Genomic DNA, 72,089 nt, shown 5'->3' on the forward strand with positions numbered 1-72,089 from the left:
AGGTCATATATACGATTTGTTGATGGATATGCAAAGTATTGATTTGGAATCACAGAATCTTATATGGTCACACACTTGAAAAGCATGGGATGCTTCTTAAGGAGCCACTTTAACTGGAAGAAGCGGTGTTAACTGCTAATTTGAGGCAGCAACATTTCAAGACTGCTTCGAATTTATACCCCGGACAGAATTTATAAATGGGGCAGAGGTTCGCATGGCAAAGTAAGCGCTGTGGGGCAGATCAGACGGAAATTCTTCATATGTTTTGTACATGTCCTAAGCTAGAGCCTTTACTACAGGGGATAGGGGCATTCTTGAGTCAAATTAAAAAAGAGCAGGTCATTCTATCACCTTTGATGATGTTATTGGGTTTAGTAGATGAAGTACAAGAAAATACGATATTAAGGAGGCAATCTTGTCTAATCTTTATTTCTACTTCTGACGCATGATTATGTATTGCATCGGATTGGTTGAAACCGGATCCTCCAAATTTTGAAATGTGGAGAGCAAGGTTCTTGGTTATATATAAAATGGAGTTACGTCTGTATAAGCTTAAGAAGGGGAAAAAAGCAGCATTGGGGAGAGAGAATATGGTCTTCTATGGCTACCTGGTTGAATACTCAATCAATTAGCATAGGTTATAAAAAAAAAACTTTGATATTTATATATGGTAATAATGCCTGTTGGTCACTCTAACATCAAATTTTAGAACTGCTCTCTATCATTATATGTTGTATAGGTACAGTACATTCTTTGTATTAATAGTGCAAATAAATATAATATGCCATACAGGGCTGTGTATTGGAATTAACTTTAGAGGTGTTCTTTGGAGCTGGTATGTCTGTAAACAAGTATTGTTCTTTATCAGAATATTAAGAACGTTTTGATATTATGTCATGAATTAATGATGTTAGATGTAGCAGCATTATTTGTAACTAAGTTACAGATGAATTTGTGGGTTGCTTTTTGATTTTATTTATTTATATACCTTGCTATGAAATATATTAAGGAGCGGCATAACTGGAAGAAAAATCAATAAATACATTTAAAAAAGGGAAGGGGCTAGGTGCGGTGTTATCATAAATAATAAGGCATAGGCTATATATTAAAGCATTCAGCAGGCGAGCACTGGAAGGCTGAGGGAGATCCTTAGTCATTGCAAGGGAGGCCGTGGCGTGCGCCTGGGGCGTCAGTCACATCTCACAGTTTGTTTGCAGATCAGCTCTTGTCTTAAGCTGTGACAACAAGCCATAGATAAGAATGTTATCAATGTGCGGAATGCTGAAAGTATTGGCACGTAAGGCATTTCTGTCCATGACGCTGCCAGAGCATTGGTAACCGGTGGAATACAAGCTAAAGGTAAGGCATAGAGCAGCTGAACTTCTGTCATATGTTATCTTGTCTTGCATTTATATAGCGCGGTGTGTTATGTATATGGATGGGGATGCCGCAGGGCGCGTTCGGAGTTAGAGTTATGAATAGGGATAGGTTTGTGGCTTGACTCCCAGTGTAGGCTACAGTTACGGTGTTGATTAGGGTGATGGGTAGGGATAAGTTTGGGCTAGGCCAGGGATAGGGCTGTTTGGTCAGTACTAGGCACACAGATGGGATGGGGCAGTGCTAGGGTTTCTGAGTGTGATAGGGCTAGAGATAGAGTGGTTGGGATATTGGTCAGGGCGAAAAAGAGAGCTGCTATGGTGAATGTTAGAGCTAAGGATACAGATATGGTTGGGGTAGAACTAGAGTCCAGTCATGGCTACAGAATAGGCTGTCACAGTGTTGATTAGGAGGTTTTATCAGATGATGATAGATCTAGGCTCTCAGTTTGGGCTAGTGCTTGACAGAGAACAGTTAGGGTCTGTGTAAGATTCAGGGTCTGTTTAGAGAACAAGGGGACCCCGAGATTTGAACCTGGGGTAGTCAAAATGAGTATAAAGAAACAATGGTACATATAAGACCACAAGGAATCTAAAGCCGCCTGAGATATTGATTTAAAGAGAATAATATTCATTAAGCAAGAAGCAATTGCAATTTAGTAATTGCCAAGATAAACGGTTAAAGACTACTGCTCAATGTGCGTAGGGACACACAAGGATATCTGACATAATACTTATTTATTTCATAAGTAAAATATCAAGAAATTAGTAACTTCTTTATATTTCAAGTGCTCACAAAGCGGTGGGGGTGAAGGGTGAAGTGATAGGTGAAGGTGACATTAAAATTGCATCGCATTCACAACATTAGCAAAAAACGCCATGTAATTTTTATTAAACAATAAATGAGTTTTTTTGTTGTGTAAAGGTCGGCGGCGTTTCGATCTCAGCAAATCGAGATCATCATCAGGACGAGGTATGTGAGCAAGAAGAATCCTTGTGGTCTTATAAGTTTCAGGGTCAGCAAGAGGGACAGGGCCTCCTCGTGGGGTAGGGATAGAGTGGCTCGGTCATTGTTAGAGGTAGGGTAGTGGATAGGGACAGAGCAAGGGTTTCCATGGGTGTGCAAGGCTGGGAGAGACAGACAGGATTAAGCATGTGCACTGCATTGCATTATGATAGTTGTTCAGCGCTTACTCCCCACATGTGGGGTGCAGAAACACTTGTCCACATGGATAGCTTGCCACACTGGAGTGGTGATTGCAAGAGCATTGCTTTGCTATGGGCTTTTGCAGGGTGGGTCTCCGTGCAGTGTGTGATGATTACCAAGGTGTAGGATGAGACAGTGTGAGTGATGGACGCACTCCTTGCACGCACTGTCAGGTGGGTCCATTTGGCTCTGCGTGACGTCGGCGGTGTCATTAGCATTGGTTATGTTGTCACGGTCACCTATATAGGCACCACCCAGTCGCGCAGAAGTAGGGCCCTGAAAGGTAGAGTAACCCTAGCCCTTACAAAATCATTCTGCAAAGCGGGGAAGCATGGGTGAGCCTGTAAGGAATTTGTAGCTAGATAACGTCTCTAGCAGATGATGCATTACCAAAGGTAAGTAACTTGTTCATCTGATAGAGGCTTCTAGCTGCAGATTCCATACCTTGGAATTAGATACCCAAACCATACTCTCCCGACGGTGGGTTGCGGACCAATTCCTCACACTAGGAAGTCCTGCAGGACTGAACGGGAAAAATGCATGTCCCTGCGGCCATGACTGTCCAGGCAGCAGTGCTTGGCAAACATGCCCACATTGCTGCCTGACAAATGTGCAGGAGTAGGACACCACCAGCCAAGTCAGTAGTTGCAACCTTTCCCCTGATGGAATGGACCCCTAATCCCTCAGGGGCTGCTTCTTAACAAGGGTATAGCAGATCTTAATGCAGAGAATGACCCAGAATGACCCTGTGAGAAATGGTCCTTTTCTGCACTGCCCGCCCCTTCTTAGCTCCCACGTACCCCACAAGGAGTTGGTCAGCCACCTGGAATTCTTTTGCGCGGTCATGGGGGTGGAGACGCTCGTCTTCCTTAGAGGGATGCTGGGAAGCAAAGAAGGTGGGCAGCAGGATAAACTGACCCAGATGGAATGGGATTACCACCCCCAAGAGCGAAGCACCACTATATCGGGAAAAGACATAATGTAAGGAGGTGTACAAGATAGCGCCTGCAACTTTCGCACCCTCCGGGCAGATGTAACCGCCACTAGAAAGGCTGTCTTGATAGCAGCCGGAGGGGACAGTTGTGCAAAGGCTCGAAGGGAGCACACATAAGAAAAGTGAGGACCAAATTAAGGTTCCACTGCAGCATAACAAAGGGCTTGGGTGGAAATAAATGTGTCCGCGCCTTCAAAAACCTATTTACAATAGGGAGATCTAAAGAGAGAAGCTTGGTCTGGCAGCCGCAAAAAAGCGGATAGAGTAGAAAGATAACCCTTGAGAGTACCCAACGCAGAGCCCTGCTGAGCAGGGGTAAGAATACAAAGAAGAACAGTAGAAAGAGGAGCAGAAAGGGGGTCAATAGACCTTTCTGTACAGTATAATAACATTTTCTGCCAACAGCAGGTGTATACAGTCTTAGTGGAGGGCCGCCTGGCCGCCAAACTATTGTTGCGTACTTCGGGAGGAAGGTAAAAAGCCATTAACTGTCACTGCGCACTCTCCATGCATAGAGGTGAAGAGTTGACAGGTTCGGGTAAAGGACCCTCTCCTGCTGCTGCCACAGAAGATCCTCCCGATGGGCAGCCTGATCAGAGGATCGATGCTCATTTTCAGAAGCTCTGGATAACAGACTCTCCTCACCAAGCTCGGAGCCACAAGAACGGCTTGGGCCCGATCGTTCCTGATTTTCTTCAGAAACCTGGGCCGGAGTGGTATGGGTGGAAAGGCGTACAGCAGGCCTGAGCTCCACTCCTGATGAAAGGCGTCGCTGAGCGATTGCCGTCTTGGATACTCCAGCATGCAGTATTGCTGAAACTGCATTTTCTCTTCAAAGGTGAACAGATCTAACCAAGGTTTTCCCCACTGCTGAAAGAGACCTTGCGCCACCTCCGACTGGAGACGTCATTAGTGATTCGCTAGGCATCGACGTCTGAGTTTGTCCACCCTGGAGTTCAGAGAACCTGCCAGGTGTTCAGCCACCAGGTTCAAGCCGTGATGTTCCTGCCATGTCCAGAGATAGAGGCTGAAACATTGGAATAATAACCTGAATATCCTGGACCCACTGCTCGGGGAGGATCGGCCCAAAACTGCACTGTATCCAGAACAGCCCTGTTGAAAGGCAGAATCTGAGAAAGAGTCAGGTGTGACTTCGGCACGTTTATAGAGAACACCAGCGCATGCAGGAAGTTAGCTGTAGTCTGGAGGTGGGAAACGACTGCCTGGGGCAACAAAGCTTTCAACAGCCAGTCGTCGAGGTAGGGGATAACTGACACGCCTAACCTGCGCAGATGAGCTGCGACCACCGCCATCACCTTGGTGAACACCCAAAGGGAACTGGTAAGGCCGAAGGGGAGCACAGTAAACTGAAAGTGCTCTCTGCCTACCTTGAACCGCAAATAACGTCTGTGGCCCTGCAGGATGGGGATATGAAAATACGTATCCTGCAGGTCCAACGCTACCGTCCAGTCTTCTTGGTCTAGGGCAGACAGGTCCTGAGGTAGAGGGAGCATCTTGAACTTCTCCTTCGAGAGGAAGAGATTGATGGTCCGGAGATCTAAAATGGGCCGTAACCCTCTGTTCTTTTTCAGAACCAGAAAGTAGCGGCAATAACAGCCACTGCCAACTTCTGAATCAGGAACCCTTTCTATAGCTTCCTTAGCCAGGAGAGCTGTAACTTCCTCTCGAAGCAATTTTAAATGGTCCTCAGACAGCCATTTTCGACTTGGCAGTATGGGAGGAGGAAAAGAAAGTAATGGCAGAGAATAGCCCTCCTGAATTATCTGCAAGACCCACTTGTCTGATGTTATGGAAGAGATGATGATGGATATTCCCGCCAACTGGCGTTTTGTAGTCTTGCAGAGTCAGACTAGGAGTGCTTGGAGGCGGCGGCTGCCGAGGGCAGGGTGGCCGACGTTATCTGGCTTCCATTCCTTGGTCAGAATGAACCACATCCACATCCCTGCACATCTTGGGAAGTCTGCACAGGACGGTGGCTGTGATAGGGCTAACACGGCTGGAAACCCTTTCCATGGCACTGAAAGGGGAAAAAGCTAGACTGGCCACAAGGTGTAGAAGAGAGGCCTGCACATCCGGCCGAAGCTCGAGAGTCCTAGAACCTTACCAGGACCGAGTTTGCCTTTCCCCCAAAAAGACAGAATGCTTCAAACAGCATGTCCATCAAGTTTGCCTGGACATCGCCAGAGAAGCCAGTTATCCTAAGCCAGGTGTGGCGTCGCAAGGCCACTGTCAATGAAATTGCTCTGCCCAGCAAACAGTTGGGACAAGGCCACACCTTATGGTGAATTTTGATACATCTCTCCTGTCCTTAACTGCCTCAGAGAGCACAGTCCAGGCCTCTTCCGGGACTTGTGGCAGTGCTTGCACAACTGTCTCCCAAAGGGAGAAGGAGAAAAGGCCCAAAAAGCATGCAGTATTCACCAACCGCAATGCCAGGCTGGAGGAAGAAAACATGTTCTTCCCAAGTGATTCCAGCCTCTTGGACTCCCTATCTGGAGGGCAAAAAGGAACACGACCCTGGGAGGTAGATGCTTGCACAACCAAGCTTTCAGGGGTGGGGTGTTGGCTGAGGAACTTTGGGTCGCCCGGAGCCAGCGATGGCAGCGTACAATTATCCTATTCACAGGAGCCCTTGTACTAGGCTTGGACCACATGCCTAGAAGGACACCAGCAAGTACTTCATTGAAGAGCAACATGGGTTCACAGGTGGAAGCCCCAGGCTGAAGCACTTCAGTCAGGAGGTTAGTCCTGACCTGCACTGAGGGCAACTCTAGTCCGAGGACCTTGGTTGCCCTCTTAACCACCATGGAATAAGATGACCCCTCCTCCGTAGCCACAGTTGGCAGAGAGAGCATGCCAGTATCTGGGGAAGTATCCAGGCCTCCCAAAGTTCCACATACCAGTCCATCTGCTCTGCAGAATCATCCTGGTGTTCTAAAGGGTCCATAGACCCCTCCCAATCCTCACCAGAGCCCCAAACATCATCAAAATGTTCAGATGACAACATAGAACCCCGGGGTTCAATCCGCTTCGGAATGGGCGTTGAGCGACTCAAGCCCAGCTCTGTGTCATCAGGGATAAGGATGGACTGGCCCAGACTTTCGGTCCGATACAGGGGAAGGTCGCAATGTCACACAGCGTCGTCCCCGATCTGATCCCTGAGGCCCCACCGGCACCGTGGATGGGGCCGACTACGTCAAATCGGATGGGGCCCCTTCCAACTAACTTAAATTAATTAAATTAACTTTTGCACAAGGCAGCACACATGGAAAAAGCAAAAACGAGGAGAAATAATGCATTTCTCCTCGTTTTGCCAAGTTAAGACCAGGTTTTCCCTGGTCTTAATTTCGGTGCTGCCTCCTGTGTAGGCCACCCTTGTACATAGGGGGCAGCATCAAAATTAACGGGTGTGGCGCTGTAATGCCCGCTGTAATGTCTACTGCAACACCCACTGTCCACCTCAGGAACTTCACAGGGCCCCACAGACCGGAAATACCAAGGGCTCGGATTTAGGCATGCGTTCTCCTGCTCACAAGAAGCTTGCCCAAGCTGGATTTACTCTGGGGTGGTGCCCCCTTCAGTGCCAGGATCACCCGTGACTTTGGGCAGCCATCCTGCTGGGGCCCGCTGCTTATCTTTACTCTGGGATGGAGCAGTGCTTGGATCACCCAGGCACCGTGGGAGCCACCCTGCGAGGGCACACCACTCATCTTTACTCTGGGATGGTGCCCCCTGCAGTGCCAGGATCACCCAGGCACCGTGGGAGCCACCCAGCGAGGGCACACCACTCATCTTTGCTCTGGGATGGTGCCCCCTGCAGTGCCAGGATCACCCAGGCACGTGGGCAGCCACCCTGCTGGGGCACACCACTCATCTTTACTCTGGAATGGAGCAGTGCTTGGATCACCCAGGCACGTGGGCAGCCACCCTGCGAGGGCACACCACTCATCTTTACTCTGGGATGGTGCAGGCTGCAATGCCAGGATCACTCGTCCCCGTGGGCAGCCACCCTGCTGGGGCACACCGCTCATCTTTACTCTGGAATGGCTCCCCCTGCAGTGCCAGGATCCGCCAGGCACTGTGGGAGCCCCCCTGCTGGGGCACACCACTCACCTTTACTTTAGGATGGTGCAGTGCCAGGATCACCCGTCCCCGTGGGAGTCACCCTGCTTGGCACGCCTCTCATCTTTATTTTGGGATGGTGCAGTGCCAGAGTCTGCCAGGCACTGTAGGAGCCACCCTGCTGGGGCACACGCTCATCTTTACTCTGGGATGGTGCCCCCTTCAGTGCCAGGATCACCCATCCCCCTGGGAGCCACCCTGCTGGGGTACGCCACATATCTTTACTCTGGGATGGTGCCCCCTTCAGTGCCAGGATCACCCATCCCCTGGGAGCCACCCTTCTGGGGCACCCCACATGTCTTTACTCTGGGATGGCTCCCCTGCAGTGCCAGGATCACCCATCACCGTGGGCAGCCACCCTGCTGGGGCATGCTGCTCACCCACAGGGCTCCGTGACTCACCCGCAGCCGGTACACCTCGTACTGGACAAGAAACTGCAGAGTCCTGAAAATCTGACTGACATCCTGTGCCTGGGGGTGATGATCCCTGCCTGGGACCGAAGTGTTGTTCTGCAAATCATAACTGCAGCGCTAGCAGAACAGGGCACAAGAAAGAATAACATATTTTAAAACAATTTGGAGACTTCTGCAAGCAGAGAGGCATGGAAATCAATCTTTTTTTAAATGTTTTATTTTTTATGTTTATTGTATAAAGAAAGCTGTATAAAAGCAGCAGTGTTTACCAGAGCATATATTCCAAAAATAAATTACCAATTTTCATTTGATCATCAAAAAACAAGCGAGTAATACATTAAGCACGATAACCAAAAGATCATTAGTTAGAGACCAATCTAATACTTAAGGAAGGAGCTTCAATTCATAAAAAGGAAGTAATCCAGGTGGAAAAGGGTCCCCAGATTCTGTTCCCTTTAATTCTGCCTTTTCTGCCTCTCCTTTCATAGAGTGCCTTTTCTAAATTACATATATCTAAAAATCATCCCTTCCACTTCTGGAAGGTTGGGGGTTGTGGATCGAGCCAAGCTGAGGCAAAACATAACCTAAGAACTGCCATAGCTATAAAAAAAATAAGCTCTTCCCCTTCATTGCCAGCTGTATCATATATCTAGGCTTTCCTGTTTTCAATTTCTATTTTTGGTAAATTCTGGGGTTTTTTTTCAGTGTTTTCAATACCTTAAAAAACAGTGGTTACACATTTTCGTACCACTAAAGACAACAGAAACAGTGTTTTTCCAGTGTTTATGTAACATTTTGCTTTTGTTATTGCTTCTTTTCTGCACTGATAGTGCATGGTATATAGACAGTGTATGTACAGTGTACATGAGATCCAAATAGATTTTTGCAAATTAAACTTATTGTAGTACACCATCCAATACTTCTTCAGTGAGTCTTTGGTCATGTGCACTCGCTCTTTCCTTCCCATGTAAACTTCTGTGAAAAGGCCCTCTCAACATTGGTAATTGAGACGGGCAATGCCAAAATAGCCAGTACACAATTTGTTAACTCTGGCCACTGACATAGCTTTCCATGCCAATACTGGCGCACTTGAAGATTGTGATTCTCAGGGCAGGTTCTGCAACAATTGCACCGAGCTGGGCACTTATGCCCTCAGAGTTATTGAAGCGGTCAAAAATAAAGCAACACTTTTGAAACTACGGAGGAAATTCCCCTTTGCGGAAGGAATCTAGAACCTGTACAGAGTACGACAGTGAGGTTTCACTGGCTTCAAATTCCATTGGTGGGGAAGAGGCAATTCTATGCATCATTGCAAGCCCTTTCTCATACATTGTAAAATAAAAGTTCCTGAATTCCTCTTCAACATTTCTTTGCTTACCAAGTGGCAAGCACTCTAATATGGAACATGTTGCAGTGCCAAAGTCACCAAAGGTATCGCCCAGCCTACTCTCCAGGAGATTTTTTCACATCAACAGCAATTATGCTGAACACTTGGTAGACCAGGGGGTGTTTTCAGACTCTATTTTTTTTATGTCCACTACAGCAGTTATGTTTTCCTGTAAAAATCTAAGAATGCAGTAGAGTGTATTTTTTTCACATCACTATCAATTTGCGACCAAAGGTCCTCACATGTCTTACCTTTGGCATCATCACTCAGCAATTAGTCTGTAAATAGTTGCCACATGGATAATATAGCATTCATAGCCCCTTGGACTGAGAACCATTAGCTAAGGGACACAGTTGGGATGACTCTTTCTTTGATACCACACAAAGCACGAAATGATAAATATTTGTGTTTTAGTTCCAGTGCATAACAAAACAGTGCACCAGAATGGACTAAAAAGTCAATAGCATTCTTCATTAACTCTGAAGATTGTAAAGATGCTTTCAGCATACCATCCAACAAGTGGCAAGGATCTCTTACAGGGAAGTCCTTCAGCTCAGGTATTGATTTTAACAGGTCATCACACAACATTTTCATACACATGGCTGAATCACTGCAAATACGAACAATATCACTCCAATCTTTGTTGAACTTGGAAAGAACCTTTTTTGCAGAGCATTCCAAGTGACACAGTGTTCCATGTTTTCCAAAAGTCCGGTGTCATGTGTTCACCACTATCCAAGATGCTTGGTGATAGAGTTCTTTTCACATATACTTGCCACTATACCTTGCATTGAATGTTTAAAGCCTGAGGTGTTGGCAATTCACCTACTATCAATACTGACCCACTAGAAACTGGGGGCTGATATAGTAAAAGTTTTTACCCATTCTCTGTGGGTAAATGTGATGACACATATTAGGAAAGATTCTTATGAAAGCAGCCATTTTACCTATCAGTGAAAAAATCAAACAGAGCCAAAATATCAAATATGAATTTGATATTTCCCGATTCTCTACAGTTTATAACATATTTAAACAAGACCTAAAACATGCTTCTAAACCCTGCATCTTTAGACCAAAGACCACAAAGCTGAAAAAAGCAAAGGGAAGAAGAAACAATATTTTTGTGACATCCCTAAACAACAAAACTCAAGCAGAATAATGTTAGCCCAGTTTTTCCTTCTGCTAGCTTGTATAACAAAGTTACATTGTAGTGGCTCCATCAGGAAGAAACAATATTACTCTTTCACTCTCTTTTTCCTTTGTTTGAATGGCATTTAGTTTGTGGTTGTGCCAGTGTTTTTTCAGTGTTTATATGTTTTCACTGGTGAGGGCTATTTCTATTTCAGTGGGGTTTTATCAGTTTTATAGGTTTAAACCTAAAACTGGACAGCCTACATATACCCCTAACAACATCAGCTGTGGTGTCAAAGGAACATCAACATTGAGAATCTTTTGTAAAAAACTTGTAATTTCGCAACTGGTAGATTCTATACAGGGACAAGTAGCAAAATTATGCACTCGGTCAGCTCCAAATGTTGAACATCTGAAACAAGAGGTCCCCTCAGTAACACCCCATTTCACAATTTTCGCAGGTGTAATATATAAATCAAATAAAGTCTTAAATTGCTGAGCCTGCAGATTGGCAGAGCACAGTACAGTGTCCCACAGTTCTAATGATCTCATTAAGTAAGAATTCTCGACTTCCAACCTATCCTGCCATTTCAGCCCATGTTTATTCAAGTCATCCGGCACACCTTCCTGCAAACACCTATATATTTGTGTAATTGAAGGTCTGCTATTGCTAGTCAGTAATTCCAGCAGGGGTACTTGTCCAAACCCTGCCGCACCGCCTGGCCTGGGGATCAATCTTACTAAAAGCAAATGTATGGTTTTTAATCCCTGCCGGACGACTTGCTCACTTGCAGGTCCCAATGGCGTCAACCCGGGAAAGAGTCCTCACATTTGATGATTTAGGGTTCACACTCACGGAGCAGCTTGGTAGGGCCCCTCACATTCAGAATTGTAGACTCAAGTTGGAGCAATACACAGGGGCATCGTGAGGGCTGTATGACTCTCTGCATTTCGCCCAGTATCCCCAGCCCTCCAAGGCCACAATTTGCAAGCCCTTGGAGCATTATTACATGGTGGGGATCTTTGGGGTCATGAGAATGTAAGTGATATGGAGCTAGTTGAGAATCGTTTCCTCAGTCTTCTCACCAATCTCCCCGTCAGTACCTCACTCACCGCCCTACGGTTAGAGCTGGACCGCCGATCTCAAATTTGTAAGGCAAGCCTGAGACCATTACTGTACTGGTAGAGCAGAGGTGTTCAATCTGTGGGGCGCGACCCCCAGGGGGGTCGTGGAGTCCTTTGAAGGGGGTCGCAGATTCTGTCCCTGGCTTGGGCTGATGAGGGTGCTCATGGCGAGGCCTAATTCACACCGAGGTGTGAAAAACATCGAAGCCTCATTAACAAGTAAAAGACTTGTCAAGTACTCGGGTGTGGCTGTGTGTGTCCCTGAAGCCGTTTCGAGCTGGGGGAAGTCGGGGAGGGGGGCTGGGGGAGCAGGCTGTAGTGTAGCCTGCCCTTTGAGGTCAATGGATATTGCGCGCCTGGAGCTGTGGGTCCCGTGACACATCCCCGCCACCAGCAGGGAGGCACAGAGATGCCCTCCCATGATCGGGAAAGAAGGAAAAACACGCAGAGAGATACTGACCCCCCCCCCCTCCCCCATGAGAAAGGCACAGAAAAGGTGGGTGAATGAATGATGGGTGGATGTATGAATGTAAGGATGAAGGATGGATGGATGTGTGAAAAGGTGGGTGGATGAATGGGTGGATGAAAGGGTGGATGGATGAAAGGGTGGATGGATGAAAGGGTGGATGGATGAAAGGGTGGATGGCTGGATGGATGGATGAAAGGATGGATGGAAGGAAGGATGAAAGGGTAGCTGGATGACGGATGTATGGATGGATAAAAGGTTGCATGGATGAATGATGGATGGATGGATGGATGTGTGAAAAGATGGGTGGATGAATGATGGGTGAATGGGTGGATGAAAGGGTGGATGGATGAACGATGGATAAAAGATTGCATGGATGAATGATGCATGGATGGATGTGTGAAAAGGTGGATGGATGAAGGATGGATGGATGGATGAAAGGATGGATGGATGGATGTGTGAAAGTGTGGGTGGATGAATGATGGATGGATGTGATGAGGTCTAACAGGCGCATTTATGGTTGTCAAAAGATGATGATGAGGAGTACCAGTTTCTAGAAACTTTTGTCAGAAGGGGGTCCTTACCCCTAAAAAGGTTTTACAAGGGGGTCTCGGCATCAAAAAGTTTGAAGACCTCTGTGGTAGAGGGTCTGGACATCTGTTGACCTTGCACCTTACCGGTTGAGTCTAGAGGAAATATTGAAACTACCTGGGGCTTCTAGGATTCCATGGTTCATAATATGCCACATAACTGCGCTTGGGTGGGAGAATTTCTGGTCTACTCCTGATATTTCTTGTGCATTCTGAAGTCTATACTCGAGGGTTCATACCGGTGTTTTGTAGATGCTGAGCTCTATATGGATTGGAGGGGGGGCTCGTTTACTACTGCCTTCCTCGAGTTTAAGGATGTCTACTCCTTGGAAGGTTATTTGGACGAGATTGCGTGCCAGCCCACTAAAGGATTGCATATATACTTTGTGTTGGGACCATGCCACTTTGCATCCCCGATCCCGAAAGGCAAGACATGCTGTAACAGAGGATGTTTACAGATTGGCCTCAATCCCATTCCTTGTCACTAGAGATCGCGGACGCAGCTCACAGGTTACTGACTTGCTGTCCCTGATATACAGCAGCGCACTGTAATAGGCCACTCTGATTTTGAGACCGCTCCGCGGCGCGAACATTTCAAACGCCTTCTTTAAGCTGTTACAGCCTTTATTATGTCTGTATCCTTTACTCTCCTTGTACTTGGCCTGGACTTCTACTCGGTCTTCGCCTGGAACAAGCCTCCCCCAAGTCACTCTGACCTTGGATCTAGGCAAAATGTATACAGGCATACCATTGTTAATGTCCTGATGATGATCCTATATCTTTTGTAAGGATCGAAACGCCGTTGACTTGTTGTACGCCATATACACCTTTGTATTTCATACTTATTATGTGCAATGGTGTCTCCACTATAATTTGTTTGTCCTACCAAAATGTGTCTCATACAAACAATTTACTCTGCCTGAGCCTTTTTGTTTCATGTTGTACGTCCTTCCTACTAAGTTGGATACAGGCTTGTGTCCCACCATATTTGTTTCTTGCTGATTTTTGTGTATATTTAAGCGACTATATATTAAAAACACCTGTCCGGCTGGACAGCTGTAAAATATAGTACTGATTGGGTCTACATTTATTGTTTGATGTCATTAATCCTTGCCTAGGGACCACTGTCTTTAGAAATAACTTCACAAAATGGCAACATACTTGTTCAGAGTCAGGTATGTTCTGTCCCTTTTGTTCCGAGGTAACAGAACCCATTGAGCATGTTGCAATGTTTTGACCTCAATACAATGATTTTAGCAGGAAGCGGATATTGCCACTCTGTCCAATCTGGGGACTAGGGATTTCAGGTTGATGACTAGGATATTGAGAACTAACACTCGCCAACCTATCGTATTTGCTGTATCCCACTTTTTGTTACGCAAGTGGAGACCAGAGAAAAAAATGCGAGCCCCATTGAAAGATATATTGGTCATAACTATGTCCCTGATTTGCGTATTGTATTGTATGACTTTACGATTCTTACTCGATATTTTTGTATTATTTTTAACTCCGTCTATAATTGCACTCAATTAAAGAGGCTGCTATTAGATAAATTTTATGTCAACCTTTCCTAATTAATTGATATGATTCTATTATTGCATTTGATATTTCATTTTATGTGCTTTTATGCCAGTCTTTGTCGAATAAAGATTTATGATGAAAACTAAATGCAAATTAAAAAAATGAATTAGGTTTAACTGGGAGCCCTGGGGTCCCGGGGTCAGAGTACTCTGGACAGTAACAATGTTAGTGAGACGCAGGCAGCAGCATTCAGCGAGACTGCAGTGATGCACCAATGCAGGGGGTAACCTGGCTCGTGCAGCAGATTAAGCAGCAGGGAAAGATGCTTCCACTGTGTCTTACCCCTGTCAATCACAACTTTTGTGTTTGATGTCAATGTTGTGTGTGTCAGCCCGGCAGAGACAGCTTCCCGGGCACACACACAGACAGTTTTTGAGGTGCTGTGGGCTGGCTGGTCTGGCGTCCCTCTTATTGCAGCCGCACCCGAGTACTTCACAGGTCTTTAACCCGTTCCATGCTCATAACGAGCTCAGCTCGTCATGAGGCACGGTCGCGCTGTGCTCATGATGAGCTGAGCTCGTCATGACCGCTGCGCCGCGCCCACGCGGGGATAATTCCCATGCTGGGCTGGGCGTTCCATTGGAACGGGCGTGGCCGTGACGAGCTCAGCGCCACCGTGCTGCATGACGACCCAAGCTCGTCATGAGCACCGCGGCTCTGCGCGCGCCCCCTCTCCCCCCAGCACAGCAGGGGAAATAGCCCCGCAGGGGAGGGGTTAAAAGACCATTTGCTTGTTAATGAGGCTTTGTTGGTTTTTCACCCCTTCTTAGAGCCCCTGCATCTCCACTCTGCATATTGCTGGAAGAATTAGCCCTCCCCTACCCGAATATTTTTCTTATCCCCTCCCCCTGAAATGTGGCTCTAGTTGCGGCTCTGGTCTGGGCATACCTGTGGCCAAGCACTCAGGGCGTTGACATCAAGCACACAAAAGCTGTGATTTACAGGGGTTAGACACATTGTCAGCATTCCTCCCGTCACCTTTTGTCTGTTTCAAAGAAACTGATGTGAGACAACACCGGAAAGAATGCTGCAGATGCCCCCCCTTGTGATGACGTGGCTGAGCACGTGCCTGGCAACCCTGCCCTCCTCCAAGGTGGCCGCCCTGCCTGATGGGCAATGTGTAGGGTGCACTGTGGCGTAGGCCCAACATCCTATGAAACATGAACTGACCCTCCGGCCACCCACAGGGCAGAGGGGATCCTGCGGCAGTGCGCTTCCTTAAACAAGCATTGTCAGTTGTAAAGCTTGGGGGTGCTGCAGCCTGCCTGCACTGCTCTACATTTCCTGTTCCTTTAGAGAAGGTATGTGAAGGATGTGCAGCCCAGGGAGGGGCCGTGACTCACCAGAGGCAAGGCCTCCAGTGACTCACGCTGCCCCTCGCCCACCTCGACACGGGTAAACAAACGCTGGCCGTACTCTGCGCCTCTGCACAGGGTTTATGCCGCGCATTTCTATTCATGATTGCCTTCTTTAATAAGATCTATTCTTCCAAGGACACAAAGGGGGTGTTTTCAGACTCTATTTTTTTTATGTCCACTACAGCAGTTATGTTTTCCTGTAAAAATCTAAGAATGCAGTAGAGTGTATTTTTTTCACATCACTATCAATTTGCGACCAAAGGTCCTCACATGTCTTACCTTTGGCATCATCACTCAGCAATTAGTCTGTAAATAGTTGCCACATGGATAATATAGCATTCATAGCCCCTTGGACTGAGAACCATTAGCTAAGGGACACAGTTGGGATGACTCTTTCTTTGATACCACACAAAGCACGAAATGATAAATATTTGTGTTTTAGTTCCAGTGCATAACAAAACAGTGCACCAGAATGGACTAAAAAGTCAATAGCATTCTTCATTAACTCTGAAGATTGTAAAGATGCTTTCAGCATACCATCCAACAAGTGGCAAGGATCTCTTACAGGGAAGTCCTTCAGCTCAGGTATTGATTTTAACAGGTCATCACACAACATTTTCATACACATGGCTGAATCACTGCAAATACGAACAATATCACTCCAATCTTTGTTGAACTTGGAAAGAACCTTTTTTGCAGAGCATTCCAAGTGACACAGTGTTCCATGTTTTCCAAAAGTCCGGTGTCATGTGTTCACCACTATCCAAGATGCTTGGTGATAGAGTTCTTTTCACATATACTTGCCACTATACCTTGCATTGAATGTTTAAAGCCTGAGGTGTTGGCAATTCACCTACTATCAATACTGACCCACTAGAAACTGGGGGCTGATATAGTAAAAGTTTTTACCCATTCTCTGTGGGTAAATGTGATGACACATATTAGGAAAGATTCTTATGAAAGCAGCCATTTTACCTATCAGTGAAAAAATCAAACAGAGCCAAAATATCAAATATGAATTTGATATTTCCCGATTCTCTACAGTTTATAACATATTTAAACAAGACCTAAAACATGCTTCTAAACCCTGCATCTTTAGACCAAAGACCACAAAGCTGAAAAAAGCAAAGGGAAGAAGAAACAATATTTTTGTGACATCCCTAAACAACAAAACTCAAGCAGAATAATGTTAGCCCAGTTTTTCCTTCTGCTAGCTTGTATAACAAAGTTACATTGTAGTGGCTCCATCAGGAAGAAACAATATTACTCTTTCACTCTCTTTTTCCTTTGTTTGAATGGCATTTAGTTTGTGGTTGTGCCAGTGTTTTTTCAGTGTTTATATGTTTTCACTGGTGAGGGCTATTTCTATTTCAGTGGGGTTTTATCAGTTTTATAGGTTTAAACCTAAAACTGGACAGCCTACATATACCCCTAACAACATCAGCTGTGGTGTCAAAGGAACATCAACATTGAGAATCTTTTGTAAAAAACTTGTAATTTCGCAACTGGTAGATTCTATACAGGGACAAGTAGCAAAATTATGCACTCGGTCAGCTCCAAATGTTGAACATCTGAAACAAGAGGTCCCCTCAGTAACACCCCATTTCACAATTTTCGCAGGTGTAATATATAAATCAAATAAAGTCTTAAATTGCTGAGCCTGCAGATTGGCAGAGCACAGTACAGTGTCCCACAGTTCTAATGATCTCATTAAGTAAGAATTCTCGACTTCCAACCTATCCTGCCATTTCAGCCCATGTTTATTCAAGTCATCCGGCACACCTTCCTGCAAACACCTATATATTTGTGTAATTGAAGGTCTGCTATTGCTAGTCAGTAATTCCAGCAGGGGTACTTGTCCAAACCCTGCCGCACCGCCTGGCCTGGGGATCAATCTTACTAAAAGCAAATGTATGGTTTTTAATCCCTGCCGGACGACTTGCTCACTTGCAGGTCCCAATGGCGTCAACCCGGGAAAGAGTCCTCACATTTGATGATTTAGGGTTCACACTCACGGAGCAGCTTGGTAGGGCCCCTCACATTCAGAATTGTAGACTCAAGTTGGAGCAATACACAGGGGCATCGTGAGGGCTGTATGACTCTCTGCATTTCGCCCAGTATCCCCAGCCCTCCAAGGCCACAATTTGCAAGCCCTTGGAGCATTATTACATGGTGGGGATCTTTGGGGTCATGAGAATGTAAGTGATATGGAGCTAGTTGAGAATCGTTTCCTCAGTCTTCTCACCAATCTCCCCGTCAGTACCTCACTCACCGCCCTACGGTTAGAGCTGGACCGCCGATCTCAAATTTGTAAGGCAAGCCTGAGACCATTACTGTACTGGTAGAGCAGAGGTGTTCAATCTGTGGGGCGCGACCCCCAGGGGGGTCGTGGAGTCCTTTGAAGGGGGTCGCAGATTCTGTCCCTGGCTTGGGCTGATGAGGGTGCTCATGGCGAGGCCTAATTCACACCGAGGTGTGAAAAACATCGAAGCCTCATTAACAAGTAAAAGACTTGTCAAGTACTCGGGTGTGGCTGTGTGTGTCCCTGAAGCCGTTTCGAGCTGGGGGAAGTCGGGGAGGGGGGCTGGGGGAGCAGGCTGTAGTGTAGCCTGCCCTTTGAGGTCAATGGATATTGCGCGCCTGGAGCTGTGGGTCCCGTGACACATCCCCGCCACCAGCAGGGAGGCACAGAGATGCCCTCCCATGATCGGGAAAGAAGGAAAAACACGCAGAGAGATACTGACCCCCCCCCCCTCCCCCATGAGAAAGGCACAGAAAAGGTGGGTGAATGAATGATGGGTGGATGTATGAATGTAAGGATGAAGGATGGATGGATGTGTGAAAAGGTGGGTGGATGAATGGGTGGATGAAAGGGTGGATGGATGAAAGGGTGGATGGATGAAAGGGTGGATGGATGAAAGGGTGGATGGATGAAAGGGTGGATGGCTGGATGGATGGATGAAAGGATGGATGGAAGGAAGGATGAAAGGGTAGCTGGATGACGGATGTATGGATGGATAAAAGGTTGCATGGATGAATGATGGATGGATGGATGGATGTGTGAAAAGATGGGTGGATGAATGATGGGTGAATGGGTGGATGAAAGGGTGGATGGATGAACGATGGATAAAAGATTGCATGGATGAATGATGCATGGATGGATGTGTGAAAAGGTGGATGGATGAAGGATGGATGGATGGATGAAAGGATGGATGGATGGATGTGTGAAAGTGTGGGTGGATGAATGATGGATGGATGTGATGAGGTCTAACAGGCGCATTTATGGTTGTCAAAAGATGATGATGAGGAGTACCAGTTTCTAGAAACTTTTGTCAGAAGGGGGTCCTTACCCCTAAAAAGGTTTTACAAGGGGGTCTCGGCATCAAAAAGTTTGAAGACCTCTGTGGTAGAGGGTCTGGACATCTGTTGACCTTGCACCTTACCGGTTGAGTCTAGAGGAAATATTGAAACTACCTGGGGCTTCTAGGATTCCATGGTTCATAATATGCCACATAACTGCGCTTGGGTGGGAGAATTTCTGGTCTACTCCTGATATTTCTTGTGCATTCTGAAGTCTATACTCGAGGGTTCATACCGGTGTTTTGTAGATGCTGAGCTCTATATGGATTGGAGGGGGGGCTCGTTTACTACTGCCTTCCTCGAGTTTAAGGATGTCTACTCCTTGGAAGGTTATTTGGACGAGATTGCGTGCCAGCCCACTAAAGGATTGCATATATACTTTGTGTTGGGACCATGCCACTTTGCATCCCCGATCCCGAAAGGCAAGACATGCTGTAACAGAGGATGTTTACAGATTGGCCTCAATCCCATTCCTTGTCACTAGAGATCGCGGACGCAGCTCACAGGTTACTGACTTGCTGTCCCTGATATACAGCAGCGCACTGTAATAGGCCACTCTGATTTTGAGACCGCTCCGCGGCGCGAACATTTCAAACGCCTTCTTTAAGCTGTTACAGCCTTTATTATGTCTGTATCCTTTACTCTCCTTGTACTTGGCCTGGACTTCTACTCGGTCTTCGCCTGGAACAAGCCTCCCCCAAGTCACTCTGACCTTGGATCTAGGCAAAATGTATACAGGCATACCATTGTTAATGTCCTGATGATGATCCTATATCTTTTGTAAGGATCGAAACGCCGTTGACTTGTTGTACGCCATATACACCTTTGTATTTCATACTTATTATGTGCAATGGTGTCTCCACTATAATTTGTTTGTCCTACCAAAATGTGTCTCATACAAACAATTTACTCTGCCTGAGCCTTTTTGTTTCATGTTGTACGTCCTTCCTACTAAGTTGGATACAGGCTTGTGTCCCACCATATTTGTTTCTTGCTGATTTTTGTGTATATTTAAGCGACTATATATTAAAAACACCTGTCCGGCTGGACAGCTGTAAAATATAGTACTGATTGGGTCTACATTTATTGTTTGATGTCATTAATCCTTGCCTAGGGACCACTGTCTTTAGAAATAACTTCACAAAATGGCAACATACTTGTTCAGAGTCAGGTATGTTCTGTCCCTTTTGTTCCGAGGTAACAGAACCCATTGAGCATGTTGCAATGTTTTGACCTCAATACAATGATTTTAGCAGGAAGCGGATATTGCCACTCTGTCCAATCTGGGGACTAGGGATTTCAGGTTGATGACTAGGATATTGAGAACTAACACTCGCCAACCTATCGTATTTGCTGTATCCCACTTTTTGTTACGCAAGTGGAGACCAGAGAAAAAAATGCGAGCCCCATTGAAAGATATATTGGTCATAACTATGTCCCTGATTTGCGTATTGTATTGTATGACTTTACGATTCTTACTCGATATTTTTGTATTATTTTTAAGTCAGACTATAATTGCACTCAATTAAAGAGGCTGCTATTAGATAAATTTTATGTCAACCTTTCCTAATTAATTGATATGATTCTATTATTGCATTTGATATTTCATTTTATGTGCTTTTATGCCAGTCTTTGTCGAATAAAGATTTATGATGAAAACTAAATGCAAATTAAAAAAATGAATTAGGTTTAACTGGGAGCCCTGGGGTCCCGGGGTCAGAGTACTCTGGACAGTAACAATGTTAGTGAGACGCAGGCAGCAGCATTCAGCGAGACTGCAGTGATGCACCAATGCAGGGGGTAACCTGGCTCGTGCAGCAGATTAAGCAGCAGGGAAAGATGCTTCCACTGTGTCTTACCCCTGTCAATCACAACTTTTGTGTTTGATGTCAATGTTGTGTGTGTCAGCCCGGCAGAGACAGCTTCCCGGGCACACACACAGACAGTTTTTGAGGTGCTGTGGGCTGGCTGGTCTGGCGTCCCTCTTATTGCAGCCGCACCCGAGTACTTCACAGGTCTTTAACCCGTTCCATGCTCATAACGAGCTCAGCTCGTCATGAGGCACGGTCGCGCTGTGCTCATGATGAGCTGAGCTCGTCATGACCGCTGCGCCGCGCCCACGCGGGGATAATTCCCATGCTGGGCTGGGCGTTCCATTGGAACGGGCGTGGCCGTGACGAGCTCAGCGCCACCGTGCTGCATGACGACCCAAGCTCGTCATGAGCACCGCGGCTCTGCGCGCGCCCCCTCTCCCCCCAGCACAGCAGGGGAAATAGCCCCGCAGGGGAGGGGTTAAAAGACCATTTGCTTGTTAATGAGGCTTTGTTGGTTTTTCACCCCTTCTTAGAGCCCCTGCATCTCCACTCTGCATATTGCTGGAAGAATTAGCCCTCCCCTACCCGAATATTTTTCTTATCCCCTCCCCCTGAAATGTGGCTCTAGTTGCGGCTCTGGTCTGGGCATACCTGTGGCCAAGCACTCAGGGCGTTGACATCAAGCACACAAAAGCTGTGATTTACAGGGGTTAGACACATTGTCAGCATTCCTCCCGTCACCTTTTGTCTGTTTCAAAGAAACTGATGTGAGACAACACCGGAAAGAATGCTGCAGATGCCCCCCCTTGTGATGACGTGGCTGAGCACGTGCCTGGCAACCCTGCCCTCCTCCAAGGTGGCCGCCCTGCCTGATGGGCAATGTGTAGGGTGCACTGTGGCGTAGGCCCAACATCCTATGAAACATGAACTGACCCTCCGGCCACCCACAGGGCAGAGGGGATCCTGCGGCAGTGCGCTTCCTTAAACAAGCATTGTCAGTTGTAAAGCTTGGGGGTGCTGCAGCCTGCCTGCACTGCTCTACATTTCCTGTTCCTTTAGAGAAGGTATGTGAAGGATGTGCAGCCCAGGGAGGGGCCGTGACTCACCAGAGGCAAGGCCTCCAGTGACTCACGCTGCCCCTCGCCCACCTCGACACGGGTAAACAAACGCTGGCCGTACTCTGCGCCTCTGCACAGGGTTTATGCCGCGCATTTCTATTCATGATTGCCTTCTTTAATAAGATCTATTCTTCCAAGGACACAAAGGTTACATTTGTGCAGGATGAAAAATCACACTGAAGAGGCCTTGTGCTCTCAGGAGAGGGGCCTCCCCGCGTAGGGTCATTGCTGTAGGTGGTCTGGGAGTCAGTAAAAGGTGTAGTTCTCACGTCAGTTCTGCTGCTCGCTGGAAATAAACCCGATGCTGACCTTTGCACGGTAGTCATACATGTGTGGATGCGTTTATCATTAGCACCGCGGCTCTGCGTCATGTGTTGTGTGGCCACATTTATTTTACCTGCTACAGCATAAAATAGGAATATATATATTTATAGATGCACTGCACACAATAAAGTGAGTTTCCTGGAAGCTGCGTGCAGACGGACTATTCAAATGTACACAACCATCGAAAACCCTGAGATGCAAAACAGCAGGTTTGAGCCACAGGAGAGAAGAGAGCAGGGCTGAGAGTCAACAGGCGGCAGACACAGGAAAAGGAAGGCCCGGGGAGCCGGGTCATACGAGGCAGCCCTCGCTTCGACATGCGTGTGCGGCTCAAGGGTCCCGCAGCGCGCTCAGTCTGAAACCGCCCGGGTTCACAGGCTCGGCCGAAAAAGGCGCGGTTGAAAAGGATTTTCAGAATGTGCTGAAAACACCAACTGTGTCAGGTTCACAAGGCTGAGGATTGAACTCGCATAACCTTAGCTGCTGCAGGTGGGGCCACAAGATGATGATACACATTAGAACTGGACCTAAAAGCTGGGGAGATGCGGGCAGAAGCAAGCACCCCCCGTTGACCCTTGTACTCTGATGCCAACCCCCTGGCAGCCCTGGTGCATGAACATGGAGAGCTGGCTGACCCAGGGATAGACACCGGTCTGAGGCTTGGATACTTACATTAGAAGATTGCTTTGAGGAGGGGGAATGGAATTGATTGACACTCTAAGAGAAGAACGTGGACTGAAGGTCAATCAGTTTCGGACCTCTCAGGAATCACCAGACCAAACATGAGACATGGGGAGACACAACAGGGAACCCCAGACACGCGAGGTCAAACCAGGATAGACCCAGAAAGGGCACCTGGAGAGGCAGAGTCCCCCTTGACGACCAGCCATAAATGGCAAGCGTTGAGGGGCAGATTTACAAGCCCCACGCGCCGCCGGCGCATCACGTTGCGCGACGCACCGGTGGTGCAGCCTGCTAAGGGATATTTACAATCACAGGTAAAGTCACCCTGCGTGACTTAACCTGTGCTTGTAAATATCGCCCCTGTGCACACAGCACTTTGCGTATTAGGGGCGTGACATGGGTGTTGCTGTGGGTGTTCCCACACAACACCCATGTCCACTGATGCATTTCCAGATATACGAGAAATCATAAACCTGGAAAAGCGTCAGTTTGCTGCACCACGCCAAGCGAAACGAGGAGAAATGTTTTCATTTCTCCTCGTTCTTTCATCTTTCAATGCGTGCTGCATTCTACAGCGCGCATTGAAAGAGGAGAATGCCTGCACTGATTGCTTTTGTGCAGGAAGGTGCCCCTTCCTTCACAAAGGCAATCTCCCCATGGCGCAGGCACCCTTGCACCATGGTGCAAGGGTGCCTGCGCCGGCGCATGGCAGCTGTTTCTGCGCCAGCGCTGGGGTGAGCACTAGAATGCGACATATCATTGTAGATATGTCGTATTCCTGTGCTCTGAAAGTGGCGCAGCGTGGGGCAGCCAAAGGGCTTGCGGTGCCGCGCTGCAGCACTTTCTTGTAGATCTGCCCCTGAGAGTGGACTAGATGGACACCCAGGGCAGGAACTGAACAACGCTGAATGGAAGGCGACTCTGGTATAAGCCAATCAGGTGGCTCGAAATGTGAAGTTCAAATCCACACAGCTGAAATGTCTCCACAAAACTTGCATAACAGCCAAAAAGACGAACAGGATGGGAAATACATTGACATGTCCCTGAGGAGGCTTTCCACCGCATGCCATGGCGTGCCCAGTGGGCAGCAGTTTATTAACAGGCTGACCGCCCACTTAGATTGTACTTTGGACCCGGAGAGTTGTTTGTTGGGTATTTTTCCACACCTCAAGCCGAAGAAGTAGGGAAAAGATTCCTCGATTTGTCCTTAGTATGAGTGAAAAGGAGCATGTTTTAATGCACATTGTTTTACTTTATTGTAATTGTTTACCTATCTTGTAAAGCGCTCTGATACCCCCGGGTCCAGTAGCGCTATATACAACCTTGGAAATAAAGAAATAAATAAGACTGGATACTGCAGGATGCCCGGGTGTAATAGGTGGTGGAAGCTGTGGAGACAGGGCCTGACACAGAAGCGCTGCTTTGCAAGGGAGCAAAACAATGGGGTGATACAACGAGAGATACCCCATCTGGAGACGAGGTTTCAAGAAGAACTGGGCGAAGGGTGACCCCGGTAAAACTGAATGCACCGGGTAAGAATGAAACCGTAGAAGGGTCCCACAATCTTTTAATAAGGTCCCCTGGGCTGGCTGAAGGAAGGCAACCGAGGACACACAACTGATGCATGACACTAAGACAACGCAAGTCCACAAACACGAATATCGGGGTTCCAGTCACTTTACTGTGACTATGACCGCCCACGCACGGGCCCTGGTTTAAGTTATTGGTTATCTTCACTTTTCGCTTCAGTGAATTACCAATTGGTTGATAGTAAAGACCTGACACGTGCACTGACCCAGAGGTATAAGGCTGAAAATATGTTAGTGCGCTGTAAATGTTAAATTGTCGACTGGAACATTTACTTTATGCTGTAAAACCAATAAAATGCTTATTTACATTTTAAAAACACTGTCCTTCTCATAGGTGATCGTCAGCTGCTTGTTCCAGTCACTTTGAACACTTCTGGAGACTAAAAAATGTTCTAGGATTCGTGATACACATTTTTAATTATATTAAGGACACGGAGGCGAGGATTCTTCTTCTCTTTCTTTACTTAAACTTGACAGCAGCCAATAAAAAACATTAACGTTGAAATATTACATTTCCCATGACCACAGACTGACACGATCATAGAGCCCACAGCCCGATATAATCCCCCCAAAAACACCATCTTGCACCCTCTTTCTTTGCCCCAAACGGGGAATAACCAGTCCAGAACTCCAGAATCTCTAAACGAGAGGCGCCAACTCGAAGAACCACAGAATCCACCAGGAGTCCGACTTGCAGAGGCGTGCACCTAGGCGTCGACTTCGTCCACATGTGACGAACAACCCTCGATGTCCAGCACCATAGCAGGAGGGACTCCAACACTTGAACAAATTCAAACCAAACAGTTTCCTGTGAGGAAAGACAAACACTGAAGCCATAATCACTGGCCCATAAAAGGAAACAGCCAAGACAAATATCAGATATCAGGGCGGGAACCCACGACGTTATCAAATATAACATGAACAGTAGAAATGCATCTACATGCACAGTTGCTTTCAAGGCAACAAAGTGAAGCTTAGCTAAAGCTACACACTGCAACACGTTACAGTCATTTCTACTTGACATACAAGTCGAGCTTAATGTAACGAGTTGTTTGATAACTTAGAGTGCCCACTTTGGTAGCACCGTTCAGGAGTTAGCACAGCTGAGGGGTCAGTGTGTAACCCAGTACCAGGCAATTGGGCGACTAAGGGCCATATGTAGGTAATCTACATTTACCGATTCTAAAATACTGAATTTTACCGATTCGGTATTTTGGAATCGATAAATGCTATGTAGGAAAAAATTCGGTAAATTTGACCGAATCGGTAAAATTCGGTAATTGCCGATTCAGTATTTACCAATTCGGTAATTCCCATTCATTCCTATGGGCCTGGAGGCCCATAGGAATAAATGAGAATTACTGATTCGGTAAATACCGAATCGGTAATAGGGGGAAGACTTACAAGGGTGGCAGGGTGGCACATTGACACACTGTTGCACCCCTGAATAGTGCATGGGTGCACATGTGGCACATATACATGCCCTAAGGGCATGCATTTCTGCCACATGGCACTTTTGGAAAAGCACAAATTTGCTTTTTCAAAGGTTTTCAATATTTACCACCAACTTGTAGTTGGTGGTAAATACCGAATCCTTACATGAAAAATGCACTAACTTGAGTGCTCCCTACATTAAGTATTCGGTAATTTACCGAATTGGTATTTAAGAATTCGGTAATTTACAGATTCCTTAAATTACCGTTCGGTAAATTACCGAACCCTTAAACCTGCCTCCTACATCTCAAATGCCCAATACCGGTCTGTAACGGCCGAAATTCGGTAATTTCAGCCGTTACCGACCGGTATTGGGCTACCTACATCTGGCCCTAAGTCTTTCCACAGTAAAGGCGGTTGTTTTGTGTATTTTACTGTCAGGACATGTAAAGTATGTGTCCTGCCTGTGTCATATGGCACACCCTGCCTTTAGGGCTCGATATGCCTGCCAGAGGGGTGACTTACCCACATGTCCAGCGGAAGTGGCGGCTTTGACATTGCTTTCAATGGCATCGTCGGGCTAGCAGTGCACAACTGCTCTACCAGTCTGCAGTGGCGGACTTGGGGACTTGTTTTACTTGGGGGACCTCCAGAGTGGCACACTCAGTGCTGCAAGCCCTGGGATACCCCTCTAACTTGCATGCTCAGGGTACCATTTGCTAGGGAATTACAGGTAAGTTAGCCACTTCCAATTGGTCATAGCCAATTCTACATACACTTTGGGGACAGGGCACTGAGGTCTGGTTAGCAGGCCTCAGGGCACTCCGAGTCGAAAACCAGCAGCATCAGGGGAAAAACTTGGGGGATGACTAGGCAATAAGAGGTATTTCCCTGCAGTACATTACCAGTACGGAGTGCTATCCTTTTGCAGTGACAGCACACCAGAGAGGACCAGGTATACACGTCTACCCATACCTGGACGATTGGCTGGTAAATGGAACAAAATGCCATCAAGATATGTAGACAGTCATCACCACGCTTCAGCGATTTGGGTTCACCACTACCAAGAGCAGCGCTGACGCCATTGTGGAACCTAAACACAGCACTCTCACAGCTGATGACAGAACCATTTGAGCCAATGCAGGAAGAAGGGTGCAACCCTGGACTTTCTTGCAGAGGTGCCCATTTCAGACATCTGCATTGCCGCAACTTGATCATCCCGACACACCTTCACGAAACACTACTGTGTGGACATCCAGATAAACAGGGAAGCACTGGTGAGTCGGGGTGCTACAATACCTGTTGGCCAGCTCATTCAAATTTCAACCCATCCTGCCCAAGGAACCAAACACAGCTACGTATTCAAATGCACAGTGTGTGAATCTAGAAAAGGATTCTGTAATAATGAAGTCCATTAGCCGAGGTGTAAGATATATGAGATGATTTATTGATCTTAGTTGCAGGTATGTATATTTATAGGTTCTTAGCTTAGATCTTAGGATAGCCCCACCAGGAGCAGCCTCCTTGCTGCTCAGTCTATACTCCTACAGACCCTCTCCACCTCATTGGTGGTGATGGTATTGGTGGTGGTGATGGTATTGGTGGTGGTGATGGTATTAGTGGTGGTGGTGGTATTGGTGGTGGTGGTGGTATTGGTGGTGGTGGTGGTATTGGTGGGGGTGATATTGTTTGGTGGTGGTGGTGGTATTGGTGGGGGTGATATTGGTGGTGGTACTGGATTGGTGGAAGAGGTGTGGCGCAGCAGCCAGGGTGCCTGACTCCGGACCACAGGGTTCATGGTTTGATCCCCGGCGGCAGGTTAGCCCAGCACCATGTGACTCGGGGCAATTGCTTGCTTAATCTACCCGATGGCCCCCAGCACCGAGACACCTCTCCGGGGGTAGCTGTGCGCCTTACAAATGCTGATTTTTCATTTCATTTACAGGCTCCCAAACGTTCCATTGCATCACTATGCACGCCAACATTCACACAGCACATTCATACTGACTGAGCAGCAAGGGCCAGACCACCTGGGAAGATGCAGAGTACAACAGCGATACATGGAACAGGACCACTCTTCATCAGGAATTAAATTACCAAATACATTCAACAAAGGAACCTCCGCTCTAGAGTGGCACCTCACCTCAAAATCCCAGCGTACAAGAAAAAACATGGGTGGCACATTCTCTGTTCAAGCAGCCAAACTATGGAACTCTTTACCCCCAAACATAAGATTCACAAATAACCACCTTATCTTCAGAAGACCACTCAAGAATTGGTGCTTCCCAACATAACCAACATATGCAAACAGAAAATTATAACATACCCCTCTGTATATGAACATTTATTTGTACTATAGATATGTACCTACACATGTGTTTTGCTTTGTATAAACCTGAATCAAAGTATGTTTTTAAAGATATAGCTATTCGTTAGTTCTGCTTAACAAATATACATATTGCTTATAGTTACAATATTGTATGTTTTTAACATGTATATAAGTGACTGCATCAATGAGTAAATCTTTTATCACAACTATTGATCTACAATTGCTTCACTATTGAATTACAGAAAAAGACAAAAATAATAATTTAAAGTACAGCAACACTTGAAGGTCTAAGTTTATTAAGTGCAACTTTAATCGACAGATATAACCTTCCTTATACATAAATACCTTCCATGTCCTTATGAGTCCTTATGATATACCTTCCATGTACTTATGCATCTTTATATTTATTACTTTGCTTCCAATTCAGCATATCCAATGACTATACTATATCCCATCCTATATCTCTAGCAATATATCCTATGCCTCCACTCTGACTCATGTCAAACATCATTCCACTACTCTCTCAATTCACTACCCTATTTCTCACCCTATACTGCTCTCAATATATCCTCTACCTCAACTCTGACGAATCTCAAACCTCATGCTACTACTCTTTTCAATGCACTACCCTATTTCTCACCCTATACCTTTCTCAATATATCCTCTACCTCCACTCCGGATCCGGACGCCTTCCTGCTCCCCCCCCGCTGTGGTTGCTACCTTTCTTCTAGACCTTCCAATCCCGTGTCCATCCACCCTATCTTTGAACCCTCTACTTCTCCCATTTCCAATCTTGTAGAATTAGAGGGCATCTTAATTAATGCCCGCTCGCTGATCAAGAACAGGGTGATGTTCAAGGAGATGGTACTGGACAGAACGCCTACTGTAGTGTTTGTGACAGAAACTTGGGCCAAGGACTCCTCTGACCCCGATCTAATTGAGGCCGTTCCGGAAGGTTACTGCCTGACCAGACTTGATAGGCAGAGACGAGTTGGAGGGGGGATAGCGATCCTTTATAAGGATCACCTTCAATGCCACATTGTACCCCTGACTGATTTCCCTGACAGTTTTCAAGCCTTCTACTTCTCAATAAAGGAAGAACAACGCCCCTTCTTCAACGGTATTCTAATCTACCGTCCCCCCGGCGCGAGAACTCATTTCACGCACCACCTTCTCCAATCTCTTGAACCCTACTTTGGTCTTGATAATTTTTCCATCATGGGGGATTTCAATTACCATCTAGAACGACACGACCTCTCTGACACCTCCTGTCTTACTGAGGCCTTACAATCTTGTGGGCTTATGCAACGTGTCATGGGAGCCACTCACCGTGCAGGGCACACCCTAGATGGCATCTTCTCCAATGATCCTCGTCTGATTACCAAGGATCCGATCCAGCTTTCCTGGTCTGACCATCTGGCGGTCCCTTTTCTCTTGAAACATCACAGGGTAAATTCCCCTTTACTAGCAAACCACACAATAGAGACTACGAGGAATTTTAGGAATGTCAACAGCAATTCCTTTGTGCCCTGGGCCGCAAACCTTGCCATCACTGGCCCATGTAGCGTTCAGACTGCAGTCGCCCATTTTGAACAGGTCACGACTGAGGCCTTGAACCAACTGGCCCCAGAACAATCCCGACGCCGCGCTAGAAAGAGACCTTCTGCCCCCTGGTTCTCCAACGCCCTTAGGCTCCTTAGGCAAGAAGTGAGGAGAATGGAGAGACTATGGCATGCCAGTTGGGATTTCAAAAACAAGGATGCGCATCGACTTCTGGTTAAAAAGTACAAGGCGGAAATCTTGCAGGCTAAACAACAATATTTCGTCACAGTGACTTCCTCGCTTTCTTCCCCGAAGGAACTTTTTAAAACTGTTGACTCCCTGGTCAGACTGCAAGTGCCTGACCCTGTTATCCCTTCGCAGGACCTTTGTGAGAAGATCGCCTCCTTCTTTCATTCTAAAATCCAGGACATTTATTCAGCCCTGGAGGAACAAAGAGCTGCCCTCAGTGCATCTACATCTGGTGTGGAGATGAGTCTAACCATCACCGAAATCTCCACTCCCTGCACTCTAGACACCTTTCCCTCTTTGACTGTACAAGATCTTGAGCTCCTGTTAGCTAAGACTAAGTCCGGATCACCTTTGGATTCCTGTCCTCTGAAGATCATTAAACAGTGTAGGGAGACCCTCTTACCTCCTTTGGTGGAGATAATGAATCTTGCCATTAGAGATGGTATCTTCCCTGCAGAGTGGAAGAAGGCGGTAGTGAAACCCCTGCTGAAAAAGGCGTCCCTGGATCCGGGGGTTTTAAAAAACTTCCGGCCGATCTCCCTGCTCCCCGCTCCTGCTAAGATGCTTGAGACTCATCTCAACAAACATCTCGCTGCCTTTGTCGAAAGCTCTGGATGCTTAGACTCCTCTCAGCATGGATTCAGGAAAGAATTTAGCACTGAGTCAGCCCTCACCATCGTACTTGATAAGATCCGTACATCAGTAGATGAGGGCCAGACATCTCTCCTGGTCCTGCTAGACCTAACGGCGGCTTTCGATACCCTCTCCCCCTCGGTACTTACATCTCGGCTGAGGGAGGTGGGGGTTAAGAACGCAGCTCTTGATCTCCTGACCTCCTTTCTTACAGGTAGGGAACAAAGAGTCAAGCTTGGGGAGTTTCTATCTCCATCCCGTCCTGTGCTATGTGGGGTTCCTCAGGGGTCGGCCCTTAGTCCGACCCTTTTTAATATCTATGTTACCCCACTGGCCAAACTCATAAGATCTTTCGGGATGGAGGTAGTCTCGTACGCCGACGACACTCAAATCCTCGTTTCTCTACCCCATTCAGATGAACTAATCGCCTCCAAATTCAGATCCTGCATGGAGGCGGTCGGTAAATGGATGGTTTTGAATTCTCTGAAACTGAATGGGGAGAAAACGGAGGTGATGGTGTTTGGGGGAAAAGAAAACATCTGGTCAGCCAACTGGTGGCCTGACTCCCTTGGTACCTGTCCCTCCCCCACATCCTCTGCTAAAAATCTCGGTGTGATAGTAGACCCTGCCCTTGACCTAGGCAGCCAGGTGAGCAGAACTGTCTCCACTTGCTGGGGCCTGATTCATACTCTCCGTAGGGTCAGGAAATTTCTTTCCCTACAGGCAAGAAAACAAATAGCGGTCGCTCTCATCGGCTCGCGTTTGGACTATTGCAATGCGCTGTATGCAGGACTCAATAAAGGACAGCTGCAGCGCTTGCAGGTGGTCCAAAACGCCGTAGCCAGATTTGTCCTGGATATCCCCAGACGCTCTTCAGCCACTGCAGCCAGGAAAACACTGCACTGGCTGCCGATAGAACAGCGTATTCGGTTCAAGGTCTTGTGTATGACCTACAGAGCCATCGCCAAGAAGAGCGACACGGGAATTGGTTCCATCATCTCCCACTATGTTCCCCTTAGAAACCTGCGCTCCTCTGGGAAACTGCTCCTTGCAGCTCCCCGTGTACGGAAAGCCAGGTGGGGTGGCAGAGCCTTTTCCACTCTGGCTCCTAAATGGTGGAATGAACTTCCCCTGGATCTGAGATCCCTTCCATCCCTACAGATTTTTCGCACTGCCTTAAAGACCTTTCTCTTTAAGCAAGCTTACGTCTGAGATTCTAATGTTTCCTCTCTTGGTCCTTCTTGACCTTTGGCTAGGCGCCTTGATACCTTCGGGTTATTGTTCTGCGCAATACAAATTATTTTTCAATTCAATTCAATTCAATTCACTCTCCCATTCATCCCATACCACTACTACGAAACCCAAAATAACCCCTTGTAGACTCTTTCCTCCTCTACCCCCCTTTCATCATCTTGTACCTCTTGTTCTATTCAGATCTCCCAAACAACCCTTTCTGAACCCTTCCCTCTGACCTTTCCCATTCACTCATCCCAAACCTCCTTTTACTGCTATGAACTAAAAAAAAACGTTCTAGACCCTTCCTTCTTCTAGCCCTCCACCATTCATTTTACAATCCAAATAACATACTAACATGTCCACCATTCAAATCAAATTAATTTAATATTTTCCTACACTAATTTACCACTAATTCTTTTTGGGTTCCAGAGTAGCCTGCTGCTCACCGAAAAGTGCCACAACACCTCATCAGGGGAGCAAGCATTATATAAATGCAAACCCTTCCCTCTTCCATCCCTTCACTATCCTTTTCAATCCAAATACCAGACTAACAGTAGTTAGTAGTGGTGGTATTGGTGGTGGTGGTATTGGTATTAGTGGTTGTGGTGTTGGTATTTCCGGTGGTATTGGTGGGGGTGGTATTGGTGCTGGTTGAGGTGATATTGGTGGTGGAGGTGATATTGGTGGTGGTAGTGGTGGTAGCGTTGGTATTGGCAGTGGTATTGGTACTGGATTGGTGGTGGTGGTGGTATTGGTGGTGTTGGTATTTGTGGTGATATTGGTATTTGCAGTGGTATTGGTGGTGGTGGAAATGGTATTGGTGGTGGAGGTGATATTGGTGGTAGTAGTGGTGGTATTGGTGGTAGTGGTATTTGTAGTGGTGGTAGTGGCATTGGTGGTGGTAGTATTGGTGGTGGTAGTATTGGTGGTGGTGGTATTGGTGGTGGGGTGATGGTGGTGGTATTGGTGGTGGTAGTATTAGTATTGGTACTGATGATGGCGGTTTTGGTGGTAGTGGTATTGGTTTTGGTGGTATTGGTTTTGGTGGTATTAGTATTGGTACTGTTGATGGTGGTATTCGTGTTGGTGGTATTGGTGGTGGTGGTGGTATTGGTGGTGGTGATGGTATTGGTGGTGGTGATATTAGTGGTGGTGGTATTGGTGATATTGGTGTGAAGAAGATGTGCAAGTGTTGTAAATTACACAAAGTGTGAAGTGAGAGTTACATATCATCCGAGCTATAAACACTAACAAAGCACTCTAACACCTTTTGCCCTGTGATTACACTGTCACAGCTCAGGAGGGAGAGCAGGAGGGTCGTGGCTATTTCCTGCCCTCTCCATGATTTGAGTATGCAGTGTGGCATTGCATAATGTCTTTGCTACATTTGGCCTACTAAAAAAACAATCCAGCTGTATGGAGGCCCTCGATTCACCTCCGGGTGCAGGGCGGGCAGTGCTTTATGGCAGGCATGGAGGGAGGGAGGAATGGTCTCGGCTGCAACTCTATCCTCTTACAGTGTCCCTGCTATTACTAGTGATCAAGAGGCGCTGAGGTGGTGCAATTGGTGGTATTGGTGATGGTGGTATTGGTGGTGTTATTGGTGGTGGTTGTATTGGTGGTGGTGGTATTGGTTTTAGTAGTATAAGTTGTGGTAGTATTGGTGGTGGTGGTATTGGTGGTGATAGTATTGGTGGTGGTATTGGTGGTGGTGGTATTGGTGGTGGTGGTATGGGAAACAACCATCACAACACAACTTTTACAACGCACTACCATCACAACGCAACTTTTACAACGCAGGATCCATTACAACGCATGCCATTACAACGCATGCTATTACAACGCAGATGCTATTTCAACGCATGCCATTACAACGTAAGTATAGGTAAGTATATAATTTTATTTATATTAATTTAATTTTAATTGATTACAATTTTTTAATTAATTTTCTTAAAATAATGATATTTTAATTTAATATAATAAATTTGAAAATTTTAATTTAATTGTATTTAAATTAAGTAATTAAAATTTATATTTAATTAAATTAATTTTAATAAAACCCCCTGGAGTTAGAATAGAAAGTTTAACCCCTACACTATCCAGCACTTACCCTACTATTACACCCCCCTGGAGTTAGAATAGTAATTTTTACCCCTACACTATCCAGCACTTACCCTACTATTACACCCCCCTGGAGTTAGAATAGTAATTTTTACACCTACACTATCCGGCACTTACCCTACTATTACACCCCCTTGGAGTTAGAATAGTAATTTTTACCCCTACACTATCCAGCACTTATCCTACTATTACACCCCCCTGGAGTTAGAATAGTAATTTCTACCCCCACACTATCCAACACTTACCCTACTATTACACCCCCCTGGATTTAGAATAGTAAATTAAATTGTATTAAATACACATTTAAATTAATTTAAATAAATAACAAAAAAATGTAATTAAATTAATATTAATAAAATTATATACTTACCTATACTTACGTTGTAATGGCATGCGTTGTAATAGCATCTGCGTTGTAAAGGCATGCGTTGTAATGGCATGTGTTGTAATGGATCCTGCGTTGTAAAAGTTGCGTTGTGATGGAATGCGTTGTGAATGCATACGTTGTAACGTCATACATCCTAGTGATATTAGTGGTGGTGGTATTGGTGGTGGTAGTGGTATTGGTGGTGGTAGTGGTGGTAGTGGTGGTAGTGGTGGTGGTGGTGGTGGTGGTGGTGGTAGTGGTATTGGTGGTGGTATTGGTATTGGTGGTGGTATTGATGGTGGTGGTATTGGTGGTGGTATTGGTATCGGTGGTGGTTTTGGTATAGATGGTGGTATTGGTACTGGTGGTAGTGTGGTATTGGTTTTGGTAGTATTGGTGGTGGTGGTATTGGTAGTGATGGTATTGGTGGTGGTGGTATTGGTGGTGGTATTGGCATTGGGGGTGGTATTGGCATTGGGGGTGGTATTGGTGGTGGTGGCTTTGGTGGTGGTGGCATTGGTGGTGGTGGAATTGGTAGTGGTGGTATTGGTGGTGTTGGTATTTGCAGTGGTATTGGTGGTGGTGGTGGTATTGGTGGTGGAGGTGATATTGGTGGCGGTATTAGTGGTGGTATTGGTGGTGGTCTTGGTAGTGGTAGTCTTGGTATTAGTGGTGGCATTGGTGGGGGTGGTGGTATTGGTGGTATTAGTGGTTGTGGTGGTGGTACTGGTATTGGTGGTACTGGTTGTGGTATTTGTGGTGGGGTATTGGTGATGGTATTATTATTGGTACTGGTGATGGTGGTATTGGTGGTGGTGATGGTATTGGTGGTAGTGGCAGTGGTATTGGTGATTGCGGTATTTGTGATATTGGTGTGGTGGTGGTATTGCTGGTCTTGGTGGTGTTGCTAGTGGTATTTGTAGTGGTGGTGAGTGTAGTGATGGTGATTGTATTGGTGGGGGCATTGATGGTGGTGGTATTTGTGGTGGTATTGGTGGTGGTTATATTTGTAGTGGTATTGGTGGTGATTTTGGTGGTCATGGTATTGGTGGTGGAGTTGGTATTGGTGGTGGTATTGATGGTGGTGGTGGTATTGGCGGTGGTGGTGGTATTGCTGGTGGTGGTATTGCTGGTGGTATTGGTGGTGGTGGTATTGGTGGTGGTGGTGGTATTGGTGGTAGTGGCATTCATGGTGGTATTGGTGGTGGCATTTATGGCGGTGGTATTTAGTTTGTGAAACACACAAGAGGTCGGAGTGGTTATTAATTCTCAGAAGGCTATTCGACAGCTCGAAAGAATTTCTTGATGTGTGCATCAGTAAGGGGAAGCTCAGAGACAGAGCCCTGGGAATTCTCAGAACTGAGACTGGGGGGTCTTGGAGTTTTTCTAAGATCAGATACGAGATTCCCATAAAATTCATACCTTGCAAACGTGAATGTTTAATAACACTGAAGTGCTTGTGAAGTAACTTGGTACCTTTTGTTGCTTCTACTTGTTGTTTACTTTCTGTCCTATTTTTTTCCTATTATGAATCTGGTGGTGCAGCGCCCTGAGCCAACTCTCTTACCATTTGTCCCCGATGGACCTTTTCTTTGCCCCTTGAGAGGTGAAGGGAGTTAGCATTCAATCAATCAATTTCAATTACCAGTGTGAGCCATTTGGCTACACAATAAGGAGCAGGAATCAGTGACTATAGTTAAGAAGGTTTATGACAAATTAGCAGTCAGTTTTAGATAAGCAAATCTTAGTACCACGCTGTAAAGGTACAGAACTGTAAAACCCAACCTCCTGCAGAAGTTTAGGGGTACCAATCGAAGGCATACAATACAAAAGATCAATAGCAGAATCTGATGCTCAGGGAAGAGTTTCTAGTTCTCTCTTCTGCACATGAGTCAAGTCTAGAGTCATCTAAAAGTCCAAACTAAGAAGGATGGTTTTGTAATCCTAAGGGATCTGAAAAATCAGGAAAATACAGAACAATAGGAAAAGTGTGGGGAACGTGCTGGAAGGTGCCAGCATTTCAGAAGCTTGGTCAAGAGTCTTCTCGAGACAAGGGAATAAGTGTTAGCTTGAGCAACACTTAGCAAAGGGTCAAAGGGAATAAGCATGGAGGTCTAAACCTTCCATCATGCAGTGTGACCACCATTATTACCACAGGGTCTCTGAAGTAGCACCCCTCTGTTGGCATCAGCAGGCGCTCCACGGTCCTTTCCACTCTCACTCTGTGAGCTGAAACATCAGCACTTTCTCCCAGGCTGAACACAGGAATGATACTGTCCCAGGATACTTGGGGCTCCTCGTTACATTACTAAACTGACACTTTCAGTTGCTGCTTAGGCTCTCCATGTTCCTTGTCAAGGTCCTTTTCTCAGGCTCTCCCTATCGCTAGTACAGTGTTGTATCTATTCTCAAACTAAAGCCCGTGCGGATGCACCTGCAATGAAGACACACCCGCAGGAAATGGAAAACAGTATTCTATACAAGAAGAAATATAGGCCTAGCAATGTCGATTTCAGTGTATTAAACCAATGTAGCACATTTAATGTGTGTGCACATTCAACCACAAACGAATAAAACTGTCAGTACATTAGATTCATGTTATACGTTGCATAAGTGAAATACCTTTGAATGTACATCTCTCATTGTGACTAAGAACTACATTATAAATGCAAATATGAATCATTTATGCTCATATTACATAAATCATTGTACTTTCTAAAGTAAATATATTCTAACAGTAGGAGGATTGTTAATACATTGACCTAAACAATAAATGTTCATTTAATATGGTTAAGGCACACATTGTATACAAGTCTCTAATCCTACAGTGAATGCACTTTAATAATAATGTTAAGTAAAACACTTTACATCAGTGCATTTATGGCACACTGCGTGTTTGTGTCTTGTAAGGGTGGAGCTAGTTACCATTAACAAGCTCCAATAGTAAATTGCTCCAAGCCCCTCCTCTTAGCCACGTGATATTTGATTCTGAATATAAAGAAGTCTGTTTTACACATGGGTTAGAAAATTATATTTTTCTACAAACCTTTTGAATGAGAACATTGGGACTTTCCAGTTTGCACTCTAGAAAATATATTTTTCTTGTTTCAGAATCAGTTCCTGCTGCTCTCCTTCCTAACCCCTTCCCCCCCACGCACACACACACATCCATCCCTTGTGTGAATATTATAACCAGAGAGGCCACTGTTACAGTTTTGAACTCACTCCATGCTACCTTGGTGGTGAGTGTTTCATTGTATTGCTCCATAAAGGGAGAGTAAGGCAGCTTGGAGCCTTGATGCTGTCGACAGTATGGCCAGTTTGGCCCCCGCCCTGCCTTCAATCTACCCGCTGGAAGAGGCATGACAAAGCCATGTACAAACAGCGTGATGCACTCACCTGCAGAGGGAACCCAATAGAAACATTTTCTTGCTGTTGCAATGATCATGTGATGACACCAGGCCTAGCTATAAAAAGAGTCGATGGTGAATGTCCACATGTAAAAGCATAGGTCAATGGTTCCTAACCGGTGGTCCAGGGGCCCGTGGGGGACTGGGACACTTACTCAGGGGGTCCGCAACAGCTTTGAAAATTAAATAGAATTAACAAATTAATAAGATGTATATAATTAAAGAAGTAAAATTTAAGATTTTAAAATGTTCTGAAAACTTAAATTTTTTATATAGGAGGGTAAAAGCTACGTTGGTGTCCTCAGATTGATTTGTGGGAGTAGTGCAAGTGCATCAAACAGAATATAGTATGGACGATGGGTGGCCTAGGTTCAGTTTAGAAAAGCACCAAACTTCCCATTGAAATTAAAAATGTGATTTTTTTTACAGGTGTTTTTGATTGAAATGAAATATTACATTGTGTGTGTTTTCACTTGATGATTAGTTATTTCAGTGTTTTTGTGTATTGTTTTGTGGTTCCATTAATCGAAAACTGCTTAGGCCGAAGTCCTCGTAAACCAATAATGATTCAGTGGAGGTCCTCGGATTCCAGGAATGATTCAGTGGGGTTCCACAGAAGTCAAAAGGTTAAGAACCACTGGTCTAGAGATGTCCCAGACCTGAGTAACACAACCAGATCACATGTCCCGCGCTACTAACCAGCTCCGACACGTAAGTGTCGGAACAAGTCCACAGCCCATCACTGACTGCTATCCAAGCCGATTCATAGAACACATGAAGAGTGGCCAATGTGTGACATACATGATCAGCGATGGAAACATTCCAACTAAAACATTCCGAAGCGTAGGATACCGCGTGCAGTAAGTACCAGTAGCTACTAGGCATTAAACGTGCATTGTGCTCCTACCAGCAACCAGAAAAGTTATTATTTCGCACAGGAGTCAATATGAGGTCCCCTTTGGTTTATATTAATGTTGTGTTGTGCACAGTTTGATTTTCAACTCCTCAGGTTAGCTAAGTTAAACTTGGAAGAAGTATCACCGAATTGATAATGTATTACTATTTAACCTAAATATGCGTTATTGGAATGTTGCTGCAAGTGAAATACTACTGTCGTATTACAAAAGCATGTTAATAATACTGTCTACGGTGTACTGAAATATTGTAAGATTGTATAATCTCAAAATTTAGAAAAATTAATAAAATCACATTTAAACAAAAAAAGATCCACTGATCTAGGGCATTCCACACTTTTGCAACTCTCCCAAAGGTGTGCTGCAGTCTTTGCTCAACTGTCTTTCAAGCACCCAGTGTCCTCTGCATTTACCACTAAGAGTGTTGATAGATGGTCAGGGAACCAGGCCAAGGGTTACTGTAAGAGCCTTGTGCAATGTCTAGGACCTGCGCGCACTGCCATGTCACGCGCGCAAAACAAAAACAGCAATAAAGACTCACCGGGAGCCAAGCCTTTGTGCTCTGTGGAGGCAAAGGCTGGTGAACTTCCACCAAGGCCCAGGCTCAAGAGCAGGGAATTGCCGCCCCTTACACAGTGCAGTAAGGTTTGCAAGTTACTAGCTGAAGGGGGCGGTGGGTCACCGCTGAGGTGGGTGGATATCTAGCAAGAGCAACTGTCCAAAACGTTAGTACAAAAACAAAATGTAATTGCCTCACTGGTAACTACTTACAAGATGAATATTCTAATGATTTCTGAATTAAAAAAAGAAATTATATATATATATATATTCCAAACAAGCCTCCGAGCCATGGAGCCTCCGAGCCTACAGGGCGGCCTCCGACAACGGGCAGGGAGCAGCCCGTCAAATATCCATCAACACACCACAAAGAGGCCCAATACTGGAGTGACAGGCATTTTACTAACATATCTCGCAAAGACCTAGCAAGATATGTTAGTAAGACGCCAGCTAGAGAAAGCGCCACAATGAACAAGTACTTTAAAAGATATGGAAAACAACGCTCTAGCTTGCTGAAGAGCCTCACAGGCTTTTGTAAAGGCTTATGCAGCTGAGAATGAATTTCCTTTGACAGGTACATTGTTGATATTGGGAATGATTCCGTATCCTTGCATTCTGAGACATGCAGCAACTTGGGCTATGTACTTTGTAAATATTCTTATAGCGGATTTGAGGACGAAACAGATAGTAGCGACCGTACATTTCAAATATTAGAAGTCTTTGATGCTTAACATAAATGGGAATATGTTGGTCTAGTGTAGATTGGTAAATCCCCTTTGGGATGAGCTGGATGACTTCCAGTAAAGAAACCATGCAAACTGTTTGCTTCTTGAGAATTTGTTTTAAATGATGTAGATCTAAGATTAGTCTCCATCCGTCTACTTTTTTTGGATGGAAAAAAAAGCATGACTGGAAACCTCCAACTTTAACCCTGAGGAGGTATCTGCAGTGTGTATCTTAGTGTTGTTGTCCAGTAAGCTTTCATCCATGGTATAGTTAAGAGTGCAGGTGTTATTGAAGATGTTGGCAATCCTGTTTTCAGGGTGGCAGACTTGAGGACTTTTCCTTCAAGAAGAGCTTTGTCGATGACTTTATCGACTGCCATTGTCGGTGATGTCATTGTCAACTATTGTGATTTCGCTGGGTGGTGGCTCAGCAGTCAAGATAGCTACCTAAGGAGATAGACTTTTCTCTCTGGAATTTCTAATTAGTTTTTAAGAAGTTCTTTGGACATAAGAGGCACCTCCTCGGAAGGGACTTTGGAAGAGCATGAGCCCTTTTATGGACTTTCTTTGTAGAAGTTCTTTGTAGAAGTTCTTGAGGAACCATTAGAGTTCTCTTCTGAAGATGGTACAAGGTTAGATTATGATTTCTGGAGTCATAGCAAAAGCCTATCCTCTCTGTCCTTGAGGGTCTTTTTGGAAAATGTGACATATCTTATACATCTTAGCCTTGTAGTCTGGAAAGAGGCAATAGATGCATTCCTTTTGTGGATCTGTAGAATGAAGCCTCTTTTCCCACAAGGCCTGAAAAAGGCCTTTTGAGGTTGTCAGACACTGTCTGTTTATCCTAGATGTAAAAGGCACAGGATTGTGGAATTTCCTCTTAAAGGGCCCGATTCACAGAACTAACTTAAGACAAAATCCTAAACTTACTACTTTTGGTATTCACAGAAGTTAGGATTTTGTCTTAAGTTTGTCGTAATGTCAAATGTAAAAATACAGCATCCTGAAATGTTACTTTCATATTGACACGCTTTTATTTCTACCAGTTTACATAAATATCACTTTTACCTGTGCCATCTCCTTTGTGTCTAGCAATAAAGAACAAGTTACTACCTTCGGTAATGCTCTTTCTGGTGAATATTCTATTTAACCCCAGATTCCTTCCCTTTAGAATATCCCCAAGCGCTAGACTGAATCCATTAAATTGTTCAACATGGTCTCCGCTTTCTGGCAGGTGGAGTCTTGCAGTTCTACGTCAACCCCACTCTGCCCCAGAAGTGATGGTTTGAGCCATAAATGTGGGACACCAAAGCACGCTGACATCAGTTTCTTTCTCGACACAGTCAACACTCTTGGATGGACACGGCTTGGATGTGGAGGGCAAAAAACAATTGTTTGTGGCAGTGTGCAGATCTCAAACTTTGGACCTTTTAGATGGAAAAGAGTCTATTTAATAGAACAGGGAGACGAGAGGCCAGTGATGATTCTGTGGTTAGATACAGTATTGTTTTTTTCTTTCCACAAAGGATTTAAAGGCTATTTTAACTCACTCAACCCTACCTTCACTCAAAGAGCTCCACTTACAAACGTGTTGATCCCACCCATAGACGTTCAGTGTCTGGGGGTGAGTGTCCAATGATGAAGCATGCCACAGGTGATACCTGTGGGTTAGGACCATTATCTATCCATCTATCTATCTATCTATCTATCTATATATATATTATTTTTTTTCACACCATCTTCGAGAAAGCTTACTATACGAGAAATTGTGAAGCAAGCACCGATTTATCTGGGTCAATTACGCTCACTTGTCTCGGATACAGGCAAGACAGACATTGTCACAAATAACTGGGTCCCCCCTCTCCTTGTGTTTATTGCATTTTTCAATTTTTCATCAGATAAATACTTCTCACTGTACATTTCTCACTTTTTGATTAGATACCAGAGCCGTACCTTCCTGGGTCGTAAGTTTGTGGAATGGTCACTGCAGGACTGAACTGCCAAAATGACTTTCCGGTCAGACCTAGCTGTCAGGGCAGTAGTGTTTCAGGAATGTGTGCACTGGTGCTCATGTTTCAGCCTGTCAGCTACCTAGGACAGACAGTGAACCACACAGAGAGTCGAGCGTCCACCCGATGGTCTTTGGTGCAATCGATGTAAAAGCTGAATGCTCTTCTGGGGTCCAAGTGATGGAATATCCTCTCCTCTTTAGAAGGGTGAGGTGGGGCAAAGAACGTCAGAAGCCTGGCGTGAAAGGGAGTCACACTCTTCGAGGCAAAGGTTCAAGTCCAGAGCACCAGTTAGCCAGAAAAGAAGGTGGTGTAGAGTAGTCTAACTGGTAAAGCTTGAAGCTCATTCATGTGACGAGGTGAGGTATCTGTGATGAGAAAGACTGTCTTCAGGGTCAGGAGACAATAGGACAGCTGCACAACAGCTCAAAAGGGGTGCGCAACTGTACCTCAAAAGGGGTGCGCATAAGGAAAGTAAGGGCCAAATCATGGTCCAACTGTGGCATTATGAAGGGTTTAAGAGAAAAAAGGTGATTTGAACACAGACATTAGGTCCTGTAGACACAAAATGGCTGAAAGGGCCGACAGATAATCTTTAACTGTGCCCACTGCAAATACTTGCTGTGCCAAAGAGAAAACAAACAGAAATAAGTACCGCAGTTTACCTGCGATTAGTCCGGAAATGCCACCCCAGGCCACAAACTTGTCCCAGTGCCTAGTGTACACAGTCTTTACAGAAGGATGCCTGGCCCCAAGGACATCATCAACTCTTTCGAGAGGCAAATCGAAAGTAGTCAACTACCGCCGCTCAATCATCTGCCATGCTGCAGAAGATCATCCTGAAATAGCAGCTTGAGTGGATGACAGATGCTCATGCACAGAAGTTCCAGGTAAAACTCTCCTGGCCAAATTCAGAGCCACTCAGAAGATTTGGACCCCGTCGTTCTTGATCTTTTTCAGAACCTGGTGCAGGAGCGGTAGCAGCGGTAAGGCATACAGGAGTCCAATGCTCCACTGTAGGCGCAATGCGTCTTAGAGAGAGCGGCTTCTATAAAGCTCCAATGCACAAAAGTGCTGACATTGCTCATTCTCAGCGATGGCAAAGAATTCGGGACAGGATTCTCCTCATTATTAGAAGATGCTATACACCACCTCTGGAGGTAACTACCACTAGGTTTTGCCGGCTGAGTTTGTCAACCCTGACATTTAAAGATTCTGCCAGTTCCAAAGGCGTAAGGCCTCTTGGCACAGGCCCAGATCCTCAGTCGGACCTATTTGTTCCAATACCACATGGCTGTGTTGTCCGTGAGGGCCTGACTCAGTCTCTGGTAGAGGAACAGCAGGAAGGCTTTCAACACCAAGAGAATGGTCCGCCCCAGTGGTACAGCGCTGGGACGCTTCCGGGTAACCACGCACTCTATAAATCCAACATTCATTCATTCATTCATTCATTCATTCACTCCAACAGTTTGCCATGGAGACAGGCTTCTGTCGGACACCTCTGATCTGCACCCCAGTCAGATTACCTCTCCAATCCAGCAACAATGTGTCGGTGTTGGCTCTGTGTGGTGTTAGGGAGAGGGGGTCTGCCACTGTTCCAATTGCAGTTGAGCAACCACCACTGCAGACCTTTTACAGTCTCCTACTAGCCTGTAGTCTGGACCCACTGAGACTGCAGATACCACAGCAGACTCTCCATATGCCATCTAGCATTATCAACAAGCAGGAGGCCAGTAGGCCCTGAAGCTTTAGAGCCATCCTCACGGAGACCCAGGACTGAGGCTGCAACAGAGGTATCCAGGACTCAACGATCTGGAGAAAACGCCTGAAAAGGCACTGAATATAGGATGTGAACCCAGCAATGTAAGGAGGCTTGTTGTTGTCTGGAGGTGGTTCATAAATTACTGTGGCAAGTTTGCGTTCAACAGGCAGTTATCGAGGTAGTGGAAGACTGGTATCTCTGACCACCAAAGAGATGCTGTGACTACCTTCATGAACATCCAAGGAGTTTTGGTGAGGCTGAAAGTAAGCAATGCAAACTGAAAATGCTTGATACCTACCTTTAACAGCAGGTAGCGCCTGTGGGCCTCCAGGATGGGAACATGGAAATAGGCGTCCCGCAGGTCCAACGGTGACATTCAATCTCCTAGATCCATTGGCAGATGGAACCTGGGGCAGAGTGAGTATCTTCAATTCCCCTTCCACAGGAAGAAAGGGAGAGGTTGGAGATCTAATATATGACAAAGGCCTCTTCCCTTTTTCAGCACTAGAAAATAATAGGAGTAACACCCCTTCGCGATCTCCAAAACTGGTTCGCTCTCTACAGCTCCTTTGTCCAAAACAGCCTGAAATTCTCACAGCAACATTGACAAATGGTCCTCCGAAAGCTGCTCTGATGTAGGCAGAAGAGGCGGTGGAACTGAAAGGAAAGAAAGGGAGCGGTCTCATTGGACTATTTGCAGTACCCACCTTTTCAGAAGAGAGCTAGACACTTGTGGAGAAAATGGCTGATTCTGCCTCCTACAGGGTGGTCGTGTGGCGCTAACGGCAAACTAAAGAGGCGTGGAGGCTGCTGCCGGATGGGCTGGGGACTCGGAGTTTCATGGTCCCTGCGAGCTTGGACATTGTGCTTTTTAACCATTTCACTAGCTAAACAACTCAACTGACCTTTTCAACTTGTGCTTAAACCCATTCTTTGTAACACTTAAAGAGGGGTCTTTCAAGGCAGGAGAAACTAGTTCACTCCCCGAGCAAAGCTCTGGCCTGTTCTTTGCAATCGACCAGTAATTTGTTCGGAGATCTCGAAGGTTACGCATTAACAGTCAATCGGAAAACGCTACTAAGGTACTGGCATTCAATACTGGCATTCAATATTTTGACTGTCATAAGTGAAAACACCCTTTTAGGTTTCGCCTGCGACAGCGCCTGTGAGAGACAGTGTATACAAAGGTCTTGCAGCCTGCCTATGGCTAAACATTAATTGTCTTCATTGTCAGTCTTATTTGCTGCCTTCTAATTGGCTAGTGCCTGCTGGCTTCACTCCCACTTCTTTGGCTGGAGCATGAACCACATACGATTGCTTCAGCGGGATAGCGGTCCTCCCGCTGTGATTGAGGCTCGACTTTTATTTTTTTGCCTTCCCTGCCGCCATTGTTGAACCTCTTACCATTTGTGTTTTACTCTGCCACACGCTCTTCAAAGAAGCCCTTCCCCCCTTTGAAATGGATGTTTATTGTAACAACAGATGCTATCTGCTTTTACTGTGAAAATAGATGTTATCTGCTTCTAGATGCTTTTTCACTAAGATATGGACATGGGCGCAATTGCTTTGTTTATGTGACAGGATCTTTTGCCTCCTGCTAAATGTATTTTTCTTTTTCACGTATTGGGAGATCAACTGATACGGTTCAAATCACAGGGGAGCTGTGCCAAGACCTAACAAGCAGAGGCAACGGGTCTCGCCTTTGAGACTATTGACTCTACCATTGCTTTTTGTTCATGTTGTGCAGCATGGACGTTGCCGACTTTGGCTATGATTTGTAGCCATGCTGTAGTAGCGTGGCTTCTGTGAAGCGTAGCTAAAAAAATAACAATAAAAAAGGACGATGAGGCTTTCAGCCAGGGGTAACGCACTTTTAAAAGTGCATTCCTCCTGGCTGAGTCTTAGCGTTTTTTTGAATTGGTTTTAGACACACCACAAAGCATCCATGTTGTTGAATATATCACGGCTACAAAACATTGCCAAAGCCAATAGCTCTCATAGGCGGGACAATATTGGCTTTGCCAAACCTTGTTGTAAATGGTGTTGATGAGATGGTCCTCTGTATGGTGGAACCAGGCAAGGAATGATGAATTCCTGTACCTTCTGTAAGCAGCCACTTCGATAATGTTTGTTGGTTTGTATTTATTCTATCTAGATTTCCAATGGAAGAAGGTCTTGTGGCAAGGTTCCGCAATCAGAATAAACCTTTCTAAAGATGATCGAGTATGGGGATATTCCTGACAAATTTCCTTGATATATTTTTGAATTCAAAGGGTAAGATTTGTTTTCACGGTTGAAGTTGGCAGATTGAACTTGTGTTATATTCTGTGGATGACACTGCGAAAGCTGCATCTACCATCAGGGGTGAATCTCTAGACTGATGCTCACGGTTTGTCTCATCAAATATTCAGGTGCTGTGTCACCTGAAATGATTCTGTTGCAGTCATTGTTAACACTGTTATCTCTTTGAGCTTGTTCTCAAACGACAGAATCTAGGTGAGTTGATTGACGCTTTGTGCCTTCGTGAACACGATGTTGTTTTGTTGGAGGCTCAGTTGGTGGTAGAGTCGCAAGTGGTCGTGGTGGTAGATTCCTCAACAGAGAGATGGATGATGGCAGTGGATCCAGGTGGCTCTTCAACGGCTGCAGAAACATCACTGGTGTAGAAGACTGAGGCAAAACCAGTGCAGTGTCTGAGGACATTGAATTTTTGTGGGAGCTTAGTACCCTCACCAGAGGTCTGCGCATCCAGGACAGGCTCAGAGGGATTCAGAGTATGGAAGAGTGGTCAGCCTCCACAGATGAGGCTCACCAGCTCCAACCTTCACTTTTTAGCTTGAGCAGGTGGCACACTTTTAGCAGAAGCTTTCTGCAACAATTCACTTAGAATTCATAATGTTCTTGTCCCTTGGCTTTTCTTCTGTTTGTTTTCATGGTCATTTTTGCTCCCATGTGTTGGGCATTTTTTAAATAAGGGTCTCGCCATAGAAAGGGTGCCAACCATCTGAACAGAATACCAATGGCTTAGGTACCCAAATGCAAAAAAGGGCAAGGAAAAAAGGCATGCCCGTCTGTAGATGGAGGTGACGGAACCCCAGGATTAGAGTTAAACAGCAACAAAAGATGAAAAGTGTTTATCTGAAGAAATGAGCAGAGCTGAGGGATTCTCTTGTCGTCAGATTGATGGGAGTAGAAAAGCCTCTGTGGGGAATTGGAACTTTGAGACACTTCACCTCATTGGCCAGAGTTCAGGTCAGGGGCGTAGCTAGAGCTTGTGGCGCCCGGGGCTATCCCTCAGATTGCCGCCCCTTGGGGGTGGGGGGCTGGGGAAAAAGGACGGTGAGCACTTGAAAGATGTCCGAGAGACACTTAGTATTGCTGTTAATAGTTACCTAGATCATGCAAGTTACATGCACATACATGACACGGTCATAGGCTACACAGTTGATTACCTTCTCTTATTCATAGCCAACCTAAAGACATCGATGCATAGGTTTCTATGTATCTCTATGGTCAACAGGCCTTTCTCTTAGCTCTGGATTTATTAATCAAAATCTATTATTTACCCCTTCCCTAACTGGACACCAGCCCTTGATTTGAATTGCCCCTTCCAAATATTCGTACAGGCCGTCTTGGAAAAATGCATGCTGTTGCCTTTGGCTTGAAGTAGGCAAGATACAAAGCACTCATGGACACTCTTCTTTTATTTTATGGGACAGGCAATATTATGCAAGTGGCTCATCTTTCCTAGATTTATCAATTTTTTTGACAAAGTAGAACATTCTGGGTCCCTGAAGACTTTTGTTTCATAAACTAGATGCAGTAGTCCATTCATATTTTGCTACGGGACGGGATCTCCCCATTTTTTTCATTGGTGACTCCATACACTATACAAGAGGACTATGACAGATGAAGCACCCTCGCTGATATGCAAAAGTACTACTGGAAATCCCAGCTGGTGGCATTGAATGAATGAGCTTTCTCCCCTTTGCAGGAATCCTTCCTTCTTAACGATTGACCAACACACTTAAGGGACATGGGGATATTTGAGAGGAGTTATAGTGGACAGCTACCACTTGAGATACTAAATTTCGAAAAACATATTTAGGCATAGAACATTGCCACAAGGACATCAGGATGGCATGGTCTCATCACAATGGAAAGCCTGTTTTAGGATAGTATTCTCCTGAAAGATTTAAAGTAATCTTGGCAGTTTTGCAGATAGGACATTATAGATACATATTTCGAAGTTGGCAGTTGTAAGGGGGACATGAAGCCATTGCAACATTCTGTGTGCCAGCCTCTCTCTCGAACAGATCCATGCATTTTGATACATGAAACTCAAACATGCCCTTGAAAAATACACTGACAAGTGTCATAATGGGCTGCTCCCCATTAGAATAGCAAACTGGGTGGGCTAGAACAGTCGTGAATTTAACTAGGTTCAGGAGGTTAGGAAGAACAGTGGGACACATCCACATGTGGCGGAGACCGAGCGAGAGATGGAGTAAAGGGATCCACTACGGGATCCCTGAGATATTAGCGGTGAAAAATTAGTTGGATAGAAATGTGTTCCTTGTCTTGAGTCTTTAGGTCTAATGTGCTGCTATTATATTAGCACAGTTCGGTGAGGAGCGTTTTGGATGTAAAGGTACTCCGGTCTTCCTAGTCCAGAGTCCACAGGAGCAATTTTTATCACGGCCGGTCCTGACATTCACGTAGGCACTCTTTATCAGGCGGGCCACCTCTGAACCTGCAGCTGTGTCCTGAGATGCGGAGCTGAGTTTCTGGCTCATCTTCACAGAAGCATGTGACTTCCCTAAGGACAAGCCTAATAGAGGTCACAGGAATTCTCTCTAATCAAGAACTAATACAGGTGCAAAAAGTTAAAAAGACTCTGAAAGGGATATATATCCTGGCATGCACCCTCCTGCGCTAATACACAAACATCACATGCTCGCTTCTCTCCCACAACTCCAACTAACTTGTATTCTCATTCACCTCAGCACCACCCCGCCATTCAAGTGAGGATAGCATGGTGAACCGACTCACAATAAGCCAACAACTGACTGTCACCTTGAACCCCTTTCGGACTAAGTAAGACTAGAGACACATTGAGCTCAGTGCCTTGCCTTGACCCCTGCTGAAAACGAATCCTACACAGGGAAGCGGGCAATTACTCTTGTGAGGGGGACTCACCATCTCCACTGCAAGTGTCTTATTGCTTTACCTCCTCCCAACATTTAGAGCTGCTCTCAGTCCAAATGTCCACATTAAGCCGTGTGTTTAAATTAAATGCCCATAATACTCTCTCACCTCTTTGTCTGAATTTGCTGCCTGACTGTGCCTGCAGTACAACTTGCAACTATAATGAAGCACTGCCCGCCTCCTCACCTCAACACGACGAGAGCGTAGCAGTGAGCGCGTAACGCATCACTGCTACGTTCTGATCGCGAGGGAGGGCTGGGCAAACATTTCCATACAGGGCCGTCATTGGTAGCGCTCGCGCGCGCCGCGCACGCTACTATTGATTGACGGCCCTGGCTGGACTGGGCGGCAGCCGCGGCACTGGTGGTCCGTTGCGGTTGCGGCCGCGGCCGCCTTAATAATTTTATTTAGGACACTTGTGTTTGTTCAAATCGCGATTCTTTCCCCAAAAAATTATGGCCGCAACGGACCTCCAGTGCCGCCTCAAAAAGGATGCCGCCTGGGGCGGACCGCCCCCCTCGCCCCCCCCCTAGCTACGCGGCTGGTTCAGGTCACATAATGAGGTGAGTGGGCTGCATATAGTGAATGTCTGTTTTCAGTCTTATTTGAGTGATATCCACACTGCTATGTTAATGCGATCTACCAAGGACTCAAAGACCGACATGGAATATTCAAGCATGCAAATCTATGAGAGATCACAACGTTGGAAAACATGGGGTGCAGCTGGAGGGTGCATTGTCGTGGAGGCCTCTTGAGTAGCTAGTGGAGGAGGCAGCCTCAAGCCATGATGACGGAGTGGGCCTGCCCATGGAACACTGTGGATGGTAGTTCTCATTTTCAAGGCAGCCCCCATTATCTGCCTCATCCTGGTATGTGGTGTCCAGACCGACCACCCCATCAGATGTCTTCTCAGCCTCCCCTCAAAGTTCTCAGGTCTAGACTGGGAACAGAAACCAGCCCTGGCAGGTTGCTTGTCCACCGGCCCTGGGAACATGAGGGGAGAGGGGTTGTTAGCCGTTAAGCCCTGCTCCCGCTTTTCTTAACGCCTTAACCGTAGCGGTTTTTCTGCCGCGGTGCGGGCGTTCTGAAGGGTGCGCGGGTCTGCGTCGGCCGTTGGTCATGCGCAGCACTGGGGAGGGAGTGCTCGCAACGGCCGTCGGCAGCACGCAACGGGTTAAAGAGGGTCAATTTTGCGGCACTGCTGCAAAACCGGCACCCTGTAAGAAAAGCGGCCCTCTGCGGCCACAAAACCGACCCTCACCCCTCCGGCCCACCGGGGAAATGCCCGGTGCCCGCAACGGCCAGTCCTGCCCTGAAAGTTCTTTAGTTGTGTTTGAGCCACTCTGTGCGGTGAACCCTTCCTGCTGGTACGCACTCCCTCCTCTTTGTGGTGGTGGTGCGATCTTCACCCTGTGGTCACCTAGCGCCAAGGTAGTCCTACATCGCTGGTCAGTTCCTGCTCCTTGGATGTTTGCTGATAAGAAAAGAAACAAAAAGAGACACAACATGTGTGTGTGGATATAATCATTTCTTCATGTAAATCAATAGTTTAATTCGAATTGTAATAAATGTCGCGATGCATGACAATGCCACAAAAGCACAAAGCCCACGCTATGCAAGCCTCTAACCTGAAGATACCACTTTTAATGTTTAAGAAAGATACAAAGGAAGTTAAAAAAAATTTACAATATTCAAAAATAGATTTTTTAGTATGATCGTAAAACAGAAATGTCACCACGTCATACTGGATAACGAGATGTAGTAAAGACACAGTCAATATAAAATGATGGCAAGAAGGAACAGAAGAATGACTGAAACAAACTGATGATTTTTTCAAAACTATGCATGTGTATGAAGTGGCCATGACATGGATTTTATTGTAGTAAAACATTTTATGTGCATTTTATAACAGTTACACATTTTTCTATGTTCAGATAAAAAGTATTACAAACCTACATAACACACTGTCGAAGATGAGTGACCATTTAACAAAAGAAAGGTATACATTATGAAAAATAAGTCCCTGCCAACATGGAGTTAAATTTATTTTGAAAAATTGTTAACATGAAAAAAAGTACCAAAAAATATAAATCGAAGGTTTTCAAAAACATTTGTATAAGTGCAACTATGAACATAAGTAACATTCACTCTATATCACATGGTAGGCCATACCATTGAACACAACGCGGGAGTAAACAAACATTCTGAACATGGCAGTAGAACACTTCCAAACCACAGGAAAAATGTTTCCAAAAACATTTATATACTACAACTTACCGTTGCTTATAAGCCTTGATCTGCGTGAGGAGGGCCAGTCAAGCTGTAAATGTAAAAGCCAGCATGTGTAAAGCGCACAGCTACCTCCGACGGAGTTATCCCGGCGCTGGGTGCCGTCGGGAAGATTAAGAGAACTATTGCCCAGAGTCACATGGTGCTGGGCTAACCTGCCGTCAGAGCCGGGAATCGAACTGTGAACCCGGTGGTCCGGAGTCAGGCACCCTGGCCCATGTGTAAAGAGCACAGTTACCTCCGACGGAGTTATCCCGGCGCTGGGTGCCGTCGGGAAGATTAAGCGAACTATTGCCCAGAGTCACATGGTGCTGGGCTAACCTGCCGTCAGAGCCGGGAATCGAACTGTGAACCCGGTGGTCCGGAGTCAGGCACCCTGGCCCATGTGTAAAGTGCACAGTTACCTCTGACGGAGTTATCCCGGCGCTGGGTGCCGTCGAGAAGATTAAGCGAACTATTGCCCAGAGTCACATGGTGCTGGGCTAACCTGCCGTCAGAGCCGGGAATCGAACTGTGAACCCTGTGGGTCCGGAGTGAGGCACTTCACCAATCATTTGTAGTTCATCACTGTCTTCACCATCCTTAGCAATTTGCAGAATTATCAGGAGTTAAAAGAGTCTGAGTCAGTGGATTCTTTGGTCCTAGGATAATTCAGGAGTGCTTTACTTCCTGTTCCTGTGTGTCATATCCTGTTTGTAGCGGTAGGTGGATAACTCGGCCCTGACAGAGGAGTTCCCCGCTTCCGTTATCGAGTTCTCCATCGAAATCGTGGAGAAACCCAGTACACAGGTGCAATAAACTGGTCTAATAACTGAGTTTAAGCACTGGCCTGGTTCAATTTATTTTAGCACCAAGAAACCTTAGTGTACATGCTCTGTCTAAATAATCTTAAAACATAATTGAAATGGGAAAACTGTCAAATTAAAAGTACCCCTATTATTGTATGAAAATGACATGACAAATACATTTAGAATGATATATCTTAATAAAGATGTATGTAATTCAACTTCACTTATAATATTGTATTTAAACACAACATATGGGGTTCCAAAATGTGACAAGAAAATGCTATTGCATGTAAATATTGTATGTGTATCTCTAAATAAATGAGTGAGTAATGTTTTAGTAAGTGGTGCATGTGTGAGTGAAGCATAATACAGTGTGACTTGCTAGTTTGGATGTGACAGTGTTGCAAAAGTGGTGTTTGAGGATGATATATAATATCAAGGTCATAGTGCACCACTGACACCGTCAACCAGTGCGGTGCAGCAAAGTGAAACAAGCATTTGCAATGCAATAGGTCTCGCATTAGGAAAGTTTGAGCTATTGGTATTGTAAATTACTCATTTTTTATTTATGTTTTGTTTTTGAAAATAGCAAAATTAATAGCTTTGTCATTTACAATGCCAATAGTTATAACTTTCGCAAATGTGACACCTATAACATTTATAATGCAATATGTGTTGTATTTACGTGACTTACATGTATTGATATTACAAATAACAATGGCTTTTAATTTTTTTAAATAATTAATACTTAAATAAAAGTTATTGTAATTTATAATGGCAATAGCTTAAAGTTTTGTAAATAACTTTTGTGAAGATTATGTTCAGTATATTTTATTGTGACGAAAATCCAAGAACAGAAGTGAAATATTAACATCTTTTTGTGACATTTGCAATAAAGCTTGAAACACTGATAGAACATATTTGAAACAGGAGTTGAATGGTTGAATAGATTGATGCTGTGGTGACTGAGTGATGTGATGGTGAACGAGTGATGCTGTGGCGTTCAGTGATGCTGTGGTAGCGCATAGTGATGTTGTGGTGCCCCTGAGTGATGCTGTATGCTATGCTATGTTTTGTTTTGCTATCCTATGTTTTGTTTTAATATGCTATGTCTTGCTATCCTATGCTTTGATTTGTTATGCTATGCTATGCTGTGTTTTGTTATGCTATGTTTTGTTATGTTATGCTATGCTATGCTATGTTTTGCTATGCTATGCTTTGTTATGCTATGTTTTGTTATGCTATGCTATGTTTTGTTGTGTTTTATTATGCTATGCTTTGTTTTGCTATGCTATGTTATGTTTTGTTATGCTATGTTTTGTTGTGCTTGGTATGCTATGTTTTGCTATGCTATTATATGTTTTATTTTGCTATGCTATGTTTTGTTGTGTTTTGTTAAGCTATGCTATGTTTTATTGTGGTTTACTATGTTTTGTTATGCTATGTGTTGTTGTGTTTTGTTATGGTATGTTATGCTATGTTTTGTTATGCTATGCTATGTTTTGTTTTGCTATCCTATGCTTTGTTTTGCTATGCTATGTTTAGTTTTGCTATCCTATGCTTTGTTTGGTTATGCTATGCTATGTTTTGTTGTGTTTTGTTATGCTATGCTGTGCTTTGTTGTGTTTTGCTATGCTATGCTTTGTTATGCTATGCTATGTTTTGTTATGCTATGTGCTGTTGTGTTTTGTTATGCTATGTTTTGTTAGGTTATGCTATGTTTTGTTATGCTATGCTATGCTATGTTTTGCTATCCTATGCTTTGTTTTGTTATGCTATGCTATGTTTAGTGCTATCCTATGCTTTGTTTTGTTATGCTATGTTTTGTTGTGTTTTGTTATGCTATGCTATGCTATGTTTTGTTGTGTTGTGTTTTGCTATGCTATGCTTTGTTTCATTCATTTATTCATTTCGTCTTTATTTCAACAAAAAGATGTGATAAAAGAATACACAATAAAATTTAAGTATACAGCATTACAAATGTTTAAAAATATAAAGTGCCATAAAATTAATTCATATAAAAGCATTATCTAAGGTTAAAAAGACAAACAGCCCGATGAACCTCTGGTCCCCAACACCCCTGAAACACCTGGGCATTGTAAGCGAATACATTTGATCTCATTTTACAATGTACTTTCTTCTAATATTCCACATGGCAGCCAGGAATTTCGTAACAGCAAAAACAATTAATGGGGATAAATCAGTTTGTTATGCTATGCTATGTTCTGTTATGCTATGCTATGTTTTGTTATGTTTTGTTATGCTATGTTTTGTTATGCTATGCTAAGCTTTGTTTTGTTATGCTATGCTATGTTTTGTTATGCTATGTTCTGTTGTGTTTTTGTATGCTATGCTATGTTTTGCTATGCTTTGCTATGCTATGCTTTGTTATGTATGTTATGTTTTGTTGTGTTTTGTTATGCTATGCTTTGTTTTGTTATGTTATGCTATGTTTTGTTCAGCTATGTTGTGTTGTGTTTTGTTATGCTATGCTGTTTTGTTATTCTATGCTATGTTTTGTTTTGCTATGCTTTGTTATGTTATGCTATGCTTTGTTTTGTTATGCTATGTTTTGTTATGCTATGCTATGTTTTGTTGTGTTTTGTTATGCTATGCTTTGTTTTGCTATGCTATGTTTTTTTTGTTATGCTATGTTTTGTTTTGCTATCCTATGCTTTGTTGTACTATGCTATGTTTTGCTATCCTATGCTTTTTTTTGCTATGCTATGCTGTGTTTTGTTATGCTATGTTTTGTTATGCTATGCTGGTGAGGGTGGGTGAGGGTGTGTGAGGGTGAGAGGGTGTGAGGGTGAGGGGGTGTGAGGGTGAGGGGATGTGAGGGTGAGGGGATGTGAGGGTGTGAGGGTGTGAGCGTGTGTGAGGTGGGGGTGTGTAAGGGTGAGGGTGAGTGAGGGTGAGAGGGTTGTGAGGGTGAGGGGGGTGAGGGGGAGGGTGGGTGAGGGTGTGAGGGTGAGTGAGGGTGTGTGAGGGTGGGTGAGGGTGTGAGTGTGTGTGTGAGGGTGGGTGAGGGTGCCAGTAAATGGTGGCAGGGCAGACATCATAAGACAGAGAGAAACACAAATGTTAAGATAAGTGCTCTAAGGGGTTGTGAGAAGGTGGAAATGGGATTAACCCGTTTGCTGCTGCCGTCGGCAGTTGGACGTCACGCAAGCTACCTCCCTGGTACTGCACTCGTCCAACGGCCGACGCGGCCGCACCCATTTCTTCGAACGTTCAGTACTGGCGCTGAACGTTCGAAGCAGGAAACGGGTTAAAGGAGAAAGGATGAAAAGTAGGAAAGAGGCCAGAAATGAGACACAAAGGAGTGGAGTGTGTGGCGGAAACAATAAAAAGCAGAAAAGAATTAAGATGGATCTGAGAGGGTGAAAGTCGGGTCACATGCGGTTGAAGGAAGACTCGTTAGGAGAGTGTGATGAGGGTGATTCTAGAGAGAACAAACAAGAAGACACGAGTGTGCAGAAAAAAAAACGTAAATTAGACATGATGGTAGAGTGAGTGCGGTAGAGTGGTAGAGTGAGTGCGGTAGAGTGAGGACCTGAGGGCGGTAGAGTGGTAGAGTGAGGGCGGTAGAGTGAGGGCGGTAGAGTGAGGGTGTGAGGGCAGTAGAGTGGTAGAGTGAGGACGGCACAGTGGTAGAGGGAGGGCGGTAGAGTGGTAGAGTGAGGGCGGTAGAGTGAGGGTGTGAGGGCGGTGGAGTGGTAGAGTGAGGGCGGTAGAGTGGTATAGTGAGGGCGGTGGCGTGAGGGCGGTAGAGTGAGGGCGGTAGAGTGGTTGAGGGCGGTAGAGTGAGGGCGTGAGGGCGGTAGAGTGGTAGAGTGAGGGCGGTAGAGTGAGGGCGGTAGAGTGAGGGTGTGAGGGCAGTAGAGTGGTAGAGTGAGGGCGGTAGAGTGGTAGAGTGAGGGCGTTAGAGTGAGGGCGGTAGAGTGAGGGTGGTAGAGTGGTAGAGAGAGGGGGTAGAGTGAGGGTGGTAGAGTGAGGGCGGTAGAGTGGTAGAGTGAAGGAGGTAGAGTGAGGGCGGTAGTGTGAGGGTGGTAGCGTGAGGGCGTTAGAGTGGTAGAGTGAGGGTGGTAGAGTGAGGGCGGTAGAGTGGTAGAGTGAGGGCAGTAGAGTGGTAGAGTGAGGGCGGTAGAGTGGTAGAGTGAAGGCAGTAGAGTGAGGGCGGTAGAGTGAGGGCGGTAGAGTGAGGGCGGTAGAGTGAGGGCAGTAGAATGAGGGCGGTAGAGTGGTCGAGGGAGGGCGGTAGAGTGAGGGCAGTTGAGCGGTAGAGTGAGGGCAGTAGAGTGGTAGAGTGAGGGCGGTAGAGTGAGGGCAGTAGAGTGGTAGAGTGAGGGTGGTAGAATGAGGGCGTGAGAGTGAGGGCGTGATGGCGTTAGAGTGGTAGAGTGAGGGCGTTAGAGTGGTAGAGTGAGGGCGGTAGAGTGATGTCACTAGGTATCTAGTGAGGGTGAAATCAGCCTTCCATGTGTGTTTTTTAGCTCAGGGTGGGCATAGCCTGAAAATTCAAGTTATGCTGTTCATACTGAAGCAGGACCAATACAGATTTGCATATGGCTGCTGAGAACATTTAATTAGAAAAATAAAATTGTGTGTTTAACAAGGACGGGACGCAAATGGAGTAAATGTATTGTATTTTCTTAATGACGTTTTAAACTTGCCAGAACAAGAGCAATAAAGCAACAAGCTCTCGGCACTGCTGTGGCGGGGGCGCGCATTCCTTTGAAGTCTGAAGCGGGGGAGCATTCCTTTGAAGTCTGATGCTGAGGCCGATGGTGCTTGATGTACACGCGCCTGTCTCACATGAACTGTACTGTATCCGCAGTTTAGGGAGACTTTTCGGAAGCCTACTATAATCTCGCAGAACAATGCCTACGCATTGATTCAGCGAGACCTAAAAAGGAGGCCACTAGTTGGTCACACACCTGCATACTCTTACATTTGGGTTCTGGATGGGTCAGTAGTTTAGGAGTATAGCCTGCATGTAATCCCCATTGCATTGCCATGTTGTGTAACAAAAACAGGCTGCTATAATCTTGTACCCTTCAACTGGGGAGTATCTGGGCACCTTGGTAAGGGCAAGACATCTATAGCAAGCCTTGTGGATACCAAAAGTGTTTAACGAAGGTTCGCATACCCATGTCTGCCACATTGCACCGCTATTGAGGCTTCATAAGAGGATAAGGAGCGGGGTGGAGAGGGCAGATTCAACATTACCTGCAACAAAGACATAATATTTGTAGAATGAGGTATCCCACAGATGTAACACCCAATCTCCCTATGCACTTTCACTTGTTGAAGGGTGTGGCAAAGTCCTAATTTTTCACGCCACCCCACATGCACATCTAAGCATCCGCTGCTGCACCAGTTATCAAACTGGAGCCAAGTACACTGCAACTAATACCCCCTTCAAAGTCTAGCACACCGTCCTTAGAGTTTCTCACTGAATCTTTGGGGAGGGAGGTGGGGCAATCTGTAATATCTCCACAAATGTGTAGTGGCATGGTCAGTTTTCATTGTTGTTAGACGTTCCATGCATTTTTTCTTCCAAAGGAATCCATATTTTTACTTTCTTTAGACCGAAAAGTAAAGAGCAAATGCATGTGATTGCTCTGCGGCTGCAAAAATAACTAGGTCCAGAAGAGGGTCTCTTCTCAAGGAGAGGAACCTGATGAGGTGGCTTGGTATGATTCTTTAAAGGTCTAGATGGTGCAGACGTTATTGAAGCAGGTGTTAAAACAGTTGCATAGCAGGCTGACGTAACCTAGGGACCATTGGAAGAGGAGGTTTGAAAGCCGTCGTCTGACGGAAGGTTTCACATATTACAGAGGTTGACGTTGTTGAGTGGGCAAATCAATATACATGTTTGTCTCTCCTCTAACTAGTATCTTGTTGATTGTGGTAAGGTAGTCTACAGAGGAGACTCTTGCCGGAGGTGAATCAGAGAGAGTAGCGGAGTAGTCTGTGTTAGCAGAATGATCTGATGTAGAGGTTCAAGATGGAGAATGTCTTCTATAGTGCAAATGAGATTCTCTGGATCCGGTTGTCATTGTTTAGGACATTGGTCTCAACATTGAACGATCTATTGACAGCGAACAAGCTATTTACAGTGTATGACTGCATCCTGTCATCTTCCTTTAAGGCCGTGCAGCCTGATTATCTCTCGGTCTTTAAGATTTCTCCAGGAGAACTGTTATGATTTGCAATGTACCCCAATATAGGCCTGGGAAGTCTCCTAACCTTTTACCTACATTTACCCTACCATTGTACTACATAACAGGTTTGGTGCTGACCTTTTACCTAGATTAGGTGCTGCATAAAGGTCATGTGGTTTTCTCCGAAAAGTAGCCTCATTTATTATGCATGATTATTCTCAGAATAACAGCAGGACCACCATCTACTGCATAATAACTATGTCTAAGGTTCTTCACTATTGTCATCCTCGGCCGACCTGACACAGCAAGATAGAACTCCCGAGGGTACCTTCTGGGTATATAAACATCATATCTTTGCTGAGTTAGGGAGAGGAGAAAGACTTCCTTGCTGACACACTGACGTGAGACGCTGAGGTTCCTGCACGCAGACACACCAGCATGCAGCGGTCAGACATCCCTTGCGGGGTGTTCATCTCGAGACCAAGGCGGGGTCCCACAGTCTTCCACTTCAGGTAATGGAGTTAGCTTCAGCCTAGGGGGATTCTGGCATACACTTAAATACATGCTAGGTACATTTAAGTAAATCTAGTTAGGATTAGCATCATAGGAGAACACATTATTACTGTCATGTATTTATATGCAAGCAAATGTCCATTGTTCTTGCAATATGGTATAATTCTACCATCTATTTACTGTATTAGTGCTTATACCAGTATACATCCGTTTCTGTCTTATGGTTGTTACAGCACACGTATTTTATATTAGAATGACACTGGTTCAATAAAAGTTTATTGAAAATGTTCCCATTGTTTATTCTATCTATCTCACTGAGTCAAAGTGAGCACAAGTGACTAGGCAAAAAGTACTGTACGGTTTCCACAATCCCAGAGGGGTCAGGGTTGTCATGTTCGATAGTTGCCAGAAACTATGCAATCCTCAGTATGAGGAGTTCATAGAGTTCATAGTGGCACTGGGAGCTACCTGGTATACAGGCAAACATATCCGGTGGGGGTGTCTGGAATCAGTCTGGACACTGATCCCACAGTTTATGTTGTCTAAAAGTGCAGATCCTATATAGATTTGGGCCATTTCATTTTCGTTCCAGAGGCAAGCACTTCATAAACAGTGAAGAAACACTGACAGAAACAATTATATTTTCAGTCAGGAAAATGTCTAACTTTTGTATATTGAGCGTAGTTAGAAAAATAGTAGTTTAGAAACAGTTCCAATGGAAACAAAGACAAACAGGCAGAGCTCCGTGCCCCGGGATCTTGTTTTAAGGGGCTGAAAAATGTACCGAGCGGTCACCTGTGGGGCATGATGGGATACAGGTTGTACTGTGAGGCCCTTAAAGGCGCAGCGCTGGTTCTTCTACGCTTTCCACTGCAGCCTATTTGCTAATATAGCTCTTCATTTCCTTGCCTTAAAAAATGCTTTGTGAAAGATTATCTATGGTCACTTTTATTTGGTGGCTGTTTTTATTCAACTGGCTTCTTTTGTAAAATGAAAATTAAAGTTGATCTTCTGTAGGCTTTTTGTAGCCTGCAAATATATGTATAGAATGTACAGTGTGTACGAATTTATATGTGTTATAAAGTGCTCTGGGATCCACATGTGTGGGTGGGACTATTCAGTACTTACAACTTTTGATCAGGATCTCCTGAAAGTGAACTTCCAGTGACATAGAAGTTCATTGATACATAGCGCCTCGATACCCTAACGGGCGACAAGTAGCGCTCTACAAATCCACCTTACAATACAGTACATTACAATAAAGACACATCCGTTCAGACCTGTTGCACAATGCATTTTGTTTGAAGTGCTGGGTCTTGCATGAAAAAGTCTATAACTTCATTTAACAATTACAGCAGGAGCCTTACGTAGGCACTACCAATACTGATTTCCAGTCTAAGTGACTCAGCTGGTATAGACTGGTTCAATGTGCAAAACGTTGGCTAGGATTTTACCCCATTTGTAACCAGAAATCTTAAGGAAAAAAAAGGATAGTCTATTGAGTTAAAGAGTGTAGGTGGAACTTTTGCTTTACATATGCATTCAACAAATGACAGAAATGTCTAAGGTCAAATGATTTGTTGTAATTGCATTTATATAGCGTTTACGAACCCATGTGTTGCATTGAAGTGCTTTACAGAGAGTAGTACGGTAGTGTGTTACCCAAGGTTAGTGGGTAATCCAGTGGTGATGTTGGTTATTAGGGTTCGTCATGTGGTCTTAAGGGGGGAAACCCATGCCTTTATTACAGGTTTCTTTGTGGTAGATTAAAAATATTACCCGTTAGGTGTGATCATTAGTGGGTTTGTGTGGTTTCATACATGTGGTTGGTGAGATAAGCAGGCTGGAAAAGGTTAGGTATTGTTGGGATGTAGGCATAGGGTTTTAAAGGAGGCGGGGTCAAAAATAGCCTGTACAAAATAAAAAAAAAGAGAGGGGTAGCTATTCTCCGGACCAGCGCTACCTGGCCTGGAAACAAACGAACTGCGCCTGGGTGGTGCCTATATAGGTGACCGCAACGTCACTTCTGATGCCGATGATATCACGTGGAGCTCGATGGCATGCAGGGGTACTGCTTACACAGCCAAATTTCCATATCCAGTCTGATGCCTGGGAAATTCAAAGGTAAGGAATCAGCAGCTAGTAGTTTCTATCAGATCACCCTTTTAACACTTGTAGCAAGTAATCGCAGACCTGCAAACTCACACTGTGCTGTGTCACATGATATTGTCACCCTTCACATGGTCACCCGGTGAGGAGCCGAAATCACACAGTGGCAGGGAAAACGAGCTGAACTGTAAATGGTGGATTTCCACCTCGTTTTCGGGGGCAGTATGCAGCCGATGTCCAATTAAAAGGTGTGAAACACCTCAGGACATCGGCAGCAGCACCAATTACCCGTTGTGTGTTTTTTGGGGAGGGTGTGGGGGGCTTGGTGAGGGGCAGAGTGCCTCTTAAGCGGCTCTTAGCACACGGACTCCCACCTTTAAGGCCCTGCCCCTCCTCACACAGTGAGGTTGTTTTGTAAAATGGTAGGTATGCAATCTGGTTTTATCCTCTTGTATAGACCATCTCTAGGACTGAAACCTGAAAGTAGACTCAGGATCCATGTTGAAACTATGCAGAAAATGTCAAATAAGGTTTTAATTGTATGCAGAGAGAACTTATTTGTATTTATTGGAACACAATCACAGAACACAGTGAGGCTGTGTCTTGATGGAGAAAGTTGAATGAGGACTCCTATTACATCCACTACTCCTTATCTGCACTCCACCTCTTTCCCACTCCGCTTGCACTGCTTTGTTACAACTTTTACAACCAAGTACCAGTGATTTGAATAATGAGATGAATTAACTAGAAACATCCCACTATGCAAGTCCTTACATTCAAGTAATTTTCCTCAATCTCTTTGAATGCAATCGGGTGTCATCCAGTGATATCACACATGGGATCCTGGTAATTCTCTGTGACCCTTTAATATGAAACAGATACTTAGCTGTAGTCCCAGTTTTGCATCATATAAATCTTCATTAAAGTCAAACATTAAAATAAGTCAATAAGACCGCCAATAAGGATAGATCTTACAAACTCTACAGGCGGAGGTATTAGTTTAGTTAAGACCAATTTAAGATCCCAAAGAGGTGTAGGTCTTCTAAATAGTCTTTAATAAGAGGAATTGTGATAAAAGGAGGCCTGATCTAGACCTTTCTGTAAGATGTGATTGCAGCAGGATGGATTTTAATGAAAGAATTGCACTTTCGATTCTGACAGAGGGAAGTATGGTCTGTCCAGTGCCAAGAGGATCACTGTTGCTTGACAAGTCCGGAGATTCCAAATTACTGCAGGTGGCAACTGAATCCGAGGAAATGCCGAAAGTTACATCGTCAACCAGAACATCAAAAGGGAGCTGTTCAACGAGCCTGGTCCCAGCAGTCGCGACGCAAAGTCTTAGCATTTTTTTTTAATCGGAAGGGGTTTTAGAGAGATCTATCGTTGGACAGCATCAATTTATGAAGATTTGAAGGAAGTCATTGACCTTGCACCATCTTTTTTTCATAGAATATGCTCAGGAAATACACTTGCTGTTTCAGAATTCCCTGTAAAAGTACTGATTTTCCTCACAGACCCCTAGTTAAAGCCAGAGCCAGATTTATTTTGATTCTCTTAGCAAGGTCTGGATCTCATGTCCCCTTGCTTGATTTGGTGTTACAAAGGTGCATTGTCTGTTTGAATAAAAACTCTGCTCTTTGTCAGAAATAGCCGGAGGGCTCAGAGAGCTAGAGGAACCGATCATCAGCTCCAGGTACCTAAAGTGATGGGAGCTGTCCTTCTCTAACCAATGGCCTGGCACACAGAGCATTTCCACATGCGCTAGTCTTCCTGAGTGACATCTGTCACAATAACTTGAGTTGGAAGACTCGGTTGGAAAGGTATCCTTGAAATAAGCTTGCTCCATTATATTACCATTACAGACATCTTAATCAGGAGATTGTTCTCCCAAATGTTCTTCTGAGACCCTAGATACTGCTGGAGAGGTCTCATTTTAGCTTTGCACTCAGGTCAATGGAAATACTGGAAACCATGGACCCCATTCTCTTGGATCCTGAACATGCCCTCTTGAGACAGAGCAAAATGCTGAAAATGCTCCAAACACTGCCTAGGTGTGTTTTAATATATGGCGGTCTTTCATAGACATGTTCATAGTAATCCCCTTCCTCCTCCTCTTGATATTTAACAAGTTAGGAGGGACTGTGAGCCGCACCAAGCGGGCCATCATCATCCAAGTCCTCCATATCGAACAGATGACTTGGCGGTAGAAGTGTGTTCTGGGCATAAAAATTCCTGAGTTTTTCTGCCATCGATTGCACCATCTACAATGTTATTGTCAGGTCAGGATTTAATTGTAATGCTGGTGGCTTCGTAGTTGGTGGTTTTACAGTCGTCAATGGTGTCTTAGTCAACAGTCATGGATGAAGTCAACGTGGTTGTCTTGTTGGTCATCATCATCACTGCCGTCGAAGCAGGCATTTTTTACGGTGATGAGGGCGTCGTTGGTATCTTTGCAGCCAGCCTGGATTTTACGGTTGATGGCTCTGCGGAAGATTTTCCAGGATGTAAGGCCAAGAGCGAAGGGTGGTAAGCTCTGCTCTTTTGGCCTCAGATGTTTTCCTTCCTCTCTCCGAGAAACCTCATTTGAAGACTCTTGACAAGTCTTTCTATGGCCTTTCTATGCAACTCTGGTGCCCCCTGGAGCAACCTCTTCCTTTTTCCTGACCTTTCATGTGAAGGACTGCAATCCGCACTGTCTGCCTTATGAGAAATAACAGACTTTCATGATTTTAGGTTTTGCAGCCATAATAAAAGCCTCCCCTCATATTTGGATGAAAAGGTGCAACAGATTTTACAGTCCATTACCTTGTGGGCAGGAGGAAGACAATTGATTCTTCAGAGTGTAGCCTCTTTTTTCCACAGGTCCCAAAAACTATTTTTCTAGACGGTGCGGACATTTTATTGACAGTCTGTGGTAGATGGAATAGTAAAGTTGACCTTGAATACCAAAATCAGGGTAAACGCTGAAGAACTGAGCAGAGTTTAGGGAGACTCACTTTCACAACGTGCAGTAGAAAATCTGAAAGAAGATGCCTCTGGAGGGAGTGTCTAGAGCTTGCTATGGCCCGATTGGCTAGTTTTTATTCTTGATAAATGATGTGGATAAGTTAATCAAAGTAATGTATTGGTGCCATTAGAAGCTATCTGTACTGTCTCTACTGCTTTGGAAAGTACAGTGGGACTCCCACCTCGCAGACACAGCTCTTTGGAGGATACCCTATTTAATAGCAGATTCCATACCTTTAAAATATCCCTAAACTGAAGCCAGAATTTTCAACAAAGGCCCTACACACTATTAGGTGTGTCTTGTGTCAACTCCATTCTGACCTGGAAGTGATGGCAGGAACAACATACAGGTGCCACCCAAATATGCTGATGTTAGTTTCTTTCTGGGCAGCATTGTCCCTCTCGGACATGGAGCCCAAAGACCAACTCCTCCTACCAGCATGTATATCTCCAATTGAGACCTTTTTAGATGGAAACAAGTCAATTTCACAGAATAGGGAGGCAGGAGGGTGGCGCGGAATCAGTGGTTAGAGCATTACAGTAAGTAACATGTTCTAATGCATATTTCCAACCGCAGATTTTTCACCTTTAAAACAGATATCAAAGAAATACCATCCCCAATGGTGAGTGTCAAATGACAGACTATACTCCAGCATAAGGTACTCTTCTGGACGGCCCGGCCTTACATTTTTGCCACGGGCCCTAAAAAGAGCCGATTGTCCACCCAATAGTTGTAGTGCGATCGATACGAGAGCTCGGTGTTCAAACAATGGAGTTTTCCCATCTTCTGAGGGGAGAGGTGTGACAAAAATCTGGAGTGTAATGGACTGGTTGACATAAAAGGAAATCACAATCTTTGGTAGAAAGCCTGCTCTCGTCTGCAGCACCAATTTGTCATGAAAGAAGGTGGCGTACGACGGCTGTACTAAAAGAGCTTGAAACTCACTCACACAATGAGCTGAGATGATTACAATAAGAACAAGCATTTGCAATGCAATAGGTTTCACATTACTGAGTTTGAGCTATTGACGTTGGTAATAATAATGCAATGCCAATAGCTCAAACTTTCCGTAATGCAAGACCTATTGCTTTGCAAATGCTTGTTAAGTTGTATTGCTTATTTTTCACGTTGCTTACAAGCGTCACCCTGCACCACCCGCAAGCACAGCCTGCACCATCAATGCTACATTTACTCATGGTACAACACAGGCGAGGGAGAAGACAGAGAAAACTTAAAAGATGTCACAAGGAAAAGACTGCAGAAAATCCATCTGAGGCTTTTAAGATACTGTATGGAACAAAGAGGCAACCAACCCATCGATAGCATTCAAGAAGGGAAGTGCTTGCGGAGAGCCATTGCGTGTTAGTGTGCGTACGGCTGCAAACTGCATATATCAAAGCCACCACACACAGCATGTTTTCACTTCCTTTATCTTTTCAAGCTTTGTATCTGTTTTTTGGAAAGGGGCGCCTCCGTTGAGAAGTTCTTGGTAGTTTGTGTGTTTTGTAAAACTATTCCTTTGCTTGGGACACAGAGAGGTGTGCTTTTCCTCAAGATCCCCAGTAAAGCCCAAAACACACTGACTATCTTTAAACTGAGCCGGTCCATTGAAAAGCAGGGCGGTGCAGGAGCGTGGAATGCTTGAGATAGCTCTATTGTTGCGATCTCATTGGTGCTTTGGATGCCTCAGTGTGTGTTTGTACACATGCCTTGAACTGCAAGATACCGTGCAAGTGGATAGACCGCACGCTAGGTGTGAATGTAAACAGAAGCGCTTCCTTCGCAAACAAAACAATCAGACCTGTAAGTTGTTTTAGAAAAGTAAACAAAATAAATGGTAAAATACGTGGAGTTTAATAAAGCCCCGCCAAAACGGTTCATTCACTGCCTCGAGCGAGTTTTGCAGAAGGCGCCACTATGACCTTGTAGTTTCCATTTAAGGACCTCTTTAATTCACCAAGGAAGTGAAGGAGCGGACATTCCAGTCAGTGTTGTGCTGCTTCATGCACACATAGTGTATGCTGCACATTCAGGGTGGGGAGTTTACGGGGCAGGAGGTGGGGCATGTGAGGGGAGGGGAGTTTACAGGGCAGGAAGTGGGAACTGCCAAGTGGGGCATCTGAAGGTGAGCGCTCTAGTCTTGTGAGGGAACTGCTCTAGCCTAGATCGCGTCCTACCTTCGAAACAGAACTAATGTCATCCATACTCCACAAAAGCAGGGGTCCCTCAAGGCTCTATCATCTCGCTCATGCTTTTCAACATCTACATGAAGCCATTACCAGTACTGATCAATCAATTTCACCTCACATGCTAGAACTATGCAGATGACACACAAATACTCCTTTAACTGGAATGCCCCAAAGACATTGGAAAATTCCCAATTTTCAGTTGTCTCAGAGCCGTGGATCAGTGGATGACTCGGAGCCATCTCAAATTGAATGCTTCTAAAACGGAAATACTCACATGTGGTGATTGGAAACATTATGACCCGCTTGCCGCCTGGCCTGATGAACTGGGACCACTGCCTAAATTATCGAAGGAAGTAAGAAACCTCAGAATGACCATGGACTCCAAGCTGTCGATGAATGCCCAAGTCGACAAACTAGCAAGAAACGCTGCAACGAATATTCCCTCATTTGGGATTTCCACATAAGGTCCAAACTACCATCGCCCTTATTCTGTCCAAACTCGATTATGCCAATAACCTCTACCAAGGATCACCTTTAACAACCATGAAAAGACTACAACGTATTCAGAACTCGTCTGCCAGACGACTCTTGCATATCAAACCGTGAGACCACATGTCACCTGCTTTGAAAGCCTTGCATTGGTTACCGGTTGCCAGAAGATTCACGTTCAAGCTACTTTGTATCACCCACAAAGCAATACATGTAATGGGACCGCTCTTCATCAGGAATAAAATCACCAAACACATTCAACAAAGGAACCTCCGTTCTAAAGGGGCATCCCGCCTCAAAATCCCAAAATACAAGAAAAAACCACGAGTGGCACATCCTTCTCTGTTCAAGCAGCCAAACTATGGAACTTTTTATGCCCCCTACATAAGATCCACCGACAACCACCTTATCTTCAGAAAACTATTCAAGGATCAGCTCGTCCCCACATGAGCACCATACGCAAACAGAAATTCACAGCATATCCCTCTGTATATAAGCATTTATTTTCACTATAGATATGTACTTATCTTTGTGTATTGCCTTGAATAAACATGTAGAATAATTATGTTTAAAAAAAAAAATCTTTGGTCTACATGTACTTGCTTCAATTGTGCATCTATGTACCTTCTAAGTACTTGGATCTGTGTGTCTGTTACTTTTCTCATGAAAAAGAATATCCAATACACTACCTTATTTCTCATCCTGTACCTCTATCAATATCTTGAATCTACATATACTTACCTCCCTTCTGCATCTATATACTTTCAATGTACTTCTGGATATATAAATATTTATCACTTTCTTCTAATTTAGCATTTCAAATGCACAACCCTATTTCTCATCCTGTATCTCTATCAATATATTTAATCTACATATACTTACCTCCTTTCTGCATCTATATACTTTCAATGTACTTATGGATCTATATATTTATCCCTTTCTTCTAATTTAGCATTTCCAATGCACTACCCTATTTCTCAGCCTATAATTCTCTCAATATATCTTCTAGCCCAACTTTCGGACTCATCTCAAACTTCTTTCTACTACTCTTTCCAATGCACTACCCTATCTCTCACCTTTGATATCTATCAATATATCCTCTACATCTACTCTCTCATTTATCCCATACCACTACTATGATCTCCAAAATAACCCTTTCTAGACTCTCTCCTACTCTACCCCTCCTTACATCATCTGACACCTCTTTTACTATACCGATCCCCCAAAACAAACCTCTCTAAACTCTTCCCTCCAACTCTTCCCTTCCAAAAACCCTTTTTACTCATCCAAAAGCCTCCTCCTACTGCTTTGACCTAAAAAAAACCAACAAAAATAAATCCTTCTATCTTCTATCCCTCCACTATCCTTTTCAAATAAAATAACAGACTAACATGTTCACTTCTCAAATTTCATATTCCACTATACTAATTCACCACTAATCCTTTATGGGTTCCAGAGTAGCGTGCTACTTGCCAATAAAGTGTTTCATCACCCCATCAGAGTTACAAGCGCTATATAAATGGAAACCTTTTTCTCTTTTCTAACCGTCCCCAACTCTTCTCAATCCAAATAACTGACTAACATATCCACCACTCAAATTAATTTCATGTTTCACCATACTAATTCAACACTAATCCTTATGGGTTCCAGAGTAGCGTGCTACTCGCCAAAAAAGCACTTCAGAACACCATCAGGGGTAGCAAGTGCTATATAAATATAAACCTCTTTCCCTCTTCTATACTGCCACCTACCCTTCTCGATATAAATAAATGAATAACATATCCACCACTCAAATTACTTCATATTTCACTATACTAATTTTCAACACTAATCCTTTATGGGTTCCGGAGTAGTGTGCTACTTGCCAGAAAAGCGCTTCAACACCCATCAGAGGTAACAGGTGCTATATGAATGCAAACCTTTCTTCCCCTTCTATCCCTCCGGTATCCTTCTCACTCCAAATAACTGACTAATATCAACCGCACAAATTACTTTCATATTTCACCATACTAATTCCCCACTAATCCTTAATGGGTTTTCGGAGTAGCATGCTTCAACACCCCATCAGGGGTAACCAGCACTACATAAATACAAACTTTTTTTCCTCTTCTATCCTTCCAAATCTAAATAACTGACTAACCTATCCACAACTTAAAATATACGTGCATGTTTCACTATACTAATAACACTAATCCTCTATAGGTCCCGGAGTAGCGTGCTACTCACCGAAAAAGCGCTTCAACGCCTCGTATGGGGTAGTAAGCGCTATACAAATGCAATTACAATACAATACATGAGGCAGTCACATGACGTGCGCAGGGGCACCGGTGGAGTGAAGATGGCTTTGTGCTCCCACAGTCCCCGAGGTTCCCTGAAGCCAGACAGGAACAAGCGAAGCGCTGCTCAATAATTTGGTGTCTGGCGCAATACAAACCGTGGAACTCCCGGAGCAGCTGTGATCCTGGCAGAAGTGTGCTGCAGTGAAACATGTACAGGGCATGCCGGAATACCTTGTACAATGCAGAGTCGTAACACAGATTACAGCAGCTTTGGTACTCACGGCGCTGACAACGGTGAACTGCTCAAGTGGCAAACAGTGGTTGCACTAAATATGTAACTACAGTTGTACCAGCACCTGGGGAAGTCCTGGTCCATGAAAAGCACTGTTGAAGGGCAATAAACAACTGTAGCACAGAAACAAGGTCCTAAATTGGCCGCTGAGTAGGTCCAGGAGGAGTTGGCGGGTCGCTTGGGGAGGGCAAAACTCGGAAGAGACATGACGTATTTATTTAGGAAGTTTTCTATAGCGCTGTCAAGACCCGGAGGCAGCAGAGCGCTTTACAGTAATCGAATGACAAAAATCTGTATAAACATATACATAGCATAAACAAACATAAACATAACATATGTAAGGTATAAGCATTCAATGAGTGACATTGTAAGCGGAACATGGGTGAGTTGCCGAGCTTCTTTGGTTATGGGATTCACTGTAGTCACATAGTTCAGGGGTTGCTTGCTGACCCCGGTTATCCACAGCCAAGGGAGCGGATTAGGAACAAGGATTTGAGTTGCCTTTTGAATTCCACAAAAGAAGGAATAGTTCTGATGTGTGGGGGGATGGAGTTCCAGATTTTGGGGGCGTTTCCAGTGAAAGAGCAGTCCGCTGTTCTTTTCTTTCTGGTTTTGGGTAGGATGAGCAGGAAGGAGTTAGAGCTTCTAGGATTCCTGGCTTGACCTGCTTTTTTGAGTTTATTTGCCAGGTATTCGGGTTTGCCGGTATGGAGGGCTGTGTGTGTTAGGCAGGCCGTTCTGAAGTTACTACGCATTTCTGCTGGGAGCCATTTGAGTTCCTTGAGTGCTGGGGAGATGCGATACGATTTTTTGATGCCGGTAATCATTCTAGCTGCAGCATGTAGTGTTGTTTTGATCGGTGCCAAGTTCGATTTCGGGATGCCTGTTAGGATTGCGTTCCCATAGTCTAGCCTTGACAGTACCAGAGATTGAGTGGCCAGTTTGAGATCCTTGTTAGGAATGTAGGGTTTGATCTTGTTCAACAATCTGAGGTTAAAGAAAGCACCTTTGGCTGCATTCTTGATGTGTTTTACCATGTTTAGTTTGGGGTCTATGATGATGCCAAGAGATTTAACAGAGTCGGCTAGAGTAAGATTTCCTTTAAGTGCATCGATTGCTTTTAGCCATTCGGTGATTTGCGGGTTGTCTTCCTTGTTCGAGATGAGGAGTGTCTCAGTTTTGTCTGGATTCAGTTTCAAGTGATTGTTTGTCAGCCATTGTTGAACATCTTTCAGGACATCATTTAGTCTATGTATGTCAGTGATAGAGGAAGTTTCCAGACAGATTTGTGTATCGTCCGCGTGGAGGTGAAGCGGATGTTGGCTTTTCTGATTAGCTTGGAAAGATGTTAAAAAGCTGAGGCGAGAGCACCGAACCTTGGGGGACGCCCTTATTGACCTGTTGGATTTCGGAGGTGAAATTCTTGATTTTAATTTTTTGTGTTCGGTTGTGTATGAATGAGGAGAACCATTTGAGAACTACTTCGCCAAGGCCAGCTCTTTCTTGAAGAACCTTGGTGAGGAGTTTGTGGTCCACCGTGTCAAATGCTGCAGATAGGTCAAGGAGAATGAGGAGGCAGCATTTGTCTGAGTCCAGAGATCCGTGGATATCGTCTATGATGTTCAGCATCGCTGTTTCTGTGCTGCATCCTTGTCTGAAGCCAGACTGGAGGGGGTCTAGGAGATTGATGTTGTCCAGATGATGAGTCAGTTGCAGGAGTACACAAAGTTCCAATGTTTTGGCTAGTAGAGGGAGGTTAGATATTGGTCTGAAGTTGTTCAGGTCTGTTGAGTCAAGACCTGTTTTTTTCAGCAGGGGTGTAACTTGCCCAATTTTTAGGCAGTCAGGGACCACTCCGTTTTTTAGGGAGCTGTTTATGATGTTGCCCCTTATAGGTGCAAGAGAGTGTTTCATTTTCATGATTAGTGAGGGAGGAATGGGGTAAGAGATATGGGCTGATGGTTTGGAGGACGAGATCAGCAAGATTATCTCTGCGTCTGGGACAGGGCGGAAGCTAAGCCAGGGGGTGCTCAAAGAGCCGGGAGAGAGAGCCTGAGGTGCAGCCGAACTGGTCTTCTTGTGGTGTGAATTGTTGGGGTCAAGTGAAAGTTCAATTTTTGTGATCTTTTCGTTGAAGAAGTGGGCAAAATTGTCACAAAGATCCTTTGACGCTAGCACAGGAGAAGACAGCGGTTTGGACGTTTGTTGCCTGATGATGCTGTAAAGCTCCTTCGGTCTATTTTTGGCTTTGTCCAGTGCCTCGCGGAAGAAGCTGGATTTTTTGTTTTTGATGTGGTTCTTGTATTTCCTTCGGGCTGCTTTCAGTTGATCACGAAGGATGGCCGTTGGGTTGTTTCTCCACTTTCTTTCCTTAGCTCTTAGAGTTCTCCTGTCTGCGTTGAGGTCAGCGTTGAACCACGTTCTGGAACGGATAGCTCTGCTCCTTTTGAGCTTTAGTGGCGCAAGTTTGTCAAGTATGGACACTAGCTCGTAGTTGTAGCAGTCGATGAGCTCATTGGTGGAAAGGTCCGCTTTATTGGCCGGTAGAAGAGAGCTTAACTGATCATCCAGGATATCCAGGGGTATTTGAGAGAGGTTTCTTGTCCATTTGGGGGGGTCTTGGGGGGGTTTATGTGACTGTAACGGGGTGTCCCCGACTTTGATCCCCGTTATGGGGAATGGACCCAATCAATCGCCAGGGACTACGAGATGTACTTCACATACCCCCTCTTGTATCCCTCAGCAGATGGACTATCGAGGGGCTGGATACGAGGCTGCGTCAGGCCGAGAAGGAGACAGAGACTGGC

This window comes from Lissotriton vulgaris, chromosome 10 (assembly GCF_964263255.1).
Source record: "Lissotriton vulgaris chromosome 10, aLisVul1.2, whole genome shotgun sequence".
NCBI classification, from domain to species: domain Eukaryota; kingdom Metazoa; phylum Chordata; class Amphibia; order Caudata; family Salamandridae; genus Lissotriton; species Lissotriton vulgaris.